This window comes from Pristis pectinata, chromosome 29 (genome assembly GCF_009764475.1).
Source record: "Pristis pectinata isolate sPriPec2 chromosome 29, sPriPec2.1.pri, whole genome shotgun sequence".
Classification (NCBI taxonomy): Eukaryota; Metazoa; Chordata; class Chondrichthyes; order Rhinopristiformes; family Pristidae; genus Pristis; species Pristis pectinata.
In genome coordinates, this window is record NC_067433.1 from 14,613,266 (window position 1) to 14,685,354 (window position 72,089).

General features: G+C 45.8%; 2 protein-coding genes across 2 annotated transcripts in view; one reads left to right on the forward strand and one right to left on the reverse strand.

The window, feature by feature from the left end:
* Window positions 1-7,631: 7,631 nt before the first annotated feature.
* On the forward strand, window positions 7,632-33,873 carry LOC127584415 (mitoferrin-1-like). The gene is made up of 4 exons (XM_052041207.1): window positions 7,632-7,906; window positions 22,222-22,450; window positions 28,682-28,738; window positions 30,054-33,873. The coding sequence occupies exons 1-4, from the start codon at window positions 7,688-7,690 to the stop codon at window positions 30,578-30,580; spliced, it is 1,032 nt and encodes a 343-aa protein (XP_051897167.1). The 5' UTR covers window positions 7,632-7,687; the 3' UTR covers window positions 30,581-33,873.
* A 36,829-nt stretch (window positions 33,874-70,702) lies between these two features.
* LOC127584168 (homeobox protein Nkx-3.1-like) overlaps window positions 70,703-72,089 on the reverse strand; it is a 4,780-nt gene continuing 3,393 nt past the window's right edge. The window contains exon 2 of the mRNA XM_052040749.1: window positions 70,703-71,073. Coding sequence (XP_051896709.1) covers window positions 70,703-71,073 — 371 coding nt within the window. The remainder of the gene's footprint in view (window positions 71,074-72,089) is intronic.

Consider the following 72,089-nt stretch of genomic DNA (forward strand, 5'->3'; position numbering starts at 1 on the left):
TGGTCGTATCTCTCTAGTGCCTGATGTAGGTAATCCATATCTCAGGAGCATGCAGAAGGACAGGGAACACTGCTGCCTGGTGGACTATAAGCTTTGTATATGAAGCCTTCAGCTTCAAATATTCTTCTCCTCAGATGGCCTCTGGTGTACTGAGAGCAATTTCCTTAGATGGTCTGTGGTGTGCTGAATTTCGTCATCCGTTGATCAGAAGTGGCTGCCAAGATACGGGAAGTGATCCATATTATTCAGGAACTCATTGAGGACCTTTACTGACAGAGCGGTGTTGTACAGCTAGGGCAGGCAAATCTCCAAAGTGGCTTTTGGAGAGGGAGTCAGGAATCGGATACAACTGCTCCGCACGGGCCTCTGCACTGCAGTCTGAATTAACGGGTGGGGAAAGGACAGCTGGAGTCAGGCAAGGCTGCCCACTCTCCTCTGCCTTCTTTATGTGTTGCATCAAGTTACGGTAGTGTAGCAGTTAGCATAATGTTATTACAGCGCCAGTGACCCGGGTTCAATTCCAGCCACTATCTGTAAGGAGTCTGTACGTTCTCCCCGCGTCTGCGCGGGTTTCCTCCGGGTGCTCCGGTTTCCTCCCACATTCCAATGACGTACGGGTTAGGAAGTTGTGGGCGTGCTATGTTGGTGTCAGACGCATGGCAACACTTGGGGGCTGCCCCCAGAACACTCTACGCAAAAGATGTATTTCACTGTGTGTTTCAATGTACATGTGACTGATAAACATATCTTATCTTAGTTGTCAAATCCATCAGGAAGGATATAGGCAGAAGGGGAGGTGGGGGGGAGGGGTGACAGTGCCAGGCAATGAAGGCACTCAGGTCAAAGACTCCCTGTAACATGAACGACATTATATTCTTCTGCTTGAAGCCGTAGATTGATCAGCATCTGCAAGCCAGTTTGAAGACAGCAAGAGCCTGATCACTGGTGCAAGGTGTGGCTGTAGGTGCTACTGGTGTGCAGCCATTGTAAGGGAATGTATTGAATTGATCGAAGAAGGAACAAAGAGGAAGACATATCCTAATTGCATTTACTGTTTCTATTATAAATAATGCATATTTTTAGAAAAGTGAAGTAGGGGCTGATGGTTGAGCACTTTAGTTTTGCACATGTCAAGTGTGAAGCTTATGTTCTCACATATATCAGTAAAGAAGTCAACAATGGCTTGGCTGTCAGCCTCCGAACAAGTGCATCACCTGCGCACTGCAGCTGGATGACTGAGGCTGGTGAGAGCTCAGTTCTGGAGTGGAGGCAATGTGGGTCGAAGAACGTCCTGCTTGTGCTGTAGATTAGCTCCATCCCACCAGGGTTTGGTGGGAGGCAACGTGCAGCACAGAGAGTCACGGAGACAGACCGCACGGAAACAGGCCCTTCGGCCCACAAGTCCATGCTGACCATCACCCACCCGTTTACACTAATCCTACATTAATCCCATTTTTATTTTTTACTTGTTCCTACTTCGTAAGTTCCCACATTACTTCTGAAGGGACTGTGGCAGTGGCCGTGCCTGCTGTCTTTTCACTGATGTCCAAGAGATTTTGGAGTCTGGTTTTATGCACAAAAAGTGCTGGAGGAATTCAGGCAGCAGCGTGGAGGGAAATAAACAGCCAACACTTCGGGCCAAGACCCTTCATCAGGACTGGAAGGGAAGAGGGCAGAAGCCAGAATAAGAAGGTGGGGCGAGGGGGAGCACATGCAGGGAGGGACAGGTGAGTTCAGGTGATAGGCGAGTCCAGGTGAGAGGAGGAAGGTAGGTGGGTGGGGGAGGGGGAGGTGAGAGGTAGTAGAGGCAAAGGGCTGAAGAAGAAGGAATCCGGTAGGAGAGGGCAGTGGACCATGGAATAAAGGATGAGGGAGGGGAGGAGAGGAGATGGGTTGGTCATCAAGGGAGCCACAGGAATAAGGGAAGACAAAGGAGTGGGGGGGGGGGGGGGGGGGGGGGGGGGGGTGGGGGGGGGGGGGGGGGGGGGGGGGGAGAAAAGAAGGTTGGGGTTACCAAAGTTGGAGAAATCGATGTTAAGGCTATCAGGTTGGAGACTCCCAAGGCGGAATATGAGGTGCTGTTTCTCCAACCTGCGTCTGGCCTCAACGTGGCAATAGAGGAGGCTGTGGACAGACATGTCAGTATGGGAGTGGGATATGGAATGGATGTGGGTGGTTTTGTGTATTGCTCCAGATTCCGGCATCTGCAGAACTTTTTGTGTCTCTGGAGTCTGGGTCCTGAAGAAGGTTCCTGACCCGAAACGCTGACCGCCTGATTTTTCTCCACAGATGCTGCCTGGCCTGCTGTGTCCCTCCAGCATCATCGTGTTTTTCATCTAGATTCCAGCATCTGCAGTCCTTTGTTTCTCTTTGTCTGCTTTTGCTGCCTGACAGAACAATACATAACAACCTTTTTATTGATTCTGGGAGGCTGTTGCTCATTTTGTATTCGCTGTTGGGATGTGGATGTCACCATCAAGACCTATCCCAAGTTGCCTTTCAGAGGGGTGGTGGTGAGGCTTCCACCAGGGGCCTGAGTGGTGACAGTGCTAATGAGATTGATTGAAGTGGTGTGACAAGGAGGCAGCCTTGTGTGACCCCAGTCTGCACTCAGATTGGGTCTGTCGTGAAGCAGCTGGTTAAGACCGTGGCTTTCCTGCCATTATAGAGCAGATAAAAAATGGCTTTGTCTATCTGCCAGCAGCTACATGAGAAGGATGCTCCACAGTGCCTTTCAAGTGATGTAGTCAAAGGCTTTTGTGACATCAAAAAAAACCTGTTTAGCAGTTGAAGCTGCTCCCTGCATTTCTGGTGGACATGTTGATGATCATGTCCACTCTGACTCCAGATGTACGGAATCCACACTGCAATTCAGGGGACATCTGCAGTCACGGGGAAGGGCTGGTTGAGGAGGACTCTGGTGATGACCAACAGGAAGACCCCTCTGTGGTGACCACTGGTGGGTTTGACTCCTTTCTTGAAGGCAGTGATGTTTGTGATTTGCCTCTGAAGTGCCCAGGCACATCCTCCTCTTCCCACACGAGGGATGTTGTAAACTTGTGACGGACGTTCCTCTGTGCCGGGTTTTAGACTTCAGCAGGATACCATCTGCTCTCATGACTTTGTTGATCTTCAGTTAACAATACGGCCTTTACAACTTGTTCCTTGGGAAGGGGGCAAGACTGGACTGGGCTGTTTGGTGTGGGATAAAGTCGAAGGTGACTGTAGCTTTGGAGTGGAGATACAAGATGCTGGAAGCTGGAGGAACACAGAAGATGTCGGACGGGTCAGGCAGCATTTGCAGAGGGAAATGGACAGTCAACGTTTTGGGTCGAGACCCTTCAGCTGGAGCTTTGGAGTGGTCTGGTGTTATCCTCATCTGCCATTTATTCCTCAACCAAAGCCCACAAAACAGATCATCTGGTCACTACCACAGTACTGTCTGTGGGAATCTCAGCGTGCACGTTAGCGGGCACCTTTTCTTACAAGACAACAGTGACTGGACGTCCAAAGGTCCAACGTTTGATGTGAATGGTGCCATAAAAATTCAAGTCTTTATTATTTGACTTCTCTGAGAACAATGCAGTGATTGTCAGGTATCTATTCAGATCTGAATGTCTAATGCAACACACCCAGCACAGTGTTGGAAAAGGACTTAAAGAGTGATTCCAAGTGCTGGATTTCGAGAAATGTCAATCAGAAAACAGAAAGTGCAAGAAACACTCAGCAGGTCAGAGCAGCTGAGTCTTTACAGGGAGAGAAACAGAGCTGCTTGATACTAGTCACAAGAGATTCTGTAGATGCTGGAATCTGGAGCAACACACACAAATTGCTGGGGGAACTCAGCAGGTCAGGCAGCACCTATGGAGGGAAATAAACAGTCAATGCCCTGAAGGTGTGGGTTCTGGTGGGGGGTCGTGACCCGGGGTGTCAACTGTTTAGTTCCCTCCATAGATGCTGCCTGACCTGCTGAGTTCCTCCAGCATTTTGTGTGTGATACTAACTTGTTTTCTTTTCTTCCTCATTCTAAGAGTCTTGGACCTGAAACGTTGACTGTTTCTTTTTCCACAGATGCTGCTTGACCTGTTGAGTGTTTCCAGCATGTTCTGTTATTTCAGATACATAGCATCTGCAGTTTTTTTTGTAGCAAGGAATTGAGGTGAATTGTGGCATGGCAGATCTGGGGGGTGGATTTTAGGGAAGTGGGGAAGGATTCATTGCCATGAAGGATGGGGCCTGAATGATGAAGAATAATTACTGACTCATCTGGCAGATGTCCCACTTCAGTGCTGCATTGGGAAGGCACCCCACATGACAATGTGGCCCACGAGCTGGGTAAGGGCAGTGCGATGGAGACCAGTGCACAACCAAAACTTGCCCACCTGACGCAGACTGGTGCCAGAGCTGGAGGTGACGGCATGGTTTGGAAAGTGACACCCGGCAGTGGAGGAAGCTGTTTGGTGAGAGCAACTGGTGGGTATTTCTAGTGCAACAGACACGAAGCTGGAGGAACTCAGCGGGTCAGGGAGCATGTGTGGAGGGAAACGGGCAGTCAATGTTTCGGGTCGAGACCTGCCTCTCGTACAACAAGGGAAGAGTAAATGTGGGGAAGAGGGAGTAGGAAGTGTTCAGAGAGGGACAAGTCCCCTCACATAATCTAAACTAGAGTAATTAAGGGCTTTGTCCATGGTAACTTGTACCCTGGAATGCTCCTTGGATCCCAAGTTGGCTTGGTAATAGGAGACAGAGGTTGATGATGAAGGACAGCTTTTATCATTGGAAGTCTGTGACCAGTGGTGTGCCACAGGGATCAGTGCAGGGACCGTTACTGTTTGTCATATATACTTAATGATTTGTCTGTGAGTGTAGGAGGTATGATTAGTAATTTGCAGATGACATGAAAATTGTTGGTGTTGTTGATATTGAGGAGGGTACAGAACGATTTTGATCAGCTGGTGAGCTGGGCAGAGCAATGTCAGGTGGAATTTAATCCTAATAAGTGCAAGGTGATGCATTTTGGGAGATCGAACAAGGGTAGGGTATGCACCATGGTTGGTGGGGTCCTAGGGAGCATTCAGGACCAGAGAGACCTGGGAGTACACGTCCATAGATCTCTAAAGGTTGCAGCGTAGATGGGTTGTCTGGTGACGAAGACATACAGAATGTTAGACAAAGAAGATGGAGGTCACAGTACAACTTTATAAAACATTGGCAGGTCCACAGTTGGAGTATTGTGTGCAGATTTGGCTGCCACTCTACTGAAAGGGCCTGATTGCACTGGAGAGGGTGCAGAGGAGATTCACCAGGATGTTGCCTGGAATGAAATACTTCAGTTATGAGGAGAGACTGGATAGGCTGGGTTTGTTTTCCTTGGAGCAGAAGCTGAGGGGGGGGGGGGGGGGGATCCTGATACAGGTGTACAAAATTACCAGAGGCATAGATAAGGTAGATAGTGAGAAAATTTTCCCCGTGAGAGAGACATCTAAAACCAGAGAGCATAGGTGAGGTGTAAGAGGGTTTGAGGGATCTGAGGACTTTTTTTCCACCTGGAAACTGGTTGGAATTTGCCTGAGAAGGTGGTAGGGGAAGGTCCTCTCACAACAATTATAAGGTATCTGGATGAGCACAGGAATCACCAAGGCATAGAAGGCTGTGGGCCACGTGCCGGTAGATTGGATTGGTACAGATAAGTATTTGATGGTCAGTATGAATGGGCCAACGTCCTGTTTCTGTGCTGTGTGACTCTGTGACATTGTCCTTTGTGATAGTAGACAGCCAAGGTGACATGGCCTAGTGACATTTGTAGGCCTCAAAAAACATTTCAAAGAGACTGGGCATTAACATCTTGAATGACCTTTCTTGGGCCCAACACAGAGATGCAATCATGAAAAAGGCGCAGCAGTGCCTCTAATTTCTTAGAAGCTTAGGCAGATTTGGCATGTCGCCAAGTACTCTAACAAACTTCCACAGATGCACTGTTGAAAGTATCCTGACTGCTCACACCCATGGCCTGGTACAGCAATTTTAACAGGCAGGAACGCAGGAGGCTGTAAAAAGTAGTGAACCCAGCCCTTCCATCACAGGCACAGCCCTCCCCATCATTGAGAGCATCTACTTGAGGTGCTACTTCAAGAAGGCAGTATATGTCATCGAGGACCCCTACCATGCAGGCTATGCCCTCACTGGTACTATTGACCATGAGATACAGAAGCCTGAAGTCCCACACCACCAGGTTCAGGAACAGCTACTTTCCTACAACCATCAGGTTCTTGAACTGACCTGCACAACCCTAACCCTACCCCAGCAACGGAACATTACAGCCCACCTCTTGCACTACCATGGGCATGTCTCTGATTGTGTTCTTTTTTGGCAGGTGTCTTGCTTTGCAGCTTTTTATTCTTTGTTTTGTATAATTTACGTACAACTTATGTTCTATATGTTGTCTGAACCTATATGCCTGTAATGTCGCTGCAAGGAAGATTTTCTCTGTACCTGTACCTCCCCGTACTTGTGTATATGCCAATAAACACTTGACTAAGAGAGAGGGGTTTAGGAAGAAATTCAGAGCTTTAGGAGCTACGTAGTTGATACAGCCACTAATAACGGAGCAGTATAAGATCAGGAGTGTCCGAGGGTAAAGAGGTGGAGGTTCATTCCGTTCTCAGGAGGTTGTAATCCTGGAGAATGTCAGAAGTAGGAAGAGCTTTGGGGAATTTGAATGCAAGGAGTGAGATGATTAAACCGGATGCCGGCGCGATTTGGTGAGCAGAGGGAAGGATTATCCATAGAGCTGGACACGCACATTTTGGCTCCCTTAATTGCCTCATTGAGATGATTTTCGTGCTGCAGTTATCACCGCTCCTAAACTGGTTTACACACTTGCCCATTCCTATCTGGCCCCGCCCCAGTTAGCCACCTGTTCAGTTGCATGAAACCGTCCGTTTATCTCACTGCCCGTTTTGTGCAGAGCCGACTACGCCCGAAGGTTCGACTGACATTTACAGCTGGAAATGTTGCGAACGTTTGGGACGCCTTTCGACTTTAGGCATTACAGACGTTACTGAATCTCACTCGCCTCCAGCGATTAATTCAAATACTTTTTAAAACGCTGGATTGACGAAATGTGACAATTTCCCCCCAGAAAATACAATTCACATTGACGCGGCTGAATCGCACCGCAAACAAATCCCAATCCAGTGAAACTGATGGCTGATGTTTCACTAACAGTGCAAATTCATATTTTGCACAAGGTAATGCTGGATTGCAAAAGTTGTTTGCTATATTTAGTTCAATTTTGGCTCCGAAAGTTTATTTGGCTCAATTCGAAGTCGTCCAGAAAGTCCGGGGCGCTGCGCACACTAGGATGGGCGGGTTCTTACTGTCATTGGCCACCCTGCGGCAAATTGCCGTTGAGTGACAGACAAACGGGCCAATCAATACTGAGCTCATTTCTGAATGCCCCATTGGTGCAAGTGGACGGCAGGCGCGCCACACGTTGAACAACGTCCCGCCTCCTTTTGCCCGCGTGATTGGCAGTCCCTGCGAAGTGATTGGCACTCAGGGCTGTCAGTCATTGTGCTGACGTCGTCATTGTGGATACGTCTGTCACGCCGGGACGCCGGTGTACGTCAGGGGGCGGGGCGTGGTCTATAAGCCGGGCGCCGGGAGCGGGCTGGTGCCCCTGTCCATGGAGGTGGGTTGTGTCGGCTCGGAGTGCGGTCTCGGCCGCCCCCCTCGCCTGCTGATGGAGCCCCGGGCTGAGGTGCAGGCCGCCGCGCCCGACCTCGTGTCCGGCGACGTCTACGAGTCGCTCCCCGAAAGCGCCTCGGTCAAGGCGCACATGCTGGCCGGCTCGGTGGCCGGGATCCTGGAGCACTCGCTCATGTTCCCCATCGACTCGGTGAAGGTGAGTGCGGAGCCGGCCGCTGGCAGCTCGCACCGGGCCCCCGCCATGGGTTCTGAGCGCGGGGCACTGGTGGGGTGGTGAGGGTGGGTGCAGGGGTGGTGAGTGCTGGGTCGGTGGGCAGCGTGGGTGTGTGTAAGGGTGGTGGGTGGTGAGAGTGGGTGCAGGGATGATCGGTGGTGAGGGTGGGTGCAGGGGTGGTCGGTGCTGGGGCGGCGAGGGTGGGTGCGGGGGTGGTGAGGGTGAGTATTGGGGGTGTGGGTGCATGCAAGGATGGTAGGTGCTGGGGCAGTGTGGGTATGTGCAGGTATGGTGGGTGCTGGAGTGGTGATGGTGTGTGCAGGGGTGGTGAGGTTGGGTGCAGAGGTGGTGGGTGCTTTGCTGGTGGGTGCAGGGGTGGTGGGTGATGTGGGTTCTGGGGTCACGAGAGTAGGTGGTGGGGCAGTGGGTGCTGGGGCTACGAGGGTGGGTGCTATTGGCTACTGCACATCTACCATCAGACAAGGTCACTGAGTAGTGACGGCAGGCACTGGGTACTGAGTAGTGTCAATGGTTATGGCCCAGCAGCACTGTGAGACACCAACCTGTAGCTGTGCAGTCAGGACTGGAGGGATAGATGCAACAATTACACATCATGTGTATATGATGTGTAATTGTTGTATCTATACCTGTTGCACTGTAGAATCGGAGAGAGAGTAACCCTGGCAATGCTCAAAAGTAACTCTTTAATCCAGGATCTCTCAGGGGATGACACTATTTGCTCTAATCTATGGCTGTGTACTCCGGGGCATTAGGAATGCTCTAATTAGTGGATTTGCCTGTTATTTCTGTAGCCACTAGCATTATAATGTAGTGTTATAACTGCTCTACCACAGCTTTATTCCGAGAGATGCTAGTACATACTGAATGATAGCATGCAGGCTTTGTAACTGCAGGGTGCACTCGAGGACTCTTCAAGTTATTGAGGAAGATGTGCTTCTGCCTGGTTTTGTGGGTTCTGAAGTGGCTAAAGACGCCAATGTCAGAACTGCAGACTCTTCCACAGATAGGTGGGTATCTGTGGGGTAGTTTGGGACTGGATGCTATGCTGCATACAACACCAGACTAGTACTCTGAGGTACCCTATCCCTGTTATATCCCTCAATAAGAGTGCTATGTTGTGGTCCAGATACTGTTCTCTAGTGATGCCTTCTTGTTTGAGTTGTAAGCCTTGGCAGGGATGCATGCTACATGCTGGGACAGATTGTACATCCTCAGAAGGGTGGCGTTTATTTGCATTGAGAGTTGCCTCGTGAGATGGAGTGCTTCATGTTTCTCGGTGTCTCAATGAACCTTTATTGTTGAAGATTGATATTGTACGGGAGGGGTAGATTGCTGGAAGACCTTAGCATTGTGAATTCTCTTGTGAGCTTCATTGAATGGGTTGACTGTGACTTCAGAGCCCAATCTCTGAGCATATTGGTAAATGCTAGTGACTGAGGTTGGGGCTGATTTTGGTTCTGGATTGAGGATGATGTAAATAGAACTGTTTCCCCTTTGTTCTGTAGATAAGCTCCACTCCAGCAGGAAGCCTGTTGGAGGTATGGTGCACTATTTTGGCGAGAAAGATCGATAGTGTCTCAGTGATGATCTAGCATCGCTTGACGCTGGTCTGCACTGAGGTTCGCTTGTTGTGGACATGTTGATTGAGATCACTGATTTTGTGGCAGGAAGATTCAGATGCAATATATGGATGAATTTCTGCAGGCAGCTAAATTTGTAAAGGATACCACAGTCCATCTCAGCTGGTGGAGTCCAGGGATAATGTAAAGTTGCAAAAACCCTTGGTGGTTGATGCAGTTCCCTGCATTTCTCTGAAGTTTATGATCATTGAAGATCATATCCATTGCACCACTAAATGGATAGAATTCACACTGGGATTTGGGGGCCTCTGGGAGGAAGCAGTTGAGGAGACCTAGAGTCAGTCACAGAGATACTGCATGGAAATGGGCTAGTCTGTGGTGACCATCAATGCCTATTTTTACACCAATCCTACACTAAACCTGTTACTCTCCTGGCATTTCTATCAACTTCCCCTCAGATTCTACCACTCAGCTAGAAGCTAGGGGCAATTTACAGTGACCAATTAACCTACCAACCAGCACACTTTTAGGATTATAGGAGGAAACCCATGCATTAACCGGGAGACCGTGCAAACTCCACACAAATAGCACCCGAGGTTAGGATGAAACCTGGGTCCTGGTGCCGTGACGCAGCACCTCTACAAGCTGTGCCACCCTGCCATCCTGTTTGTAGCTACCACAGTCAAATTATTTCAGATTATATTCTTTCTTGGAGAGGGTCACAATTATAATGTGTCTGAAATTACTTGGCATGCTCTCCTCTTCCAGAAGTGGGAGCTGAAGTTGTCAATTTGTGGCTGAGGTTCTTCTCTGCCAAGTTCGAGACCTTTTAGCAGGCGCAGGCATACAGTCTGCTCTCAAGCTCTGTTTTTTAATTCAGCGTGTGGCCTTTTCCACTTATTGTTGATCAGGGGTGGTTGCAAGACTGAACAGAGTTTGCTGTATGGTGGTATCAAGGACACTTGCCTCAAGGTTAGAGTTGTGGTTGAGGAGTTCTTTGAAGTGTTCCTTCCAGTGGGCACTGTCTGCTTCTCCATCCTTGATGGGTTCACCTATGTTCATGGTTCTTAGCAGAGTGGGCCCTTGTATGTTTGGACCATAGGTGGCATTGAAGAATGTGAGCATGCCATATTAAGGGGATTCTCTATAATTGTGTGATGGGGCATTTGAAACAATATATTAATTGCGCCGTTACATCTTGGCATAGTGTGTGCTACATACAATGCTGGGACTGCTGTTTGAGATAATGTGTAGCTTTATACGGTAGAGTAGGCATTCATGTAAGGTAACAAGCACTTTTATTCTTGGATGGGTGTGCACTTTATGCAAGACAGTAGGATGCCTCTTTCAGGAGGCGCACCTTTATTTTGTAAATTATACTCTCCAAAGCTCATTCTATATTGAGTACTTCTCTATGGGATAAATTGAACCTTTGTACATTAGGAGTGCATTCTATCTAAATTGACTGCTTGCTCTTACCTATGGGCCATAGTAATGAGTACATTCTCTTCAGCAACACACAAAATGTTTGAGCAGGTCAGGAAGCAGCTATGAAGGGTCTTAGCCCGAAACGTTGACTGTCCATTTCCCTCCATAGATGCTGCCTGACCTGAGTTCCTCCAGCATTTTGTGTGTTGCTTCAGATTTCCAGCATCTGCAGTCTCTTCAGCACTGGGACTGGTCCCTGGGGTGAAATGTATCATTAACAGTAGTTTATGCACTTGGGCAGGTATGCATTCTTTATAAAACAATGCAGGGTCAGTTTATGCCCTAGGGTATGAATACATTCCATATAGAAATAACACTGGGATATCTCTCTTTGTGGCACATTTCCCTGTGGTTTATTTGTTGAGGTAAGAGTACATCCAATGTATGTAGTATGTGTATCAGTTTGAGGGCTGCTCTCTTGGGCAACCTATAATTTTGCATTGAGATGACATTTTGCTGCATCAATGGTTTGTTCCATTGTAAGTGGCAGGATTATGGGTGTTCCATGTCAGATTACTCTGGAGCCTTTCTCTGCATGAATAGAATAGAATATGCAAACAATCCTGTCTGTTAAACAGAAGTGTCACCTTAAACTTGATTCGTGCTCCATATATTTTGTTCTTTGAGTTTTCTTCTTCCAGTACTGCTTACAAGCAGATTGAAATTTTTTATCTGCATAGGGGACGGTATATGAATGCAAGTTGGGTTGTATGCAGATAAGGATTGGCTAAACTTCCTGCATTGAAAGTACTCTGATTTCCCTGGAGAAATTCTTATGCAAATCACTTGTCTTTTAGGTAATTACAAGAACCTACCTGTCTGGGGCTGTGACTTAAGTTCTGTTAAGGACGTGCTCCTCGTTTTACAGTTTAGTGTCACCTTGGTCATTGCATTGGTGACTAAGGGGAAAAAAGTTAAGAATTCTTTGCAAAATGACATCAGCAAAGAATAAGCAATCGTTGGCTGCTCTGTGTGCTGAGTTGGCAGGTACGTGGCTTGTCTAGGTCCCAGTCAGGAGCCCACAGCTCTCCTGGACTACAGTGGTTGCTATCTGTCCTGTGTTTTCCCAAACGTTAATCAACCCAGAACTTGGGGTGGGGGGAATCAAAAGACAAGTTGTTCAGGGTAAGCCATCAGGTAGAGGAGACTCCGGTGTCTATAGTCTCATCTCCCTTTTAATCGACCTGGGCTGTTTCTGTCTTGGTTCTGTTCAAGCTCCAGGGAGTAGGGCGTTCCAGCCATTGTGATGTCTTGGGCTCCCATCCAATGCTTAGCTGACTGGTAATGTTGAGTTAAAAACTGGTACTTTTCCTGGGATGACCATATTTTCCAGAGTCCTGGACTCGTACAGCATAGGAACGGGCTCTTTGGCCCACCAAGGCACGGTCGTGCAGCTGGTGGAGCTGTCGCCTCCAGAGACAGGAATTGATCCTGACCTCGGGTGCTGTCCACGTGGAGCTTGTGCGTTTTTCCGGTGACCTCGTGGGTTTCCTCTGGCTTCCTCCCACATCCCGAGGATGTGAGTTGGTAGGTTAATTGGTCACTGTAAATTGCCCCTAGTGTGTAGAATTAGTGTAAACGGGTGTTTGATGTTTGGCTCGGACTCGTTGGGCTGAAGGGCCTGTTTCCACGCTGTATCTCTCTGGTCTGCACTGACCATCAGCCACCCATTTACGTTAATCCTGTGTAAAAATATAAGATTAACTATAAGTGCAATAAGGTGCAAGGTCACAACAAGGTAGACGTGAAGTCCTAGATTGTGAAGTCATAGTCCATCTCATTGTATAAGGGAGATGGACTATGACTTCACGATCTACCTTGTTGTGACCTTGCACCTTATTGCACTGCACTTTCTCTGTAGATGTGACACTTTACTCTGTACTGTTATTGTTTTTACTTATACTACATCAATGCGCTCTGTACTAACCCAATTTAACTGCACTGTGTAATGAATTGACCTGTACAATTGGTATGCAAGACAAGTTTTTCACTGTGCACGTGACAATAATAAACCAATACCAAATAATCCTTATTTTATACTCCCCACATTCTCATCAATTCTCCCTATGTTCTCTCACTCGTCCATACACTATGGGCAATTTACGCTGGCCAATTAATCTACCAGCCCCACTTGGCTTTGGGATGTGGGAGGAAACCAGAGCATCCTGAGGAAAGCCTTGCAGTGATAGTGAGTATGTGCAAACTCCACACACAGCACCCGTGGTCAGGATTGATCCCTGGTCTCTGGTGCTGCAGGACAGTGGCTCCACTGGCTGCACTTCTGTGCTGCTCTTTAATTCATTCATGGATGTGGGCATCGCTGGCAGATCAGAGTTTACCATCCATCTCTAATTGCACTGAATGTCTTTCTGGGTCTTTTTGGAGTGAAGTTACGAATTAACCAGATTGCTGTGTGTTTGTAGCCATATAGGCCAGACTGATAGTGGAGGCATATTTCCTTCCCTGATCCATATTGATAAAGCAAATATTGCAACAATCTAATAGCATCAGTAATGTGACAGGAAGCTAACTTAATTCGAAATGTCTTTAATTGACTGCAATGAAAATGGTGATGAGGAGGCATGCAGGAGTGAGATAACTCAGCTGGTTGAGTGGTGTCGCAACAGCAACCCGGCACTCAGTGTCAGCAAGGCCAAGGAATGGATCATGGACGTCAGGAAGGTGAAGTCAAATTCCTGAGCATCAACATTTCAGAGGATCTATCCTGGGCCCAACACATTGATGCAATCACGAAGAAGGCATGCCAGCGGCTCTACTTTGTTAGGAGTTTGAGGAGATTCAGTATACACCAAAGACTCTTACAAATTTCTATAGACATACGATGGAGAACATCATGACTGGAGCCTCCATACCAGGCTTGATGTAACTAATGCACAGGGTCACGAGGATGCAGAGGGTTGTAGACTGAGCCAGCTCCATCACGGGCACAACCCTCCCTACATCAAGGACATCATTAAGAAGGCTGCATCCATCACTATGCATCCCACTCTCACTATCTGGGACATGCCCTCTTCTTGTTACTGCCTTTGGGGAGGAGGTACAGGAGCCTGAAGACCCACACTCAACAATTCAGGAACCACTTCTTTCCCTCTGCCATCAGATTTCTGAATGGTCCATGAACATTAGCTCGTTATTCCTTTTTTGCAATATTTGTTTTTGTAATTCATAGTAACTTTGTCTTTGCACTGTACAGCTGCCACAAAACACAATTTCATGTCATCTAAGTCAGTGATAATTCTGATTCTGAAAGCACTCATTGGATTTATATTTGTCTCTGAGTCACACATCTGGAATGCTTCCGTATTCCACGTGATAAAATGACTGAAAGATCATTGTCTACGTGGATAACAATGAGAGGGAAAGCTGTAGGGCAGTGTCATACAGTGCCCTGAGCTTGACAAGGACAAACAAAGTAGGGAATACACAATGGAAAGTACAGAGTAACCAGTACCATGAATGTATCTCCACAGGCAGCATCTTCAGAAAGAGGAACAGTTTATTTTTTTCTGGTCTGCGAACCTGACCTGCTGAGTGTTTCTAACATTTTCTGTTTATTTCAGACTCTTTTGAATTCTCTATTTTTAAATACCAGTACTCCACTTTAGGTAACTCTCCTTTCTCTCTCTATCAGATGGGTCAGTTTCTGCTGATATCATTTTGGCTCAGTTTTTTCCTTTTCCCCCTATCTGCAGTTTTGAGTTTCATTGGCAATTAATTTGGGCTTGAAATGGGGACAGTCTCTGACTGTAGCTGGGTACCTGTACAAACCTGTAGTATACAGGTAACTATTATTCATATTCCAACTCCATCAAATCTGGTCCCTTTCAGCAGGTAGCTCATTGAGGGTGTGGGCAGCTGATGTTCAGTCAGGTGCTTTTGGTCAACTAGTTCAGTTGTGCTTTTCATGGCTAAGACTATGAAGGAACTGATTGTTAAATGATTTATTCATAGAAGCAGAGGCGCACAACAGACATAAAACAAGTCAGTGTCTGCTGAGGCTCAGTGGGTTGTACTTTTGCCCCTCAGTCAGCAGGTTGCGAGTTTCTTTCATTCCAGAGACTTGTGTATAACAATCTAGTTTGAGTAAGAAGCTCTGTTGTTGGAGGATGAGATATTATTACTGAAGTCCTGTCTGTTTTCTGGAGGTGTGAAAGGTATCATGATGCAGATATAAGGAAAGACTGCTTGTTGTGCTGGCCAGTATTTATCCCTCATCTGACATCAGTAAAACAGATTTTTTGATTGTCTGTTGTAGGAACTTCCTATGCATAAGTTGGTTGCAACATTTCTTGTGTTATGTGTGATTGCACTTCAAAATTTCATTTGCCTTTGGGGAAAACCCTGAAACAAATGAAAGATACTGTTTAAATGTTCTGTCCCCCACTGTCTGGTCCTTGCTCGTGCTGAGCACATCATAATTAAAAACAGCATGAAAAGTTACCACTTCAGCAATTATGCCTGTGCTGGTTTGTAGAGCTAACCACAAACATTAGAGCATGTTTGCATGCAAATACAACTTCAAAGGTTGTGTGTTTTGTTAAGATTATTTTGACAGATTGATGGTTGGTCACTTTAATATTCTTTGTGGTATTACTCCACACGAGACAAGATAAACAATGAACTAACTAGGGTTTGGAATGAAATTGAAATGAATGGTACAGTACAGCACAGGAACAGGCCCTTCGGCGCACAATGTCTGTGCTGACCATGATGCCAATTTAAACTAATCCCATCTGCCTTCAAATAGTCTGTATCCCTCCATCCCCCGCCTGTTACTGTTTGTAATGTCTCTCAAATGTTGCTAGCATACCTGCTACCAATTCCCCGGCCATGCGTTCCAGGCACCTACCACTCTGTTTCTTTCTGGAAAAAAAACCCTGCCTTTAAACTTCCCCCTCGCACCTTAAAGCTATATCCTCTAGTGTTTAACACTTCCACCCTCTATAGTCGGAGACAAAAACACTGCGGGAGGAGTTCAGCGGGTGGAGCAGCATCTGTGGGGGGAGAGGAATTGTTAACGTTTCGAGTCGAGACCCTGCATCAGCATTTGACATTCTATCAAGTTGCTCCTCAGTTTCTGACTACAGAGGGGAAAAAACTCTCCTTGTAGCTAATGCTCTCTAATCCAGGCAACATCCTGGTGAACTTCTTCTGCATTCCTCTTTTTTTAACCCCCCCCCCCCCACAGGTGCTGCTCCACCCGTTAAGTTCCTCCAGCAGTTTGTTTTTTTGCTCCAGATTTCAGCATTTGCGGTCTATTGTCTCCAAATATGTGGAAGTGGTAGGTTAATTGGCCATTGTAGATTGTCCCTGGTGTAGGTGAGTGGTAGAGTGCAGTAAGAAATGTGGGGAAAGTAGATATGCAGGTAAAAGTAGTGGAGGAATGGGATTGCTCTGAGTTGGGCTGAATGTCCTCCATCATGAAAACATGTCCCTAATTAATGTGATTAGGGAAAAGCCAGTTTGTGTGCACAGTTTAGCTCGGGGCCTTTGTTGTTCACTTGCTGCTTGTTTTGACAGTGCCCTTAGTTAACCAAATTATGGTTGGCACTGTGTCCTTGAGAATGATTGAGCAGAACTCATAGTGTCTGTGTTTGTGTTTGCTTGTGGTATTTCCATCTCCAGACTCTGCACATAGGCTGTTGTGCATTTTCTGACTGAGATGGGAATATCTGGGTTGTAGTTTGACATGTTTGTTTGCATCAGTTAATCACAGAAAACCGACGAAGTTTATAACTCTTAATAGTTCCAGGTTCAGAGTTCATGTTAAAGCCAATTGTATCCTCTACTACTTTCCCATCCAAAACCCAGTGAAGGCAGTTAGCTCAATAGTAAATCAGAAATTTTGAGACATTTTGGCACTTGAAGGAAAGTTTTTTTTTCTCTGAATAGGTGTTCTGTAAACTTGCAGCCTAATGATTTGTTTAAAACTTCCAGTGATTGCTGTATTAACACTTCTGATGGAGACCTGGTCTCATTCACAGATGGTCATTATTAAGTTTGAAAGGTGATTGTTGTGTTTCGTCAACAGCAACATCAGGATCTTCCATGCATATTTCATGTTCTTTTTACACCAGATGCATTTGATAGGAGCATTACCCAGAAGATTTGTCACACTGCCACACGAGTAAACTTTAGGGGCAAACGGCCAAATACCTGGGCAAAAGTCCTGATGAGGAACAAGAGGTGGAGAGATGAAGATGGAATTCTGGAGCTAAGGCAGTTGAAGGCAAGATTGCCAGTGGTAGAATGATCTTAAAATAATAAAATGGGCCTGATATGGAGGAGCCAGGAAATCTTGGACTGAAGAATAGAGCTGGAGCAACAAGTTTAGGGGAGGTGAGAATTTTCATGTGTTGCTCAACCAGGAGCCAGTTCAGGATGGGGGAGGCAGGTGGAGGGGGCTCACTGTGAATTAGGATGCAAGCAGTAGAATTCTGGATATGCAGAGTTTATGGAGTGTGGAAGATGGGAGGCTGGCCAGTGGAACAAAAAGTGTAGAGTGCAGTCACTCAACACTACTGTTGGAATGCTGTTACGATTGATAGGATCTATTAACCCTGGGTGATGAATTGCCCAAGGTGGTTATACTGGATACCCAATGAGACTGCAATGACTAAAATGTACATCAGTGGGATGCCCAAGTAATCAGCCTTAAGGGCAGATGTAAAACAACAGTTCTGGGCCTGCCACCAGTCTCAGTGGCAAGAGGGGGTTGGTGCTATTGCAATCGTCTATGAAAATAGGACTAAAATCCAGAGTGAAGTATTTGGTTTTTAGTTCACTGTCAATTAGATTTACAGGGCTTAAAGAGCATGGAAGTTGCAAGATCACGAAGGGCAAAAAGTCTGACTATCCTGGCAGTCACATGATGTAATGTGCATGAAGTTGCTGAGTCATCAGTCTATCCCTTCCAAATGCTCTGTAACAGATCCAGACGAGTTTAGAGAAACTACCATCTGGCCACCCTACCCACCCCCCCCCCCCCCCCCCCCCCCCCCCCCCCCCCAACAACTCATGCTGGAGAGTTTGTGAGCCTGCAGTTCAGAGTGACTTTCTCTGAGAGTTATCATATGTCTTCTCTCTGATTTGTGGTTTACTATCCCAGAATATCCTTCAAAAAAATTCTTTTTTTAAAATTTAAAACTTTAAATTTTATTTACAGCGTGGTAACAGGCCCTTCCAGCCCAACGAGTCTGCGCTGCCCATTTTAAACCCAAATTAACCTACCTGTACGTCTTTGCAAAGTGGGAGGAAACCGGAGCACCCGGAGAAAACCCACACAGATATGCTACTGTGCTATTTTGAAGAAAAAATACAACAAGACCGTGCTGACCTGAAACGTTGACTGTCTGCTTTTCTCCACAGATGTTGCCTGGCCTGCTGAGTTCCTCCAGCATCTTGTGTTTTCATCTAGATTCCAGCATCTGCAGTCCTTTTGTTTCTCTAGTATTCTGTTCTTATCTATTTTATTGTTGAATGAATCAACCTCATCTGCTTGCCCTGCCCCCTACAGTCTGAATTGCATTCAAGTCATGAATACTGTGAATACATTCTCTTCTCTCTTGATAAGAGAAGGCAGCGAGGTGACTGAATCAAAGTGTTCAAAGTTGTGAAACATTTTGGTAGGGTAGAGACACTGAGGGAAGAGCAAGGTTAGAGGCCTCAACTATCAAATAGTCCCCAGTGTAAGAAACCAGGAATTGAGGCAGAGTTATGGTACCACCTTTACATGGTGGTGTGAAGGTAGAACTTGCCTTGGTGGGGCTGAGGTGGATAGGGGATGTATTTAAGGAGAGACTGGATGACCACTTGAAGGGGTTCAGATTAGAGGGGTATATTGTAGGTGAGTTAAAGATTGGAAGGAGGATTATGTGAATCCTAAATGCCAGTCCCAACTGTTTGGGCTGAATGGCCTGATTCTGTGCTGTAGATTGTGGGGGGTTGACCTGTGTTCTGGGATCACTAGATTAGGCAATATGCATGCAACAAATGCATGAATACACTTGTCAGCAAGTGCATCTCTCTGTGGGTCCATCAGGTCTGAACATGAGAACACTGGCATGTGAAGATGATGTCAGTGAAGATGTTAAGTGTCTTTGCTCAATTCTCCCTTTCTCCTTGTCTAATAGGGGCTGACCATCTGTTGAGGACCTGATAACTATGGATGAGTGAATGCAGGAATTCAGCAGACAATATCACATCAGTGTAGCAAATCAGCTGCTGTGGACAGGGGCATCGTTAAAACTAGTTGACCATTTTTCATAGATGGGTATAGGTAAAGGATTTATAAAAGAGAAACTTGGGTGGCATGTTTTGAAACTTCAGGTTGTCTCAAAGCACTTTGCAGCCAAACAACTGGTTTGTACTCAATTCTGTAGTTAGGAGAGGTGATGGCCAATTTGGCTTCAGCAAGGTCCCATGAACAGCAATGTGATAATGAGCAGCGAGATTGTTTTTGTAATGTTGATTGAGGATTAAATATTAGCCAGAGCAGGGGGGAGAATTTCCTCACACCTTAAAACAGTGGGATGGAATCTTTCACATTCGTTCAAGGGGCTTTGTTTCAGATTGCATTCTGCACGTGCAACCATCCTTCGGTAATGTACAGAATGGTTACAGCAGGTGAGCTCTCCCAATTCTATGCAAGGGCACTTCGAGTCACACTCCTCTCCCCCTTTCCAGTGACTCTGTAAATATCTTCCCCTTGCATACTTGTCCAGCTCTATTTTGAATGCTACAATTAAATCTGCCTCTACTGACAGTGGTTCCAGATCCAGACTACTCGCTGTGTAGAATGATTTTTCCTCCCTTTGCTTTTGGTTCTGTTGATGATCATTGTCATGTTTATTGACCCCTAGTTCTTGACCTTTCCACTGTTAGAAGCAATATCTCTTAGTCTACTGTCTAAATCTTTAATTTTAAATACCCCTCAGTAGATCCTGCAGCCTCCTTTGTTCTATGGAGAAAACACTAGCTTCTTTGGTCTATCCACATAACTACAGAACCTCCATTCTGAAATTGTTTTGGTAAATCTCTTCGCACTCTCTCTCCAAAGCCTTCACAACTTTCCTAAAGTGTACTGTCCAGAACTGAACTCTATACTTGGTAAAGATTCTTAAATGGACTTCTTGAGGAAAGGTGAACTCTTAAACCTCACAATCTACCTTGTCATAGCCCTTGGACCTTATTGTCTATCCGTGCTGCACTTTCTCTGTAACGCTATATTCTGCATCCCTTTGTACTACCTTGATGTACTTGTCGTGAAAGGATATGTATGGATGGCATGCAAACAAAAGCTTTTCACTGTATCTCGGTATATGTGATAATAAATGAGTTACCAATTACCAATCCTTCATGAAAGGATCATCATGATCTGAATGCACTTGTACTCTGTCCTAAATGAAACCCTAGGATCCTGTATATCTTTGGAATAACTTGTATGTACTGCCGCATACAACAAACTATGGGCATTTACCACCAGATCACCCTGACCTTTTGCCCTTTCAACAAAGTGCCTTCTAGTTTGTACTGTCCGTTCTCCTTTTCCTACCAAAATATAACACGTTGCATTCTTCAGCATTGTTTAACCTGCCACCTATCCTCCCATTCCACTAGCCTGGATTTGTCAACCTAAATTAGTTTCAAGTCGCTGGAGTGGGATTTGAACCTGCAACAATCTGGCAGACATGAGGGTATTGCCTACCTAGCTGCAGTTTGTTGTTCTAGGGGATGGAACACTCCAGTTTACTCCACTCCCCCTCAGACAGACTGGAAACAGGTAATAGGAGTTGGAGTAGACCACCTGACCCCTCAAGCCTGCCCTGCTGTTCAGTATGATCATAATGGATCGGCCCTAGGCCTCACCACCTCGTCTGTGCCAGTTCCCGTAGCCCTTAATTCCTCGATCTTTCAAAAGTTTATCGACCTCTAAATATCTCCAATGATCTTGCCTCTACATCCTCTGTGTGTAGCTAATTCCAGAGATTCCCCACCCTCTGCCAGAAGAAATTACCACACACTTTCAGTTTTAACTGATAGCCCCTCATGTAATTGTGTGTCTTTGTGGATACTCAAATAGAGGATCAGCCACCAGCAAAACACGTAGATTGTTGCTCATTTTGGAAGCATCTGAATTTTGTCTGCTCCATGGTAGGTCTTGTCCTACCACAAGAGATCTACTTGGTAAATGTTCTCTACTTACCATCTGCCATGCCATTGTTCCTCTGAGTGTTATCAGAGCACAAGAGTGATGCTGTAAGATAGTTGAGCACAAGATACTGCAGGTGCTAGAATCTGGAGCAATGAAGCGTCTCGACCTGAAACGTCTGCTGTCTATTTCCCTCCATAGATGCTGCCTGACCCATTGAGTTCCTCCAGCATCTTGTGTGTTATTACTGTAGGAATTTGTGCTGGAAATCTTGAGCCTACAAGGATTGGGTTACAATTCCATGTCTCTAGATTCTCTACTGGGTAGCGCTAACTTACTCTACCACCCAAGCAATAATCACCAGTTGCATTTGTGTAACATCTCAATCATTGTTACTGTTGGGGTATCTTACCAAGCTGTAAAACAGCATTGGGACTTTCGGCCTTGAGTGTTTTTAAGAGGAGTTCTCCCCCCAGTATTTCACATCTGTACGAAAAAAATCAGTTGGTCAGTTGATGGAAGCTTGCTTTGCACAAGATTGCTGATGTGCTTCCTGGAGCACAATAAAAAGTGTCCAGTTGGCTGGAAATCACTTTGGGATGTCTTGAGGCAGTTGAAGACGCATGTCTTTTTGAATGTGGATGGCGTTGGCAGTGCTAACAATGATTGTTCATCTGTAATTACCCCTGAGCGTGGCTAGGAATCAGTGTAGTCCGTTCAAGGGACTCCTGTTATGGTGATGGATAGTTCTTGGGTATGGTTTCGGTGATAAAGGAATGGTGGCAAATCAAGGTAGTTTATTCAAGGGACTCCTGTGGTGTTGATGGCTAGTTTTTGGATTCGGTGATAAAGGAATGGTGATGTATTTCCCAGTCAGGATGGTGTGTGGCGTGGAGAGGAAACTGCAGTTGTGCATCCACTGCTGTTACTCTTGTCCTTTGAGCTGGTACAGTTCACAGGTTGGAGAGACTGTCAGCAGAGACGAACTGCCCCAAGACACCTTCTCATCTCACCTTTTTTGTTTTCTCCCTACGCAGACACGCATGCAGAGTTTACAGCCTGATCCCAAGGCACAGTACAGGAATGTATTTGATGGTCTTCTGAGGATAATCCACACGGAAGGCATCTGGAGGCCTTTGCGAGGACTGAATGCGATGGTGGTCGGTGCGGGCCCTGCCCACGCTTTGTACTTTGCCTGCTATGAGAAAATGAAAAGGACTTTAAGTGACGCCATCAATCACGGTGGCAATAGTCACTTAGCAAACGGTATTTGACAATTAAGTCCGGTGAATTCTGTTCTCTAACAATCTGCTGCAATCCTGGCTCAGCTCTTGTACTTAAATCAGCCGGCGACTGTAAGCTTCTCTAAAATAGTTGTCTGTTGCATGCTTGTCTGTTGGGTAGTGATGTCAGCTCTTTTACTGAATTGTTTCTTTGAGTGGGACAAATGACTAAACCTCGTCTCTCTTTTAAAGGCACTGTGTTCCAATTTCTTTATCTGGGCATTAAGTGAAGCCTGGATTTCTTGAACTTGCCACATTCAAAGGGGCTCTGAGGTTTCTGCTCCAGAGCCAAGTGTGTGACCTCTAGGTTGCAGTATCTAATGAGTCTGATCATTCCTGAACTAGTTCCAATTGAATGGGGTGGGGTACAAAACACTGTCCTGTCACCCAACAATAATAACAGACTAATTGGATTGACCATTGACATCCATTAGAAATCTTCCCATTAGACTTCACTTTGAGGGCAGTTTACCGGTCAAGACAGCTGGTAAGTAATCAAGATAACCATCTTTTGAATTGGGTCTGAAAGAGCAGGGGAGCATTATTCATGGCTCTAACAAGGTACTAGTTTAATACAGTAACATGTGCAGGATCTATGTACCATTAGCCAGCTTTACCAATCAATAAGGTAAAGACATCTGACTGTTGACCTCAGTTGAACTTTCCTGCCGTATACTAGCTTCCCCTGTAGTCAAAGTTTACACATGATGGGTTGGGTAGCCTCCTGTGCTGTACGATTATCCTAGGAGGTGGGAGTTGTCTCCTTTGAGGTGTGACTGGGAATTAGACGCCACACCTTCTGAGATGCTGCCTCAGATGGCAATAGGGATCTCCTGCCTGATCAGTAAGCCCTCATTTGTGAGGCTTTGTCAAGCAAAGATTTAACACATAACCAGAAACTCACTGGAGGGAGTCGGGTGGTTTGAAGCTGCTCTGAAGACGTCTTTGTGATCACTGCCAGCAGCCTTGAGTGCAGCCCCACAACTGCCTCAGACAATTCTTGCTTTGTACCTTTTTTATTTCCAATTTATTTTCCAATTTCCTGTTGCATTTTAGGGTGGCTGGAGGGTTTAACAGTGCACAGAAGCACTGGGATATTGTCAGTAGGTCAAAATATTGATTGAATGTTTGGGTTTTCTGTCAACTTTGCTCTTTGTTGTCCTGGTGGTAATTCATTATTTGGATCTTTGTGTTACAATTGTCATATTGGTGTAAGAAAAAAAACAAGCAAATACATTTTATGGTGCCTTTCGCAGTATCAATATCCCAAACTGTATTGTTGCCAGTAAAGTGCAGCAGTGCAGGCATCTATTTTACAATAGAAAGGTCCCATGCACCAGAATGAGGGAGGGTATGCTGGATATCCTACTGAGCAAGTTGTCTGGTGGGCATTCAGGTTCAAGTAACACCTTGGTAGTTTGGGGATTTAATTTTTAAAATTTCTCTCCATGTAATTGACTGTTTTGTTTTCTTGAAACTCTGCTTCACTAATCTCTGAAAGGGTAGTGGATCTTCCTGTGTGTGCTCACTGCAGCCTAAATGTGATTTTTATTCTCAGCCAGTGTGAATCCTAATTTCACTCAAGTGGCCTAAAAGCTGTTCGTTTTACAAAGTGGCAAATGGGTCGGTAATAAATGTCAATGTTCTGGGAATGAATGCTCAGATTGGAGATGTATCTGAAACTGCGGTATTACATAGCCTGTTATTTCAAGGTTGCACTAAGGGGAAAAACTTGACAAAGTCTGGGAGGGCAGCATGTGTATGGGATTAATAAATAGTTTTCTCCTAGAGTTATGGTGTTCTTGTATTCCATAAATTATCAAAGGTTGTGATGCATTACCTGACTCGGTAAGAAAATAATTCCAAATAAGAAGATGCAACTGGTCATTGGGAGGGTGTTTGGGACTCGAGTCCCAGTTTGCATCACGTATTTGCGAAGGGAGGAGGGCCCTATTTCATGAGTCATAGAAGTGACCACAGGTTGGTGGTTGAATAGTCCAGTGTGTTCCATTTGCCTTTGGTTTAATTTTAAGACAAAGTACAAAGGGATTCTTCGAATGCAAAGGACTCAAGGGTTTACTAGATTCTAAAAGGGCAATGAGTGTAAGGGCACTTTATCTGAATGCCTGTAGCATTTGAAACAAGGTCAGTGAACTTAGAACCATAGAACAGTACAGCACAATACAGGACCTTCTGCCCACCATGTTGTGCTGACCTTTAAACCACGCCTAAGACTATCTAACCCCCTCCATGGACCAAATAATAACATTTGTGGCACAAATCAGTACAAAGGGGTATGATTTAGTGGCCATTACAAAAACATGGTTGCAGGGTGGAGATGAGTGGGAATGAAATATCCAAGGGTATCAGGTAATACGGAAGGATAGGCAGGAGGCTAAGTGAGGTGGGGTAGCACTCTTAATTAAGAATGAGATTGGGGTGATAGTGAGAAGCGATATAAGATCTAGGGAGCAGAATGTTGAGTCCATCTGGGTAGAGATTAGGGATAGTAAAGGGAAAAAATCACTGGTGAGAGTTGTCTATAGGCCACCGAATAATAACATTACAGTGGCACAGGCAATTAACCAAGAAATAATTAATGCATGTAAGAATGGAACAGCAGTTGTCAAGGGAGACTTTAACGTCTACATCGGGTGAATCAAGTTGGGTCAAGGCAGTGTTAAGGAGGACTTCATAGAATGTATCCATGACAGCTTTCTTCAACAGCATGTTAGTGAACATACAAGGAAAAATACTATCTTGGATCTTGTCCTGTGCAATGAGACAGGTAAAATTAACGATCTTGTAGTTGGGGATCCTCTTGGAAAGAATGATCATAGTATGATTGAATTTCTATACAAATGGAAGGTGCAGTAGTTCAATCTAAAACCAGTGTATTATGCCTAAACAAGAGAGACCTCAATGGGATGAGGGAGGAGTTGGCTAGCGTTGACTGGAAACACGCTATATGGTGGGACAGTTGAGGATCAGTGGAAGACTTTCAAAGATTTTTCAGTGCTCAACAAAAGTATATTTCAGTTAAAAGCAAGGACAGTAAGGGTGGGGAGACCCAGCCTTGAATAACTAAGGAAATAAAAGAAGGTATCAAACTAAAAGCTCATGCATACAAAGTCGCCAAAAGTAGTGGGAAACTGAAGATCGGGAAAACTTTAAAAAGCAATAAAGAACCACTAAGCAAGCAATAAGGAAAGAGAAGATAGATTATGAAAGTAAACTATCACAAAATGTGAAGACAAAGTTTTTATAATTAAAGTGGAAAAGGGTATCTAAGGAACATAGGTCCCTTGGAAAGTGAGAAGGGGGAATTACTATTGAAATGGCCAAGGCCTTGAACAACTATTTTGTCAGTGGAGGATGCGTCCAAGGTGCCAAAGAGAGATGTTATGGATGCGATTGGGGGGAGGGGGGTGAGGACCTTGACACAATCACTGTCACTGAAGAGGTAGTGATGAGCAAACTAGTGGGTCTAAATGTAGACAAGTCCCCTGGTCCTGATGGGATGATCCCAGGGTACTGAAAGAAATAGCAGAAGTTCCAGTAGAGGTGTTTGTAATGATTTACAGAATTCTCTGGGCAGGTCCTGGTGGTTTGGAAGACATTGAATATCATGCTACTGTTTAAAAAAGGATGTAGGCAAAAGGCAGGTAACTATAGGCCAGTTAGCTTAACGTCTGTAGTTGGGAAAATGCTTGAAGCTGTCATTAAGGAAGAAATAGCAAGACATCTGGATAGAAGTGGTTCCATCAGGCAGACGCAGCATGGATTCAGGAAGGGCAAGTCCTGTTTGACAAACTCTCTGGAGTTCTTTGAGGATATAATGAGCGCAGGGGATAGAGGAACAGGTGGATCTTGTATACTTGGATTTCCAGAAGGTGTTGGATAAGGTGGTGCATAAAAGACTTATCCATAAGATAAGGATACATGGTTTGGGGGTAAGGTAATAGCATGGATAGAGGATTGGTTAACCAATAGAAGGTAGAGAGTTGGGATAAATGGATGCTTTTCTGGTTGGCAATCAGTGGTGAGCAGTGTGCTGCAGAGGTCGGTGCTGGGCCCAAAACTTCAGGATATACGTTTGGAAGTGGGGACCGAGTATAGCGTATTGAAGTTTGCTGATGACACTAAATTGAGAGGAAAAGCAAATGGCGCAGCGGATGCGGAGAGTCTGCAGAGAGATATAGATAGGTTGAGTGGGCAAGGGTCTGGCAGATGGAGTACAGTGTTGGTAAATACGAGGTCATCCACTTTGTAAGGAAAACTAGAAGATAGATTATTAAATGGTGAAAGGTTGCAGCATGCTGTTGTGCAGAGGAACTTGGGAGTACTTGTGCATGAATCTCAAAAGGTTTGTGGGTGCAACAGGTTATCAACAGCCTTTGCTAGAGGGATTGAATTTAAGAGCGGGGAGGTTATGCTGCAACTGTACAGGGGCACCTGGAGTACTGTATGCAGTTCTGGTCTCCTGACTTGAGGAAGGATATACTGGCTTTGGAGGCGGTGCAGAGGAAGTCCACCAGGTTGATTCTGGAGATGAGGGGGTTAGCCTATGAGGAGAGATTGAGTCACCTGGGACTATACTCACTGGAATTCAGAAGAATGAGAGGGGATCTTATAGAAACATAAAACTATGAAAGGGATAGATAAGACAGGCAGGAAGGTTGTTTCCACTGGTAGGTGAGACTAGAACTAGGGGACATAGCCTCAAGATTTGAGGGAATAAATTTAGGACACAGATGAGGAGAAACTGGTTTTCCCAGAGAGTAGTGAATCCGGAATTCTCTGCCCAGGGAAGCTGTTGTGGTGAGCTTGCTGTTCCCCAAATACCTGCCACAAATCCCTCCTATTCCTTTATTGTCCCAAAATGTATCAATCTTGGTATTGAACTAAGCCACCTTAGCTCTGGGGCAGAATTCCAAAGGTTCACGAGCCTCTGGTTGAAGCAACTTCTCGGCTGAGACCTGAATGGCTAATCCCTTATTTTGGGACTGACCCCTCGTTCTAGACACTCCATCCAGGGGAGACATCCCTACATCTCACCTATCGACTCCTATAAAATTTTGGACGCTTCAATGAGATTGTATTTCATTCTTCTAAACTCCGAAGAATATTGCCTAGTCTAACCTCACTGGACAATCCCTTATCCCAGGAATCAACCTGGTGAACCTTTGCATTCTCACCATCGCTCCCCGTGTCCAGCTATAATGTGGAAGCTTTACTTGGGTTCACAAATGATGTTGGGCTTATGAGGACTTCCCAGCCTGGGGTGATGAATATAATGATTTTAACCTGATGAAATTTTATTGAGTGAACTGAGATGCATCTCTGATCGTATGGACAAAGTTGGATGGGTGAGATAATCTCTGCTGTATTCTAGCTTTGTGCTGGGCAGTGGTTTGCTTCTTATTGTTAAATATGTAGTACAGGTAGCAACTGTTCTAACCTGTTGTACATAATCTAACGTATTGCCCAAGTGATTCTATCATATTGAAGTCAAAGGATACCAGTGAACACTCCTGCCTTTTCATGTTTTGCCCCACTACAAGAGAACTGATGTTAAGAGAGATCTTCAGTGTGGCACAGTCAGACCAAAGTCCTTTCACTGGTTCCACACTCTCACCTTGGTCCCATCAGTGCCTCTGTATCGCATTGACTGCACCTCAAGGCACATCATTGACTGTGAAATGTTTGCAATGTCCTGTGGTCACAAAAGGCTTCCCCTCTGTACCCACTGATTATTTGTCTTGCTGTGTCTCTATCTTGATCCCTCCTCTGTCTGTCCCCCTCACCTCCATTGCATGCCCCCCCTCTCTCACCTCCTGAATCAGCAAGTTGATGGGTAATGGAGTCCCAGCTCCAAGCATTTGCTCTGCCATATATTGTTTGGAGCCCTGTGTATGTGGAGCATCTTTCCTCTTGTTTTCCCACTTCCCATTGTGCGTCTCTCCTTGACGCCAGGGCTGGCTGCTTAAGCTCTGAAGAAGTCTTGCCTTGTGGCGCCATGCCTGCAGGCATCTGCTGTTCAGAGCTGCCTGTAAATTGCCTATTTCTCAGTTGATGGGAGTGAGGCATCCGACCTTTTGTTATGGTGTAACTCGCTTGCTGAAGGTGCTCAGTGAGTTGGGTTGTGTTGAAATCCCAAGGGTCTTTGGCGACAGAGGCCCAGACTTGCTGACGTTTCCCTTTTCTTCTGCAGGTATTGCAGGAAGCACAGCGACACTGCTGCACGATGCCGTGATGACGCCTGCAGAAGGTAAAGGCTCCTGAGTGAAGCTGGGATTGGGATCGCTTCACATTCCACTTCCCAATGCATCCCACATTGGCACCAACTCCTGAGGTTTTGCCGACTATAGTGAATTGACTGTTCAGTGTGAGCGCAGTGTCCTGTCTCCCACACCCAGCCCTCAAGTTGGTCGTGCAGCTAAATGCAAGGTCTGCTTGCTACATTGTACTGTGCATCCCAGGAGTTTTACTGTCTGGGTTCCGCAAGCTCATCTCAGCCTGGGAGGTGTTGCCTTCGGGTAATTTGGTTTTGCAGGGTTTGTAAAATCCCTCTCCTGCCATACTACTTGCTCCTGAAGTGATGTCGGCTGGGGAACGTGCACCCATTGACAATAGGCCATCTCTTGGGAGCAACCATGTCCATTTGTGCAGCTCGTATAGTGTAGAAAGAAGTTTCATGGGAACATTATCAAACAAGGAGCAGCCTTCTGGCAGGTCTCCAGAACTTGGTTAGGATCATTCCCACATGCTCTCACACCAGAGACCATGGAGGTCAAGTTGCACCTGAGCACCTCTGGTGTGGGAGGAGGCAGCCAGCACCTATTGGGCAAAGGTGGGAATTGTGCAAAGCAAATAAACCTGCAGATGCTGGAATATGAAATAAAAACAGGAAAGGCTGGAAGAACTCAGCCAGTCAAGCAGCACATGTGACGAGAGAAACCAATTAATGTTTTGGGTCAGGGACCCTTCCTCTGAACTGGGGGAAGAGTGGACGGGTTAGAGTTTGAAAAGCAGAGCTTGGAGGTAGAGTGAAAGAGACTGACAGAGATCCCCTCTCAGGGATGAGGAGAACCACAAAGCAGGCATAAAACAATCTGCTGGAGGGACAGAGGGTCAAGCAGCCGTGGGGCGGGGGGGGGTGGGATGGTGGGGGGGAGGTATTATCGACATTTTGGGTCAAAATCCTGCCTCAGGATTCTGAAATGTTGACGATTCCTTTCCCCACTACAGATGCTGTTGGACCCTTGTGTTTCTCCAGCAGATTGTTGCTCCAGTTACCAGCATCGGCAGTCTCTTTAAGTAGGGCATACTTGGGAGGGAAGTGGCAGTGAATTCAACAGTAGTGGAAAGTGAATAAAACTGCAGATGCTGGAATCTGAATCAAAGGTCCTCTTTCCCACCTCTCCAAACCTGTCAACAGTGACGTGAAGCTTTAACTGATTTCTTTCCACGGATGCTGCTTGACTGGCTGAGTTCTTCCAGTGTTGCATTTCTGTTTGACAGTTGCCGCCATTGAATGGAGGCTGTGTTAACCCCCTGTTCTCCCACTTTCCCTGCTTCCGCAGCCATCAAGCAACGGATGCAGATGTTCAAGTCTCCCTACAAGGGCGTGTGGGACTGCATACGGATCGTCCGCCGGGTGGAAGGGAGCAGTGCCTTTTACCGTAGCTACACCACGCAGCTGACCATGAACGTGCCCTTCCAGGCTATCCACTTCATAACCTATGAGATCATGCAGGAGTGGCTGAACCCCATGAGGCAGTACAACCCCTCGACTCATGTGGTGTCGGGGGCCATGGCGGGAGCAGTGGCTGCCGCCGCCACCACGCCCCTGGACGTGTGCAAGACGCTGTTGAACACACAGGAGAACCTGGCGGTGAGCACTCGGAAGCCCAGCAATGGGCACCTTTCAGGCATGGCCAACGCCTTCCGGACCGTCTACCAGATCGGCGGCCTCCCTGCCTACTTCAAAGGTGTGCAAGCCCGTGTCATTTACCAGATGCCCTCCACTGCGATCTCGTGGTCGGTCTACGAATTCTTCAAGAGCTTCATTTCAAAGAAGCAGCAACAGGCCTTGTCGCCCTCTTTGTGAGGGCACCCCTTTTAGCAGAAATGTGGTACAGCTTTGAAAGAGTGGCTCCTAAAGACTTGGAAGAGGTGAACTAGGATGCTGTAATACTCAGTGTGTGAGTCCACCAATGTTTTAGGTCTTACCCTGGCACCTTTCACAGGACCTCTCATTTCCCCAGCCAACCTCAAAATTTAAGAGGGCAATTTTAAAATGCAAGCTGAGTTATGGATAATATACAGGCATGGAAGAGCACTGATTTCAAATCCCAACAGACCTTTGAACCCAACCAGTGACTGAATTCTGGGGCACTGCAAACTTGTTGGCAACTCCTGAGCACCTAGGCAGTGCATTGCAGTACTCGATGGATCGGGATATCAGTTTTAATAAAACCTGTCTCTAACCAGGGAAGTTAGAATTAGGGCTTTATTTGCAACACCTAAGAAAGTTGATATTTGCAGAGGAGTTGTTGCATGAGGGCAGGGTGTGGGAGGGATTATATGTAACGAGATTGGTAGACTACTTTGTGCTTGACCTGCTATACATACACGCAGGAATGGGCAGTGTGTTCTTGCGTAGGGACTTGTAAGAAAGGCCTTTCAATCTACGGTGACACTTAATTAACACTTGATCTCTGACCCCTGTGAGTTGGTTGTTAGTTTGAGAGCATGACTGAGTCTGGAAGGAGGAGAAGTGAGGGGTTTGAGGATGAAGTGGTGGTAGAAGTGGAGCAGGGGGATGAAAAGTGTGAGAAGTGGTGGAAACATGAAAGAGGAGGGGAGAGTGAAGGAGGAATGGAATAGAGGTGAGTAGGGGAGCATGTGAGGGAGAAGAGAGGTGGAGGAGTGAGGACAAAGTGTTGCATTGGGTAGAGAGGGGTATGATGTGAGGTAATGGGGAGGAGTGGAAGAGGAATTTTTGGAGTGGTGAGAATTAAAAGGCAGAAAATGGTAGAGAAGAGGTACTGGTAGGGGCACGAGTTGAACATTGAGTAGAGGGGGCAGCAAGGACCCTTAATTCACGGTGTGCAGAGGATTTGACCCATCTTCAATAGTGGCCAATGTGGGGTGTGAGTGCCTTGTAGAAAGCATATGGTCTACACCCATATAGGTTGGGTCTACACCTCTGTCTGTTCCATGCTGGGCAGTGGATGGGTGACTGCAATGGGTGCCACTGGGCTTGTTGGAGAGGTTCCCTCACTCCATGTCCACCCAGAGGGAAGACGTTGAAGCAAAATGTATGCTTTAAGTCTTTTGTTTTGTCAGGCCCAGGGTGAGGTATTTGGCAGGTTGGGTTTTTGCTGCCAATTACTGAGGAGAAAGAGTGAATTCTCTGCCTGCTTCACAAATTCTTGCTATTGATGCAAGGTATGGCATAGGAGGGTTGGTGGGAGCTTTGAACGTTTCAAAGTTTTTATTGACTCTGACAATATGAAGATACCAGATAGTGAAATGCACACAATTTGAAAAGGTTTCAGTGTTTTTGCAAGTTCCCCCATTCACAGGCAGAGCAGGTGGAAGCTAAAGGAAAATTTCTGCTATTCTGTATGGTGTTGAATGTCCATTGTGCCTGTGAGTTGCTGCTCCTCACTTTCTTGACCTCTTGTTCTCTTTCTTTCTCTTCAATTTATCTGTTCTTTGGCCACTGAGATTGAGACCCCCTCATCCCAATCTGATCAGACAATAAAAGCCACTGACATTCTTATTTTCAGATATAAAACTCTTCTCTTTCCATTGACTCTCTCAAGTCATTTTTCAAAGGTTCCCAAGGTTTTCCAGTCTATTTTCTATTGACAGCTGAGGCCACAGTTTTATGATCCCATCCATTGTTGCCCTCTTTTATCCATCCCAACCAAGCCTTGGTGGGCTGAGAGTTGGGACTTATGAGAAAATTGGACCCAAGTCCTATTGCAACAGCCTGGATCACCCTCCTCCCCAATTGGCATGGTGGTTGAGGGAGAGCTTCTGGCACAGTGTCCTACAGTGGATGTTGGGGTTGGCAGTTCTGGGTCCTGTTGGAAGCCCAGCTTCCCTTGCAGCGGTGAGCAATTTATTCTGACAATGGTATTGGGATGGTACCTGCTGAACTTTAATTAAATTTTTGGGCTTGGATTGAGGGGGTAAAGATTGGATGCAAAAGCACTGGCTACCTCAAACACTTCCAGCACTGTTGTTCTCCTCCGGGTTTATGCATTGGGTAATCAGACTTCTGCTCACAATAGCTGTAAATTTTGGTGTTTTTAAAATTGTTTCCCAGTATTTGTGAAAAGATAACTTATTGTCTCATTTGGAGAATGACTTTTATTGAAGCATGAGGATTGATATTCATCTGAAATTCCCAAGATTCTTTGAAACCAAATACCATGTATTTTTAAAATGCTAAATTAAAAAAAAAATCTTTAATCTGGGTTTGTTGCAATGTGGGTGAAAAATTGGCATGTAATAGAATTGCTGGTGACATTGAGTTGGTGGGTTTCAAATGTGTTGGGGGTTGAGGAAATTGACAAGAACTGATTTATCTCCTGAAACTCCTGCTACAGATAACCAGAGTAGTTGCTGACTTTGGTACAGAGTGTGTGTCTTGATGAGCTGAACTGAGATAAAAACATGTTCTAATGAAGCCTCTAACACATTAAAAGAACACTAAAAGAACATCCCCTGGGGTTCATTGAGTTTCCAACCAATCAAAAACTAGGTTTTTTATGGTGGTTTGCTGCAGGACTGGAAGTGCAAACGTGAGTGGCAGTGATAAAGCCACAGTGAACGTTACAAGGGACTGCTGCAGTTTGAGGCAGTCTCCAGAAGGTGGTGCTTTAGGATTTGTGATCAGCAGTGTTTCCTGTAGGCAGTCATCTCAAATTTTTGACATGGGCAGATATTTATTCAGTGAGCATACAGCCAATGAAACATTGGAACATTTAACTGGGACTGTCTCCCTTACCTTGGCTGTAAAAGATCCCATGAAAAAACAGCACAGTTCTCCCCAGTGATTTGGCCAAAGCTTTTTCCCCAACCTATATCAGAATAAATTAAATGGCTCTAGGATCTTTTAAACCCCCATATAACCAGTGAAGTTGTAATATAGAGAGGTGGTGATACATGCTAATGCCCTGTGGGGTTCCTGTTCTCCACTTCGCTCACTGCAAGAGTTTGCTGATATCTTGGTCAATATTGATCCCACAGTCATATCACTGAAACTTTATCTGGTCATTGCTGTTTTGGGGAGCCAGCTTCACCCACATTTCCTTCAGCCTTGCCTCAATTACAATTTCAATAAAGCTGTGACTAAAGCATTTTGATATGTGCTGCATTGGTGAAATATGGCGCTCTCTGGGGTGGGGGCGGGGGTGGGGGGAGGTTCAGTGGGGGGCAATTGTAACCTGTGACCACCCTGCCATTGCCCAGGCAGACTCTGCCATACATCTCAGATAAAACATGAGATACCTGTGGAAAAGATAAAACTAACTCAATCTGGTGATGCAATGTAGTCAAGAAAGGTACAGATTGGTGGAATGGTCACCACTTCTTGACAAGTCTGCTCCTGTGAATAATACTGGCCATACTTCAAAAAGCAATCAATATATGTCAACGTAATAAGCTGTTGTATCAATTCATGTTTTAGTACCTGTGCAAAACTTGGTGTGGATCAGCTGATAGATACCATCTGGTGATAGGATCTCAGTAAATGTTTTTGCTAATTGTGCTGAGGGAAAGGTTAGCCTTGCCTTGAACTCTGTGTGAGGTAGTTTGACAGCCATCCCACCCATTGACTGTAAGTTCTGCTCAGAGCTGATGCATTGCATAGTAGCCATTGCATTTAAAAACAAGGGCTTGTAGTTATGCACCACCTGATGAACCTTTTGAAGACTTGCTTCACATCAAGTGAAGTAATTTTGAAGTCTGTGGTAGGAAATCCTACAGCCAATTTGTCCAAGCCAAGCTCCCTCAGTCAGCAACTTGATAATGGCAGATGAACTGTTTAAACTGATAGTTGAGTAAATCAAGAATACCATAATCTTTAACATTTGCAATTGGCTAGAAATTGTTTTACCCAGAACGATACAAGTGGCACTCTTCCAGCTACGGGGGGGGGGTGGGGGGGTTGGTACTGAATGAAAGGATGCTGCAGGGATGGGGATCAGAGGGACAGGGAATGGCTGATGAAGCAGTGTCCAGAGGAAGTATTCTTTGTGCATTGTGATCACAGATTCCCCAGGGCCACAGACGGGTGTTCCTGGCAGAAGGTTTGCAGGGAGGTCTCTGTGGACGTGAGTGCAGTCTATGTATGCTTGTGCTCGGAGGAAGTCTGCAATGCAGGTAACTACCCACATCTGCATACCTACTCTGCCTGCTCCTGTGGGCTGAAGAAAAATTAGATGAAATCTTTTGGGAGTTGACTGACCTCCAAGCAATTTGGCAGAACTCTACACTTGCAGCTTGGGAGCAGAGAATGACCGTGACCCTGACCTCCTTGTCAAGGTCATAGGTCTGTATGAGGAAGACGATGTAGTATGAGTGCTGACCCATTAAATCTCTTTTCAGCTAAAACGGGTTAGTAAACAAGTCAATTTTCAGCCAAGTGAGGTTAAATTTTGCCTGGTGTGCCATCGTTGATGTTCAGAGAATCTGTTTCAGATTGACAGGTGGTGGGTCTCCCAAGGACCAGTATTTGGGGCCCCAACTTTTCCCCATCTATATCAATAATTTGGCTGAGGGGAGCCAAAGGTAACATTTCCAAGGGTGCCAGTGACACAGCTAAGTGGGAATGCGAGCAGTGAAGAAGGCACTAAGAGCCTAGATGTGTGAGTGGGCAGCAATGTAACAGATGTGGAAAATGTGGGGTCATCCACCTGGGTAGTAAAAAAACAAATGTCGAATACTTTAAACAAAGATTGGAAAGTGTTGGTGTTCAAAGGGACCTGGGTGTCCTTGTACATCACAAAATTAACATGCAGGTGTGGAAGACAAATGGTACTTTTTGACTAATTGTCTTTCCGAAACATTAACTGTTTCTCCTCCCACAGATGCAGACTGACCTGGTGAGTGTTTCCAACATTTTCTGTTCTTATTTTAGGCAATTGGTCTGTTGGACTTTAAGAGGATTTAAGTAAGAGTAATTATTACAATTATGTAGGGTCTTGATCACATCAGGAGCATCATGCACTCTGTGAAGAGAAAAGTGTGCAATAAAGATTCACCCATAAGTTCTTGGGATGGGAGGTCTCTCGTATGAGGACAAAATGAGTAAGCTGGGGCTCTGTTCTCAAGAGTGTAGTATAGTTTTTAAGGGCTTGACAGGGTGAATGCAAGCATGATGCAGAACTGAGTTCAGAAATTTGTCTGAGAGTGAGTCATTGGGTTACATTCAAAACAGTGACAGATTTCTAAATATTAAAGAATCGAGTGGAACGGGGGTGGAAAATGGTGCTCGAAGTAGAAAATAATCTAGTAGAACAGATTCAAGGATCTGAACCCTACTCTTCCTAATTTTCTTATGCCAAAAGAAAGGCTTCTAGGTACGTGAACATCTCACTAGAAAATTAGGAACAGGAATTCCCTGATGTGGAAAATTGCTCTTCTCCACTTGAGCCCACTTTCAATTTCATAGCACCATCTTGTGTGGTTGTGTGAGCAAATTTCCAGCCCTCCAACAGTGCTGCGCACTCTGTGCTACTGTTTTTATGCTTGGGTTTTGGGACTTGAACTCAACCATCTGACTCGGAGACCAAGTCTGTTGCCCTGTGAGCCACCTAGCTGGAATGAAGTCTGCTGTTTCCTCTGTCATTCAAGGACAACTCATGATGTCAACTGAGATTGAGGAAGATCTCATTCATTCCTGATCCACTGACTCTCTAAGGCTCTATGCTGCCACTAATTGAATCAAAATGTAATTGATATACAAAAGAGAAAAATAGAAGGAAATGGGTTCAGGTGATGGGGAAGAGGGTCAGATGGAATATAAACATTGATGTTGACCCCTTGTGCTGAAGGGCATGTTTCTGCACTGCAAGCATCTCATTCTCTGCAACCATGCAGTAACTGCTCATTTAGAGACTGCAGGGTTGCCAGAGCGTGGGAGGAAATTGTTGGCATTTTAAGTTTCTCTGCAATTAAAGAAATTGTTAGTACACACTCTGCATTTACTACCATCTTTCTGATTAATTCCCCACATGTTGACTTCCCAGTTGGAATTGTCAGCCTTGCTGCTGCAGCTGATGGCCTGGTGGGAATGCAATGTGGAAGCAGTGTGAAATATCCACTTCCTTGGGCAGTCCCTCTGGATTGAGGATGACTTCCATTCTGGTGTTCTGCTTTCTGAGGCCACGTGGGGACTGCAGACTCTTCCACAGGTGGAGCAGGAGTTACTTAATGGGAAGGGCGAGTGGGTAGTTTGCAAGATGATTCTGCTTTCTCTGGGCTTTGTGTGATCCCAGTGCACAAACGTTTCACAATACCATCCCAGGTGCCACTTTCCACTTTGTGGTTGTTGGCTGGAGATTTTTGAGTATCAGTGGAGATGTTTTATCTCTTTGGATAAATTGTTGAATCTCGTTAGGTGACCCCTTCCTGTGACAGAGTTTGGGAAAGACTGCTTGGAAGTGTGGCCGGCTACTCTGCTTAAAGCACGGATGTAGATAGGAATGCACATGTATCCACACAGGTGCATCCATGTGTATGGCGTACAACTTAGAGCAGAGCTTCAGATCCACTACCTTTGTCTTTCTAGGAGGTGGGGTTTGCGGATTTGGGAGGTGCCGCTGAAGATGTCTTAGTGAGACACGTTGAGTCTTGTGCTGATGTCAGGATTCCCTAGTGGGAAATGTAGCAGGTCCGTGAATTGATTTTAAAAATAGGATGAGGCTATTTGGTCCCTTGGGCCAGACTTGTAATCAGTTAGGTTGTGTCTGATCCAGACTTGCCAACTAGCAACAACAGAGGCCAAACTAGTGCCACAGAGGAGACTTTAGTGATGTCTCCCTGCAAGTGGACATTACCAGTGTTGAGCTGTTCCATGTCACTTGCCTCTAATTCTCTCTAGAAATATTATTCACAGTTAAATGTCTTATAATGCAACTTTCCCTTGTTTGTCGGTTCTGTTCTGGCTGCAGTCCCAGCCTTTGCTCAATCAGCAACCTTCTGAACCTACAAGGTGAACAAGAACAAGCCCCATACTCCATTCAGTTCCCAAATCCTTAATATCCCAGTCCCTGTGTCCTTAATGTCACACCCAGCCTAATCCTATCCCCTCTTCACTCCCCTTATCCTTAATATCCCATCATCTAATAATAATCTCTTTTCACTTTCCTTTTCCTTAATATTGTTCCTTGTTTAATCCCAGTCTGTCCTCAGTCCCCATATCTCTACTGCATGCAATTTAATCCCCCTTTCCTTTTCCTCACTAGTTTGTGGTTTATGACTTGTGCTTTGTGGTCAGTGGCTGAGAATTTCATGTGTTCGAACTTGCTGTCTAAATCAAAACTTTCTTGAACTTGAGCAGGTCCATACAAAAATGGCAGGTGCTCTGCCTGCCTCTGTCTAATGTTGAAGACCTAGCTGTGATCTATCAGTTCTGGTTCCCACGAGGGATCTACCAAAACCAGTCTGGTGCCAAGCATATTGGTGCTATCAATTTTTTTCCTCCTTGTGCTTAATTTTATCTGGAATAAATTAATTTTTAAAACTCAGCTTTGGATAAAGGAAGTTGCAAACTGAGCATTTAATTCCCCTGAGAAGGTGTTGCTAAGTTACCACGTTGAACTGCTGCAGTATATGTGGGGAAAGGGTGGCCACTTGCCACTAGTTCAAAATATCCAGAACGTGGCTACCCTAGCTGTTACTGGAGTTCCAGGATTTTTACCCAGCGACAGTGAAGAATGAGTGACGTTTTTCCAAGCCGCAGTGGTGTACAACATGGAGCTCCAGCTGCCTTCACCCGTCCAGAGGTAGAGGTGGTAGGATTGGAAGGTGCTGTACCCATGCCAGTGGCGGAGGGAGAGGATACTTTGAGCTCATGTCAAATATGAGGAAAGGTTTGTTGTCCAGCATTGACGCAGCTCTCTTTGTGCACCAGAAACTCTTGGTGTTTGACAGTAAGAACTTATTGTGTTTTGGTTTAAACTGGAAGAGGCTGCAGCTTCTTGTGCGTGCAGGCACTGCAGAATTTCACCACAGACATTCTCACTGTGGGGCGAGTGCTTGTATCTCACAGCCAATATCTGCAGATGCAGTGGGTTTCAGTGGATGAGGGAGAGGGATGGATTTGGAGTGTCATACAGCATAGAAACAGTCCTTTTGGCCCACCAGGTTCATAATGGCCATTAAGTACCTATCTATAGGTACTAATGGGGAGAGGTAGTAAGGTCCCAGGTGCTGCTTTAAGAATGAGAGGTAGTAATGGGGAACAAAGAAATGGCAGATGAACTCTTTTTGCGTCAGTTTTCACTGTGGAAGACACCAGCAATGTGCCAGAAATTCAAGAGTCGGAGCAGAAGTAAGTGCAGTCACTATTACTAAGGAGAAGGTGCTTGGGGAGCTGAGGTCTAAAGGTGGATAAGTCACCTGGACTGGATGGACTACACCCCAGGGTTCTGAAAGAGGTAGCTGAAGAGATTATGGAGGCATTAGTAGTGCTCTTTCAAGGAATCACTGAGTTTAGGAATGGTTCTGGAGGACTGGAAAATGTCACTCCACTCTTAAGGGAGCAAGGCAGAAGACAGGAAATTATAGGCCAGTTAGCCTGACTTCAGTGGTTGGTAAGATTTTAGAGTCCATTATGAAAGATGAGGTTTCGGAGTTCTTGGAAGCTCATGATAAAATAGGCCAAAGTCAGCATGCTTTCCTTAAGGGGAAATCTTGTCTGACAAATCTGTTGGAATTCTTTGAGGAAGTAGCAGGCAGGATAGACAAAGGAGAGTCAGTGGATGTTTACTTGGATTTTCAGAAGGCCTTTGACAAGGTGTCACACAAGAGACTGCTAAACAAGATAGGAGCCCATGGTATTACAGGAAAGGTACCAGCATGGATAGAAGATTGGCTGACTGGCAGAAGGCAAAGAATGGGAATAAAGGGGGCCTTTTCTGGTTGGCTGCCTGTGACTAGTGGTGTTCCGCAGGGGTCGGTGTTGGGTCCGCTACTTTTCACGCCAGATGTTAATGATGGAATTGATGGCTTTATGGCCAAGTTTCTGGATGATACAAAGATAGGTGGAGGGGCAGATAGTGTGGAGGAAGCAGGGAGTCTGCAGAAGGACTTGGACAGGTTGGGAGAATGGGAAAAGAAGTGGCAGATGGAATACAGAGTAGAGAAGTGTATGGTCATGCACTTTGTAGAAGGAATAAAGGCAGAGACTGATTTCTGAATTCACTCATTTAGAGAATGGAGGTACAAAGGAACTTGGGAGTCCTAATGCAGGATTCCCTAAAGGTTAATTTGCAGGTTGAGTTGGTAGTAAGGAAGGCAAATGTAATGTTAGCATTCATTTCGAGAGGACTAGAATATAAAAGCAAGGATATAATGCTGAGGCTTTATGAGGTGTTGGTCAGACCACATTTGAAGTATTATGAGCAGTTTTGGGCCCCATATCTAAGGAAGGATGTGCTGGCATTGGAGAGGGTCCAGAGGAGATTTAAAAGGATGATCCTGGGAATGAAGAGGTTAACATATGAGCATTTGACAGCTCTGGGCCTGTACTTACTGGAGTTTAGGAGGATGGGAGGAGGGGGAGAGATCTCATTGAAACCTCCCAAATATTGAAAGGCCTGGATAGAGTGGATGTGAAGAGGATGTTTCCAGTAGTGGGAGAGTCTCGGACCAGAGGGCACAGCCTCAGAGTAAAAGGACGTCCCTTTAGAACAGAGATGAGGAATTCTTTAGCTGGAGGGTGGTGAATCTGTGGAATTCATTGCCACAGACTGTTGTGGAGGCCCAGTCATTGGGTATATTTAAAGCGGAGGTTGATAGGTTCTTGATTAATAAGGGTGTCAAAGGTTACGGGGAGAAGGCAGGGGAATGGATTTGAAAATAAGTTGCCCATGATAGAATGGCGGAGCAGACTCGATGGGCTGAATAGCCTAATTCTACTCCAATGTCCTGTAGTCTGATAACCCCATATTCCTCACTTAAACCTATGCCCTCCAGTTTTAGACACTTCTGCATGTGGAAAAGTTTCTTGCTATGTCATCTATGACTCTAATTTTGTATACCTCTGGTCACCTCACCCCTCAGCCTCCTCTGCTCCAAGGAAAACAAGCCCAGTCTATAAAATTTATCCTCATTACTGAAACACTCCCTTGACTCTACCTTCTCTAATGCAATCACATGCTTTCTATAGTGTGGTGACCAGAACTGCACGCCACACTCTCAACAGTGGCCTAACCAATGTTTTATAAAGTTGTACCATAACCTCCCTGGTCTTGTATTTGATACCCCACCTAATGAAGGCAAGTATCATATGCACCACCTTCACAGTCTTATCCACCTGTGTTGTCCCCTTATGGGATCCTTGGACTGGTACACCAAGATCCCTATGTTTTGGTATCTACTCTTTCCCTGGTTACCCTCTTGCCCTTGATGGACATAAAATACTTAGGACTTCCTTCAATGTTGTCCACCAGTAATATTACATGCCCTCTCTGTGCCCTCCTAATTTTCTTTTTAAGTATTCTCTACATATTCTATATTCCAAAAATGCCTTCCCTGTATTCTCTATCCTTGCTGTCTGTTTTTTTTTACACCTTATCCAGTCCTCTATCCCTTGACATCCATGGTTCCTTGGAATTGCTCTCTCTACCTTTCACACTTATGGGAATGGGTCTGCCCTGAACTCCACTTCCGAATAATTCCTACTTGTCTGATGAAGACGTAGCTGCTCCCAGATCTGTTCTTATGATGTTGAAGTCAGCCTTTCCCGAATTCAGTAATATAATCTCTAGACCACCCCCCCATCGCTTTCCATAACTACCGTGAAACTTGCAAGACTTACAGGCACTACCTTCAAGGTGCCCTCCTGCTAACACTTCAACCACTTGCTTGACTACATTCCCCAAGATTAGTCCTATACTGTCTTTTTTATTTCAAAAATAAACTTTATTTATAATATAAAAAATATATACCAAAGAATAAACTTGGTGCGAAACTTTTTACATTCATGGTCGATAGATTCAGTGGTGTTAACTTTGTAACAACCACAGCACCATTGCCACTCATGGCCCCCTGGGGTGATACACCTTTCAATGTTTGAGGGGCCTCCCCACCTGACTCAGCTCCTCCATGTCCTGTAGCAGAAGGAGTCTAGACTGATCCTTTCTCTTAAAGCTTTTGTGCTGGCTGCACCGAGCTTCAGTGCGTCCCTCAGCACGTACTCCTGCAGCCTGGAATGTGCCAGTCGGCAGCTTTCCCTTACGGACATCTCGCTGTGCTGGGAGACGACAAGTTTTGGGCTGACTAAAGAGTCTTTCACAGAGTTGATGATCTTCCAGCAGCACTTGATGCCTGTCTCTGTGTATGCCCCGGGAAAAGCTTGTAGATCAAAGTCCTCTGTTACACAGCTGCTGGAGATGAACTGAGACAAGGGCCCTTGCATTCTTCTCCACACCCTCTTAGCAGATCCACACTCTGCAAAGAGGTAGGTGACCATCTTCCCCACCACAGCTATTGTGAGGGCAGTGTGTGTTGGGGATAATATTTTGTCTGTACATAAAGGATCTGACAGTGAGGCCCCCTCAAACTGCAAACCAAGCGAGGTCTTGGTACTTGTTGGTGAGTTCTGGCGATGAAACATTCTGCCAGCTGATTTGGACGGTTTGCTCAGGGAACCACCCCACAATATTCATTGAGTCCCTGTCCCACAGTATCTCCAGGACGATACTGCCCCTTCTCGAAGGGTTACATGCCTCTAAAAGTTCTCCAGGACTCACTGTAAAAAAAAATAATTCCAACCCTTCCATGCTTTTCACATTGGTGATCCTAGTTAATACTGGGAAGTTGAAGTCCCTACTACTATAACCTTGTTGCTCTTGCATCCATCTGCAACCTGCTTCTCTATTACTGACTGTAGTAGATCCCCTGCAAAGTGATTGCCCCTTTTTTTTTATTTCTAAGCTTCACCCATATGCCTTTGTTTGAAGGGTCTTCTCAGATATCCTTCCTCATTACTTCAGGAATGGATTCCTTAATCATTATGGCAAAAATCCCCCTATCATGCCTGGTGATTCTGTACCCTGGAATGTTGAGTTGCCAGTCCTGCCCTCCTCTCAACCATTCTGTGATAGCAACAATGTCCTATCCAATGTGCTGATCCAAGCTCCAAGTTCATCTGCATTATTAGACTCATTGCATTAAAAACCGTATAATTTAGCCTTGCATTCTTTCCATGTGCCTTATTACACCCATGTCTGCTGTGCTTACTGGACTGCCTATGTTTTCCTCCAATATTTGACTGCACCTTGCCCCTGTCCTCCCTTCCACTGTGTCCCATTCCCTTGCTGAATTAGTTTAAACCTTTCCCAATAGCAATGGCAAATGTCCTTGAAAGGATATTGGATCTACCTGTTCTGGTTGAGGAGCAACCTGTCCTGCTTCATCACTTGATCTTGCCTTTATTTGAGATGGTCCCAGTAATTCAGAAATCTAAAAGCTTTCTCAGCCCTCCTCCTTCCTCTGCCCTATCCTATGCCCATTCCTGATCCTATGCCCATTAGTGTGGGCTGGCTTGGCCACAGAAGAGACCTGGTGCTTTCCTTGTCCTGTTGACCTGTGTTCACCAGACTGTGTCCCACCTGCAACTCCACAAAAACAAGATCACTATTTTTTTAAAAAAGCAATTCATTCTAAATGAGGCAAGTTCTGGACTTGCCCAGAACAGAAGGGAGTGAACTGATGCCTTCATGTTGCACCTTAATCTGATTCAGTTTGTTCGTCGGGAAAGATTTATCTTTCGTTATTCTTTCTAATTCCCCCTGCAAAAAAAGTACAGTAGCAAGTTGACTGAGATAAGATTTAAGAAAACAAAGGCTTACTGTTTCCTGGAATATCTGTGTCTGTTAAATGTTAAAAGAGATTTAAGATAGTTGATAGCAATGTGTAAACAAGGATCTCTGAGGGTCGCAGAGCTCCAGCAATAAATGTAAGGAAGACTTAAGATTTTTGGCTCTGCCATTTGTTCAGCCTATAGGGAGTGTATCTGCTTTTATTTTGAAGAGGCGTGGGTTTATCAGTAAGCTCTAAGCTTCCCGCATGCAATCAGGCTGAATTGGCCTCTCTCTTAATGCTCTCCTCTGTTTATGCAGCACAGGGATACTAGTAATCTAGTTTGTTTCAGCTTCATCAACTGTGAACTTCTGCTGTTACATGACAAACACTGGGGGAGATGAGTGTACACCTGTCTTGGCTTGAATTGCAATGGGGCTGCAACTTGTCTCATCCACAGGTTATTGTCTCAGAGCCAGTAGATTGAAGGTCACCTTACCGCTCCAGAGACTGGAGTGCAGCATTGCCAGCGTAGCCCTGCACTACTAGAGTCAAGAGTACAGCACGGAAACAGGTCCTTCGCCCCGACGGGTCCACGCCGGCCAATGTGTCATCCAAGCTAGTCACATTTGCCAGCATTTGGCCTATAACATTCTAATCCTTTCCAATTCGTGTACCTGTCCAACTGTCTTTTAAAAGTTGTGATTGGACCTGCCTCAACAACTTCCTCTGGCAGCTCATTCCACATAAATATCAAAAATTTGCCCCTCAAGTTCCTATTTAAATCTTTCTCCTCTCACCTTACACCTACTGTATGCCCTCAAGTTCTTGATTCCCCCAACTTGGGGGAAAAAGACTGAGTACCTTCACCCTATCTATGCCCCTCATGATTTTGTACACCTCTATAAGATCACCTCTGTCTCCTGCACTCCAAGGAATAAAGTCCTAGCCTGTCCAACCTCTCCCTATAATTCAATCCCTCAAGTCCTGGCAACATCCTTGTATATCTTTTCTGCATCCCTTCCAGTTTAATAACCTCTTTCCTATAGTAGGGTAACCAAAACTGAACCCAATACTCTACAAGTGCGGCCTCACCAGCACCCTGTACGACTGCACCATGACCTCCAACTTTTATACTCAATGCCCCGATTTAGGAAGGCCAGTGTGCCAAAAGGAGATGCTACAGACTATTGGAGATGTTGATAAAATGGATCAGTGTAGGGTTAGTGTAAATGGGTGGTTAATGATCGATGCGGACTCAATCAGCCAAATGGCCTGTTTCCATGCTGTATCTCTGACTCTGTGAAACAGAAGTCCTTCCTGCCTTTTACATGTGGAAGATTCTTCGGAAATATTTTGCTGAAAAGAAGTGGGGTTACTTTCCTGCAAAGTTACCTTGGGAAAGATTGACCTCTCCGACACCACTAGATTATTATTACATCACTGCTTATGGGACCTTTCTGTGTGCAAACGTGCTGCCACATTGCACCAGTGATAATATTTCAAAAAAGTAATTCATTCATTATAGAGGGTCAGACTGGGGATGAGGAAAGTGTTTCTGAAAAGCAACTTTGTTCTTCTGTGACGGACATGTTTCTCAAAATATCTTTTCAACCATTGATCCAGTTTGCAGACATCATCCACTGACTGGATTAACTCACAATATTCCTCCCTTTGTCACAGGGTCAGGTTTAGCAAATCAGCAAGTGTTTTTATTCAGTCATAGGGTGTGGTGATTGCTGGAAAGTTTACTGTTGAACTCCTATCAATATGGATTAAGTCCAATTGCCTCCTGGTGCTTGTTAATTACCACTACCCATTGCCAAGTTGTCCTAGGCAATGCTGACACACGCTTTGGCTGGTTTGGCTATTTATGACAGTAGTTAAGAATTTTTGGTGAGGTTTTGGAATCTTTCAGTGGGTGGATCAAGTAAGAACAGCAAATTTCCTTCCCTAAAAGATGTCACAAAACTGGTTCACTGATGGTCCACAGCTGGGGAGAGCTGCTGCTTCACGTCTCCAGAAACCTAGGTTTGATCCTGACCCTGGGTGCTGACTGTGTGGAGTTTGCACATTCTTATTGTGGCTGTGTGGGTTTGCTCTGGGTGCTCCAGTTTCCTCTCACATCTGGTTGGGAGGTTAATAGGTACTGGTAAATTGGTGTATGGTAGAATCTGGGGGAGTTGATGGAAATGTGGGAAGAATTTTGTGTGTATAAAATTTTTTTTAAGAAATGGGATTATTGTAAATGAGTGTTTGACTGGTGTGGGCTGAAGCGTCAGATTCCCCAGCTGTATGCTTCCATTAATCCTAATTGTAGCCACAGTGGAAACAGAGGTAGCATACTGTAGGTTACTAGTTTGAGCTCCTGGCTTATGTCAGCTGTGGTTCAGGTATTCCTGTGTCTGTCCCTGTGAGAAGATCATGAATTCAAGAGCTCAAAACTCTGGTGCAGCACTGGGGAAACATTGCACTGTCAGCAGGAGCTGTGAAACTCTTCCTGTGGCACTGTTTCAAAGTGTGGGAGTTATCTCTGGGCTCTGAGCAATATTTATCCCTCAATCAACTTATCTAAAATGTGTTGTTATCACATCTCTGGGAGTTTGCTGTGTGCACATTGGCTTTTGTGCTTCCTATGTTACAACAGGCACTATTCTGCATAAGTACCTCCTGGCTGTAAATCCCCCTGTCCAGATATTAAAGGTGCTGTAGAAATGCAAGGTTTTCTTCCTGTTCTGGTGACAAGACTAGGACACCACTGGACCCATTTTCAAAATAGTGCCACTGATTTATTTTAAATTGGTGGGGAACAAATAATTTGACTGGAATTTGCCTAGTTGCTGCCTCCTGCTGCTGCGAATGTTTTTGTAGAGAAGTGGGAGACCCCTAGAGAAAATTCCCTTTGTTCCCTGCTTTCTGAGATTTTGAAGAAGTCAGCCCCATTAAAACACTCAACTAACCTTGGGTGAGGAAGATGTGAAAGGCTCAAATTGGAGAATTAGGTTTCCATGATTCTCCAAGACAAAGTGTTGAAATTCTCCACTGCTCTTTTCTCCTGCCCCCCCCCCCACCCCCCAAATTCTCCTCTGCAGTAAACTGTCCTGCCCACATCTCCAGTAGCGTTTGATTAGAGGAGAAACAGACCCACGACACTGGAGACCAGAAACTTGTCTCTAAACACTGGGTTATCATAGAGTATTTACAGTTTGGAACCAAGGTAGAGTTTGTGTATGTGTACCAGGTGACTATTGGCCAAAACTTAGGGTACTGCTCCAGAAAATGCTGATGAGCAGTCCTTCATGTAGGTGACCTCCTGTGTTGTGAGGGAGGTATAGATGCCTTCCTAGAAAACTGTCCATATTACAATTTCCTGTAACGTGAAGCCACATCATCTTTGCATCTCAAGAAATGAGAGTTGAAAATTGTTTGTTTGTTTCTCATAAATTCAGTGAGAACGAGCTGCCAGTGGAAGTATGAGGCAGGTGCAATGACATTCAAAAGACATTTGGATAAGTACACGGATAAGAGGGGTTTGGAGGGATATAGGCCAAATGTGGGCAAATGGGACAACATGAATGAGTTGAGCTGAAGGGCCTGTTTCGATGCTGTATTACTCTATGACTCTATCTTGGACTTTTTGGCAGTGATTTGTCAATTCCATAGGGGTGAATGTCCATTACCCAAACTGCTGGAATGCAGGGGTTCCCTCTACTGGGTTGTCATCTTCTGAGGGTAATTGAATCCAATAGGTCTGGAGTGGGCTCGTTAGCTTCCTTTTCAGGCTACCTGGGAGATACAAACCCTGGTGGAGGTGAAGGGATACTACCTTTTGGCTTCTGTTCCCTAGAAACATGGGTTAAGACTGTGGACCTGATTGCAACTTCAAATTTGACAACAATTGACCTCCGTTCATGTGAGCTCCCCTTTTGTTCACTGATGCTGTGGATGGAATAATTTAATTTGTCTCTGTGGGAACCTCTGACCAGAGTTGCCATTCCCCCACTTAATCAGGGGTGTGGAGGAGCATTACTTTACACAACAGAGTGCATTGTGATCTAAGATAAACAGTTCAGGAGAGCCATCTGTTGATGCAAGCTGTGACTTTATAAGGGTAATCTGCCCAACATTTCACATTTGGAAAAGGAATATCATGAGATAGTGAGCTATCCAAAAGAAAGGAGAGATTGTATCACAGGCAGATACTGAGTTGAGCATGCAAGGAACTGTCCAATCTAACTTCACCTGTAGAGAGTATGATAAACTCCATTTAATTAAAGAAAGGTCTACATACACAAGAGATGCTTAAAGAGCAGATGGTGTTAGAAAACATAAACAAGTTGGTAAGTTTACAGATTCTCCACACGTATGTGTGTTATGAACACTGGGCTCAAGCCAAAGTGACTCGACAACAACAGCAGCTTGCCTTTAATGCAATTGTACATCCCAATGTCCTTCACTGAGTTGTATCAGACAAAGTCTGGCAGCCAGCCTTGTGAAGATTTTGGGATATCTTGGCCAAAGTGACAGGTTTTAAGGAAAGTTTTAAAGGATCGGAGGTGGACAGAGAAGTTGAAATGAAATCAGAGTTCAAGACCTTGGGAATCAAAGGCATAGTCCCTGATTGTGGAGTGATTAAAATCAGCAACGTGCAAGGGGCCAGTAGTGGGGAAGCCCAGAGATGAAGGAGCATTAAAGAGCTGGTGAATGTTAAACAAGTAAGGAGGGATGAGGCCAAGGAGGAATTTTGGCAAAAGAGAATGTTGGCTTTATCTGATGCGTTGAAGACATTCTCCCAATAGCCTGAGCCCACCTTTACAATATTAACCACCTTTCAGAGTGTCAGCCTTATTTATACTCTTTGTTCTGTTGTAAGGGCATCAGGTTGCTAAAAATGATGAAAGTAATCGATTGGGTCCATTTCCTCCAGTAACTTCAGACCCATTTTTAGATGACTCTGCAGTGTCTTTGCAAATATCCATTCATTTGAATAATAACAACTGTGTAAAAACAGAATAAAGATTAAAAACCAGACAGATCAGCATCAGATTTGGACACAATGAAGTGTCTCACAGCCCAATCAACCTTCCAAAGTCATCTTGTGAACAGCTGGAGACTGGATGGGAGAGACATCTCGCAGACTAGTCAAGCAAACAACCTGATGTAGTTGTACCCAAAGAATCATGTGCCAGATGCCTCCAGCACAGTCCTTGGCTACAGTGGTATAGGAGCAGGAGAGAATAGCCCAGGAAGTCCTCAAGGTTGATCCCAGACCCCACGGCATCAGGTTACCATGTGCCGGTCTCCCTCAGCATGTTGAATAACCCTTGGAAGATGCACTGAAGGGAGCAAGAGTGCATAAAGTACCCAGTACAGAGGGTGTGGAGAATTTTATCTCTATTAAGAATGGCCTGTTACCACCATTGCTGACCATGTCTTGAAGGGTGTAGCTGCTGCAATAGGGGAGCAGCAGGAAGTGAGGGAATCCTCATCTCCACCAATGCAGATGTGTCCGTCCATGACAGTATTAGTCGATGGGTGGCACAGCTGGTAGAGCTGCTACCTCACAGCTCCAGCAACTCAGGTTCAATCCTGACCTCTGCTGTCTGTAAGGAGTTTGCACATCCCTCCCTGTGACTGCTTGGGTTTCCTCCCATGTCCCAAAGGCAAGGGAGTTGGTAGGCTAATTGGTCACTGTAAGTTGCCCCTAGTGTGTAGGCAAGTGGTAGAATCTGGACAAGAGAGGAGTGGGGGGGGGGGGGTGGTGAAACCTGGGGAAAATAAAATAGGATTAGTGTAGGTTGGTGTTTGATGGTGAATGTAGACTTGATGGGGGAAGGATCTCCCTATCCTGTCGTGTTGTATCTCCTTATGAATGACAACTGCACAGTCGCCACAGAGAGTCCTGCCTCTGCACTGAGGCTACAATGGTGCTAACTGGAATGAGTCAGGACAAACCTGACAGATCAGAACCAGGCAACCATACGGTGACGTGGACCATAAGCAGCAGCATCACTACCGTCTGTAACTTCATGGCCTGGCATATCTCTCACCCTACTATTATATTCATGCCAGGAAATCAACACTGGTTCAATAAGGAGTGCATTTGGACAGCGGTCTTCAAACTCTTTTCTAGGTGATCCACTTTAACCATATGGTTCAGCCACACAACCCAATGATGATGAAACAAGTCCTGTCTGTGGACCAGTGTTGATTTAAAGGAGTACAGTAGGTGACCCACGTTAGCAACACCTGTGGCTCTCTCTCTCTCTGTGAAATGCTTGAAGGTAAGCCGGAAACAGGTGTAACTATAAATGTAGTCCAAATCTGGGGAACTACAACATAGGACTACGTGCTCACCGAACAGCATAAACATGTAATTAATAGAGCTAAGTGATCGCACAATGATCAAAATTCTGCTGTTTAGTGTACAAAATTAGGAGAGGAATAGATAGAGTAGACAGTGAGAAACTTGTCCCCATGGCAAAGGTGTCTAAGACCAGAGGGCATAGGTTTAGTCGTCGAGTTTATTGTCATATGCACAAGTACATGCGTGCACAGGTGCAATGAAAAACTTACTTGCAGCAGCATCACAGGCACATAGCATCAGATAATTAACATTCACAAGAAAAACATACACAATTTTTACAAGAACAAACACAAGTAAAATAAAAAAACAAGTCCATTTTAGTGCAAAGTGGTCATAACGTTGTTAAACTGTAGTGATTAGGGTTTTGCTGGTTGGTTCAAGAACTGAATGGTTGAAGGGACATAGCTGTTCTTGAACTTGCTGGTGTGGGACTTCAGGCTTCTGTACCTCCAGCCCGGAGGAGTAAGAGGTTTAGAGGGGGTGGGGGTGGGGGGAGACTTTTTTCAGCAGTGGGTGGTTGCAACCTGGAACACACTGCCTGAGAAGGTGGTGGAGGAGGTTACTCTTACTGCACTTAAGAAGTAGCCGGACGAGCCCTTGAATAGCCAAGGTAGAGTAAGCTATGGACTAAGTGCTGGTAAATGGGATTAGTATAGATAGGGTGGTTGCCATAGAAATGATGGGTTGGAGGGCCTGTTTCTGTGCTATAAGACTATGACTCCCGCCACATCCAGTCACAAATGGTGGTGAAGAGCTAATAGAAGGAGCCACAAAGAACATCCCAATCCTCGCCAGTTCTTATGGGCTTGACTGGTGGATACAAAGCTGATGTTTTGGGGTCTTAAGTCTCAGAATGAGGACGCCCCCACAGAATGGTGATGGGTCCAAGGAGTTCTGGACAGTGTATTCTAAATGGAGATGGATTGAATTTTAGATATTAAGACACTCAAGGGGTATGGGGTTAGTACTGAAAAGTGGAGCTGAGGTAAAAGGTAAGCCATGACTAGACTGAATGGTGGAGCAGATGCTAGGAGTCCAATGACCTACTCCTGTTTCTATTTCTCACAATGGAGAGGCCCAGCACGTGCATGCCAAAGACAGGGGAGAACCCCTCCTAACCCCCGCCCCACCCCCATCAATGGAAGTGATCTTCAGCTCAGTTACGTAGAACATCGAACAGTACAGTACAGGAACAGGCCCTTCGGCCCATGATGTTGTGCTGAACTAATTAAACACCAAACTGAACTGATCCCTTCTGTCTACACAATTTCTACTTCCCTCCATTTTCTGCACATTCATGTGCCTGTCTGAGAGCCTCTTAAACGCCCCTATCATATCTGCCTCCACCATCACCCCTGGCAGTGCAATCCAGGTACCCACCACTCTGTGTAAAATAAAAAAACTTGCTCTGCATATCTTTGAACTTGCCTCCTCTCACCTTAAATGCATGCCATCTGGTATTGGACATTTTGCCCCTGGGTAAAAGATACCATCTGTCTATCTATGCCTCTCATAATCCTATGAACCTCTATCAGGTCTTCCCTCAGCCTCCGGTGGTCCAGGTAAAACAACTCAAGTTTGTCCAATCTCTCCTCATAGCACATGCCCTCCAATCCAGGCAGCATCCTGTAAACCTCTTCTGCACCCTCTCCAAAGCCTCCACGTCCTTCCTATAATGGGCCGACCAGATTAATTCACTCCACAGGATGTCAGGAAATGGCTGTGAGCACCGAGTGCAACAAAGGCTGTGGGACCAGTCAACACCCCATTATTGTACTGAAGACACGCTCAACAACTACCCAGATCTCCAGCCAAGTTCTTCCAGTTCGATTACTACACTGGCATTTACCCAACAATGTGAAAGATTGCACAATTGTGTCCCATCCAAGAAAGAGCCTGTCAAATCCAATCCAGCTCATTACCAACCAGTCAGTTTACGCTCCATCAGCATAGTGATGACGATGTCATCGACAGTGCTATCAAGCAGCACTTACTCACTAATAACATGCTCAACAACACCCAGTATGGCTTTCATCAGGGCTATTCAGCTCCAGACCTTATCACAGCCTTGGTCCAAACATGGAACAAAGAGCTCAGTGGAGACACAAGAGACTGCAGATCCATGAATCTGAAGCAACACAAAGAACGCTGGAGGAACTCAACGGGTCAGGCAGCATCTATGGAAGGAAATGGACAGTTGACGTTTCAGATGGAGACCCTTCATCTGGACTGGAAAGAAAGCAGGGAGACAGCCGGTATAAAATGGTGGAGTGAATGGATGGAGCAGGAGCTGGCCGGTGATAGGTGGATCCAGGTGCAGATGGGGGAGGGGGGAGAGCGGGAATGATGTCAAAACCTGGGAGGTGATAGGTGGAAGGGCTGAAGAAGATGGAATCTGATAGGAGAGGATGCTGGAGCACGGCATAAAGGGAGGGAGGTGGGGAGGGGAACTGGTGAGAGGAGTGTGTGGGTGAGCAGATAGAGAGGGTTGGGGAGGGAAAAGACAGGGTGATGGGGGTCAGTTAGATCAGGAGCAGAGAGAAAAAGGAAAAATAGGGGAAAATAAACAGAGGGGGAGCAGTTTCATTCCCACCCTCCCCCCTCCCTCCTGCCCATCACCCCCCTCACGTGGATCCACCTATCACCTGCCAGCTCTTTCTCCACCCCTTCCCCCCCCCCATCTTTTTACACTGGCTATCCCCCCCCTTTCTTTCCAGTCCTGATGAAGGGTCTCGACCCGAAACGTTGACTGTCCATTTCCCTCCATGGATGCTGCCTGACCCGCTGAGTTCCTCCAGCCCTTTGTGTGTGGCTGCAGAAAGAGCTAGGTGAGAGTGTCTGTCCTTGACATATGACAGCATTTGGCCGAGTGTGGTGTCCAGATGCCCAGGCAAACCTAAAAGAAACAGGTTTCAAGGGGAAACCGCTCCAGTGGTTGGAGTCCTGCCTCACACAAAGGGAGATGGCTGTAGTTGTTGCAGGTCAATCATTCCAGCCCTAGGACATCACTGCAGGAGATCCTCAGGCCAGTGTCCTAGGGCCCAACCACCTTCAGCTGTTTCCGTCAGGCATTCAGGTGGGGATGTTCACTGACGATTGCACAACATTCACCTTCATCCACAGCCCTTCAGACAATAAACCATTGTGTGTGCCAGATCAGGGCAACAGTCGTAAACATAAAACAGTACAGCACAGGAACGGGCCCTTCAGCCCACGATGTCTGTGCCGACCATGATACCAATTTAAACTATTCGCATCTGCCTGCACGTGGTTGGAGGCCTTGCCTGTTCATGTCTGTCTAAATGCCTCTTAAACATTACTATCGTAACTGACTCCACCACCTCCCCTGGCAGCGTGTTCCAGGCACCTACCATTCTCTGTGTGAAAAAAAACTTGCCTTCTAAATCTCCTTTAAACTTTCTCCCTCTCACCTTAAAGCTCTGCCTTCTAGTATTTAACATTCAAGACTAACTATCTACCCCATCTATGCTTCTCCTAATTTCATAAACATCTGTCAGGTCTCTCTTCAGCCTCTGAAGCCCCAGCGAAAACAATCCATGTTTGTCCAACCTCCCCTTATAGCTACTACTCTCCAATCCAGGCAACATCCTGGTGAACCTCTTCTGCATCCTCTCCAAAGCTGCCACATCCTTCCTGTAATGTGTACTGCAAAGGTGGCCTCACTGAAGGTGCATTGTGACTTCTTGACCTTTATACTCAATGTCCTAACCGATGAAGGCATGAGCTGACAAATGACAGGTAACACTTATAACCTCTGAGTTCCAAGTAATGACCAATCTCCAACAAGGGAAAGGGATCTAATCTCCTAAACATTCAATGGAATTACTGTCACCAACTCCGGCACCGTCAACCTTTGGTGGAGGGTGGGCTCATGGGGAAGGTTACCATTGACCAGAAGTTCAACTGGACTAGTGACATAATATTGTGGCTTCAAGCAAAAGTCACAAACTGGGTATTCTGTGGTGAGTGACCCGTCCATAAAACTTTTCCATATCTACAAGGCACACGTCAGGAGTGTGATGGAAGAAAAGTGCCGCTCCAACATTACTTAAGAGTTTCAACACCATCCAGGACAAAGCAGTCTACTTATTTGGCACCCCATCCACCAGCCTCCATTATATACCATCTCCAAAATGCATCTACTCCAACAATACCTCCCAAACTCACAGTGTCTACCACCAAGAAGGACAAGGTCTTCAGGTGCATTGGAACACCACCACCACCTGCAGGTTCCCCTCCAAGTCACACACCACTGTGACCTAGAAATATATATACTGCCATTCCTTCTTCATTGCAGGGTCTAAATCCTGGAACTTAATACTAAATAGCACTGGAGGACGAGCTTCATCAGAAGGACTACAGCAGAAATGGCTCTCCACCATATTCCCAAGAAACTTAGGGAAGGGCCTTGTAATCAATACGGTAAATCAATAAGTGAAATCACTTCCCAATGTGATTTGAACTCATGTCATTGGATTGTGATGTAATATAAGCACCACAATACCAAACTCTGACATGAACGTTGATTTACTGAGTTCCTTCACAAGAGTTGGGACTACTCCTGGCTGAGAGAGATACTGTGTTCTGCATGGGCCAGGTGTGCTATCACATAAGGTGCTCATGTGATGTCCTGAACTGATCTTGATTGCCTTTAACACAAGAAAGGCCACCTGTTCCCTAGCCTGTCCTACCATTCAATATGATCAGGCCTCAACTCCTCTGTTGTGCCAGTTCCCCACAGCCTTTTAATCCTCCGACCTGTCATAGATTTATCTACCCGCACTTTAATGATCTAGCCTCCATAAACCTCTGGGGTAGAAAACTCCACCAATTCACAGCCCTCTGTGAGAAGAAGTATCTACACACATCAGTTTTAAATGACCATGTCCTTATCGTGAAACTCTATGCCCTCGTTTGAGACTTCCACTTGTGAAAACATCTCGAATTTGTGGGTGGCATGGTAGCGTAACGCTATTACAGCGCCAGCGACCTGGATTCAATTCTGGCCGCTGTCTGTAAGGATTTTGTACGTTCTCCCCGTGACTGCGTGGGTTTCCTCCGGGTGCTCTGGTTTCCTCCCATATTTCAAGGACATACTGGTTAGTAGGTTAACATGGGTGTAATTGGGTGCCGCGGACTCATTCAGCCAGAAAGGCCTGTTACTGTGCTGTATGAATAAAGTTTTTTTTAATCTATCCGGTCAAGCCCCCTTAGGATCTTACATGTTTCAATAAGATCAACCCCTCGTTCTTCTAAACTCCAAAGAATACAAACCCAAACTGTTTAGCCACTTATGATCGGACACCCTTCTCATCCCAGGAATTAGCCTGGTGAACCTCCTTTGGACAGTCTCCAGTGCTTCTATATCCGTTCTCAGGTACGGGGACCAAAACTGTGTGTAATACTCCAGGTGTGGCTTCACCAACACCCTGTAAAACTGTAACAAAACCTCTCTATTTCTAAATGCCAGCCCCTTTGAAATAAAGGGTGGAGACTGTTGCATTCTCTCTGTGAGAAGCTGCAAAGCACTGGCTTTAGATTTCTGGGATTGTTACCTGCTGCCTTGCTGGAACCTAGATGATCCACATGTCCTGCTTAACTACTTAACTTCCAGGACTGGTTCAACCTGTTGCACATTGTCTATTCAGAGGGATGGCCCAAAATACTCAGTCTTTCAGAATAAATTTGTGAACCACGCACACACAGACTTCACACAGTACGCCAACACTAAAGAGAAGGTTGTCCACTATCTCATTCACACGTAACCTCCTGTGGATGTTCCCTACAAATTACTCCCTCCTTTATTCAGTAAGTAATTAATACTACTTTCATTTGTAAAAGTTTTGAGAGCAAGCATTGGCTTCTGTGCCTTTTGCTTCTGTAGAATGTATAAGATTTGATTATTAAAGAGCTGGAACTTAAATGTGATTCCTTAGTTATCTGGAATAAATAAGGAATCAGCCAGGGTCAGCTTCATTTTGTGTACTTGGATATTTCACCATCTGCTTGGAGCTAAAGGCAGAATATTGTATGAGCTTGAGTGAGATGGTGCAGTGCACCTTGTGGCTGGTGTGTACTGCAGCCATAGTCCACCAATGGTGAAGGGTGATTGCCCAGAGGTTCGCTGTGCTTCTCAGTTCCACCTATGTGATTGTGTTTCTGAGAGCACAAATGTGTTGTTATCCAAGTCAAGTTATATCCCTCTGGAAATTTGAGGCCCTTTCCGATCAGGAGTCACGCATACACGGAGGAGACATTTTCTATTGGATGTACAAGTAGTGGAGTCGCTGCCTCACAGTGCCCAATCCTGACCTCTGGTGCTGTCGGGAGGCTCTCCCTGTGACCACTTAGGTTTCCCACGGGCGCTCCACTTTCCTCCCATGTCACAAAGACGCCCATGTTGGTAGGTTAATTGGCTGCTGTAAGTTGCATCTAGTGTGTAGGTGAGGGGTAAAGGCTGGGGGGGATCGATGGGAATGTCGGAAGAATGAAAGGGGATTAATGTAGGATTAGTGTAAATGAGTGGCTGATGGTCAACAAAGACTTGGTGGGCCAAAGGGCCTCTTTCTGTGCTGTGTCTCTCTATGACTCTGATTCACCGTGTATGCTTACCTTGGGCATCACCAAGAGAAATTGGGTCACTCTGATCCAAAGGTGGCTTGCGATTGAATTTTACTTCTGGTGTCCATCAGCAAGGGCCTGCCCTTGTGTTATTTACTATGCTCTCCTTTGGACTACGACCAACACCAGTCCCTACTTCTCCTCCACCACCTTCCCCACAAGCTGGCAACCCTTGGCCGATTCCCAACACAGCAACCAATGGTCATCTCATGTCCCCTCACACCCACTGATCACCTAATGTAGCTTCTGCACCCAACCCCCACTGAGGACCGCAGCCCCTACCCACTGGTCATTGACAGCCAACCCTTCCCCATACCGCTAACCCCAAGGTTCTTTCTCCCATACTTCCCAGATGTCCCCAGACTGGTCTGAAATCTTTGATCCATTCTGCTCTGCAAGAGAAAAGCTTTCCTAATGGTGAGGCCAATTTAGTTGTACTATGACTTTGATCCACTGAGTTTCCAAGTAGCCAGTCCATTTTCAGGTGTTAGATGACAACCATGTAGTGCATTGAGGAAACTTTAGCAGATGGATTGAGCTGATGTCTGGACTACCAACAGAGCCACGTTATGCCCTGAATAGTGTTTGCAGTGGTTGTGATCCAGGCAAAGGGAGGGTGTTTCATTGCAAACACCCATCAGGCATGTGTTCAGAGACTGAGAGACCGTCAGCATTAACAGTGGGAAGACAATCACATTGTGGTGTTGTGTTCACTCTCATGTCTATAGAGTAAGGGTATCTGTAAGAACTGTGTGACATGTGGTATGAATTTGATAATTTGTTGTTCCAACCACTGCTGTTTATTTGACAGTTGATTACCTTCAATGAAGAGTATTTTATTGGCGGTTTTAATATCCATCATTTACCTTAGAAAGCAACAGCACTATGGTTCCTTGGTCAGTACAAACAGTGAAAGGAAGTGAAGGCATCGAGTTAAGAGCACAGAAACAGGCCCTTCAACCCATCAAGTCCGAATTGACTATCATGCACCTATTTACACAAATCCTCCTCCAACCCATTTTATTCTCCCCACATTCCCATCAAATTCCCCAGACTCCGCCATGTACCTACACTAGGGGTGATTTACAGTGGCCAGTTAACCTAATGACCAATGTCTTTGGGATGTGGGAGAAAACCTACATGGTCAAAGGGAGAACATGCAAACTCCACACAGACAGCTGGATTGAATCTGGGTCTCTGAGGCAGAGGCTCTACTCACTGTGCCACCCTGCCAGCCCAGCCCTGAACTTTCCTGGAGGTTCATTCCTAGTCAAGAGCAGGTGAAGTTCCTACTTTACTGTTTGGATTGTATGTTGGGAGAGTGTTATAGAACCCCACACCCACCTCCCACTGCCAACCCAACCGAACACCCACCCTCCCTCTCTCTGTAATGGTGTCCCTTGTGCCCAAACCCAGCCTGTGCGATGAGAATGCATGGAGGTTACTTGGTGACTTGCCGTGGAAGCAACGCTGATTTTGCTGAGGTTGACAGTGACACAGCCACTGGTTGCAGTCACTTCATTGGTGCAAACCATCCGCTGAGCCGCAACATGTAGAAATACAAAGTAAAATGGCGAGAGTCACATGAGGAAGCCACAAACTTGCGAAGGAATGTTTGACCAAGGCTCTTTGAGCAGTGTAAATAGTCAGTCTTCTGTGTGACAAAGGTGGAAAGTAACAAATAAAGTGAGCCCTGCAGGAACCAAGTCCGAGCCAGGTATAACATCACTCAGGGAGATGGGGTCAATGCCAGTTTATTCACACTCTCATAGAGCTCTAAGCAAAAAGGTAGGGTTGGAATCTTCCAGCCCTTGTTGTTGCATAACATGTGGAGTAATAATAAAGGATATTTACATTGTATATAAAAAATACTGACACACATGCCTGAGAGCAAACAAGACCTTTTCATGAGCTGGTCATTGGCAGTAAATGGACCATGTCAAATACTGGCGTTGGGCTTGACGTTGCTACTCACAGGTTGCCCATCCTCATCCACCCCATTGTTACCTCTACATGGTATTATCATAACATTCATCTGACTGGAACATCACTATCTCTGCTGTTTCTGTTCTGGCAGGCAATGTTGTTCCATTGTGGGAGTCCTGGAGAGCTATTCAATGGCACTCCTAAGTTTTCAATAGATTTACAATACATCCTTCTTGGTATGTGTTTTTTAATCTGTGTCTCTCCTTCCTCATTGTGTATCTTTATTTCAGCAGTCTGCATTACAAATGCTCAACACGTAGTTAAAGCAGAACAGAGTGGTGAAACAGGCTTAAGGGGGTGGATGGTTTGTTCCTCTGCCTAGCATGGATCATGGATACTAGATATCCGAAATGAGACATTTATACAGTGCCTTTCCTGTGGAGAAAGTGACCCAAGATATTTCACAGAAAGGAACCAAACAAAGAATGGTAGGGCCTTAGGGAGCATTGAGAAACAGAGGGATTGCAATATACAAGTCCAAGGATCCCTGAAGATGGCAGCATAGGTCGGTAAGATGGTGAAGAAGGTGTATGGCATACCTGCCCTCATTAATTGGGTTAGAGAATATAAGAGCAGGGAGGTTATGGTACAACTTTATAAGACATTGGTCACAGCTGGATTACTGCGTGCATTTCTGATCACGACGCTTTAGGAATGATGTGATGCATCAGAACAGGTGTCGAGGAGGTTCACCAGGATATTGTCTAGGGTGGAATGTTTCAGTTATGATGGGAGACTGGGTAGAATGTGTTTGGAGTGGAGGGGGCAGAGGGGCTACCTGATAGATGTATATAAAATTATGAGAAGCATAGATAGGGGGAATAGTTAGAAACGTTTTAAGTACTACTGCTGTGGTAAACTGGAGGACAGAGGTTGAGATGAGATGAGATGAGATATCTTTAATAGTCACGTGTACATCAAAACACACAATGAAATGCATCCTTTGCGTAGAGTGTTCTGGGGGTAGCCCGCAAGTGTCGCCACGCTTCCGGCGCCAACATAGCATGCCCACAACTTCCTAACCTGTCCATCTTTGGAATGGGAGGAAACCAGAGCACCCGGAGGAAACCCACGCAGACATGGGGAGAACATACAAACCCCTTACAGACAGCGGCCAGAATTGAGCCTGGGTCGCTGGTGCTGTAAAGCGTTACGCTAACCGCTACACTACCGTGAGTAAGTGGTAAAAGATTCAGAGGGGATCAGGGGAGGAACTTATTCATTCAGAGGGTGGTTGGAATCTGGAACGCATTGCCTCAGGAATTGGAGGCAGTTACTCTCACAACATGGAAGAAATATCTAGACGAGCACTTGAATTGCCAGGACACAGAAAGCCACAGACCAAATGCTGGTAAATGGGATGAGTGTGGATGGGTAGGTGGTGGTCGGCAGAGACCTGCTGGGCCAAGGGACCTGTTTCTGAGCTGTAGGATTCTGACTCTCAAGTTTAATACCAGGGCACTTTATGGCAGCTGACCAAAATATCAGTCAAAGGGAGGGGTCAAGGAGAATCTTACAGCAGGGAGGTTTAGGGAGGGTTGGCTGTTGAAGGTGTGGCCACTATTGGTAGAGCAACCCAATTCTGGGCTGTGCAAGAAAGCAATCAGATTGCTGTACCATTGGTGGGGGAGATCTAAGGTGGTTACAGGGATAGGGAGAGGAAGGCTGGAGAGGGATTTGAAAGTAATGTGAATTTTACATTTGGCACAGCATGATTAGCAGGCAGTGTGGTTCAGCAAGTGCAGGGGTGATAGTGAACAGTTGGTGTTAGTTAGGACACAGGGAGCAGAGTTTTGGATGCTGGTTTCACCGGAAGAAGTGCACAAGGATTGTTCCTGTGAAGTTAAAGTGCCAACCTTTTCTAATCAAAGTTAACAACACGTGAGATAAGCATTTGAGAGAGTGGCTTTCTGCTGAAGTGTTTGGAATGCTGCGATTGTGTCTCACAGGAAGAGGAGATTCCCACCTGAAATTGTAGTGGAAGTGCGGTGGATGGAACACCAGCCATCCTGATCCCAGATATCGGACTGGTGGAAATCCTGGGCTTTTGGCATTGGGTTGTGTTAATTTATTCAGGCTTTTGGCCAGAGTTCTAGAGCTGGGATCAGGAGAATTTTATGGAGCTTCCAACTTTCCCTCCCTCATTATTAATGAACATGCACCCCTTCTGTAGCCTCTTTATCTTGGAATGTTCCAGAATGCTTCACAGTCAAAATAAGTACTTTTAAGGCCAATTAAAGTCAAAAACTGCAGATGTTGGAAATCTGAAACAAAAAGCAGAAAATGGTGGAAACACTCAGCTGATCAGGCAGCATCTGTGGAGAGAAAAACATTAAGAGAGACTTGAAACATTAAACCTGTTTCACTTTTCAACAATGCTGACGTTTATCCTTTGTTCAAGGTCATTAAAGAGGGTTACCTGGTCATTAAGCACATTGCTCCTTTGTTGAGGCATTTTGTATAGAAAGTGCATCTCTGACTTAGCAACAGTGACTGCATTGTGAACAGTGCTGGGACTGTGCAAGTTACCACGGAAATGCACAGTTTCCTTTCCAGAGAACTCCTGATGGGAATAACTCTGCAAGTTCGCCTGAGGGAATTGTTTAGGAGCTGAATGGTGTTAGAGGTCTGAGGGATGGAGGAGGAGCCAGAGGTGGCAGCAGGGAATAGGAAAGACGTAATCCTAGCAGGGGTGGTGAGTGGGGCTGGGGGAGAGTCTGAAGTTGGAACCAGCCTTGGAGTGGTGACTATTAAAGGATCACCTAATGACGGTCTTCAACAATGAGGGGTCTTTAGAGTGAGAAACTGCTTCCTCTGTCATCTTGCCACAGATTAAAGACTTTTATAATGACTGGGAATAATAAATGAGAATTATTTTTGGGGTTTATGCTCTGCACCACCTGAAAGGCAAATGAAAAACAATTTCAGGTGGAAGTGAGCATGTTCAACATGTTTTAGTGGGGGAAGACACTGGGCCGTAGACTAATTGGGATGATTCTCTCTAAGAGTCGGCACAGGTCCTCTTCTGGGCCATGCCCTCTTCTTGATGCTGTCATCAGGCAGGAGGTACAGGATCCTGAAGACCCACACCTCAAGGTTCAACAACAGCTTCTTCCCCACTGCCGTCAGGTTCTTGAACTGACCTGAAAAACCCGAAAACTACCTCAGACTATATTTTTTTCTCTCTCTCAAATCTCACACTTGTGTCAATATGTTTATTTTCTTGCTTATTTTTGCACATGTGTAAATTATGTATATGTTAATTTAAATTTATGTTAACTTATGTTTGCCTTTGTCTTTTACTGTGCTGCTGCTGCAGAAAGCTAATTTTCATGACACTTATACCCTATGTAGGTATGCCTCTAACAACAATAAACTTGAACTTGTACTTGAGGTATGATGTCCTGTAGGGTCCCAGGATTCTATAAAAGTTGCATTAAGTTTGAATCCCACTGCCTTCAGAATTCAGCTCCCAACCACTTCCCTCAGGACAACTTGTAGAGTTATTCCCGTCAGGACTTCTCCAGAAAGGAAAATGTGCGTTCCTGTGGCAACTTGCACAATTAAGTTCCTTGATTAAATCAGGAATTGTGAATCTGGGAGGCTGTGGTCAAAACACACCTGGTTCGCACACGTCCTTCAGGGAAGGAAATCTGCTGTCTTTACCCAGATCTACCAACACAGTTGATTCTTGTCACAGAACTAACCAGGGATGGACAGCAAATGCCAGCATTCTCACTGACAACTACTTCCTGAGCTTTATTTAAATAGAGTTGGATTTATCTGGTGGTTGGGCTGTTGGCTCAGTCTGCAACTTGTTGATGTGCAAACAATTATCTTATCATTTGAAAGTCAGTAGGAGGAACTTTGCAGGTGGTGAACTAATATTTGAAGTGCAATCATATTTAGGAAGGAATGCAATCAACATTTGCTGCCTCATTGTCTAGTGATAGCTTGAGAGGTTCTGCTACGGAACACTTGAAGTGACGAGGTTAAAGTGACAACGGGGAGCTTGTAAACCCTTCCGTTTTGGGATAATCAGTGACATTTGTTTTTATTAAAATCTTTGGCATCTGACCAATTCCACAATTCAAAAACCACTTTGGCCACCTCGGCACGTGGTCTACGCTGGAGACCTCTTGTGCGGTGCTGGTCACCTCTGATACTGAGAGAACTGAATGGTCAGAGGTGCTTCCTTTTGGCAGAAAGGTTAAGACAAATCCTCTGTCTGCTTCCTTGGGTAAATTAAAGCTTTCAAGGTGATATTTTGAAGAGGGAGCAGGGGACTTCCCTCTTGTCTCTTGAGTAAAGTTCACTCTTCAACTAATACCATAGAAACTTTATCTGGTTAATACTTCAATGTTTTCGGATGGGGCTTATGATACGTTATTGACTGCCACGTTGCTGTATTTGTTAATTATTCTTTACATGATATGGACAGCGCATGAAGGAGGGCATTTAATGCTGTTGAGTATTGTGACTTGCTGGGCCGTATTGGAGAGTGGTTGGAAGTCAAACTCATTGTTGTGAGTCTGGATCAGTGATTGACCAGTCTGGGTAGTACTGCGGTTTCCTTCCCTGAAGTATGGTAGTGAACAATATAGATTGTTGCGGACAATCCTGTAATTTCATACTGAGAGCTTTTATTCCAGATTTATTTAGCTGAATTTAAATTGCCTAGTTGGCCTGTGCAGGATTTGAACTCATATCTCTGGTTTGCTGGCCTCTGGACTGCCAGTTCAGTAATTTAACCAATATGCATATTGGTTAATTACCTGACTATAATTCATGTGGGCTGCAAAGTGCTTTGGGGGACATTGAGGTCAAGGACGTAGCAGGCCCTATAGCAGTGCAAGTGTTTTGCTGGGCGGACCAGATTCGACACCATCGGACTGGGAGTGTCTTCACCCCAGTTTCCACCCGAGAGGTGTGGCTCGGGATGCAAGGTGGAGACATGTTGCACCAGCCCCTGACTCGCAGTGCAGATGGAAACTGTTCCCATGGCCCATTACCTTGGTTAACATTTCTTGATGTATTTTCCCAATCGATTCCTGATAAAAGGATAAAGCACTAATGGCCCAGTGTGGCGACTGGCTGTACTTAAATTTGCCACAACCCGTGTTTGCTTTGGGATGCCATTTAACGTAATAGGCCTTTAAAGAGCAGAGTATAATAGTGTTTGTTTGGACAGTCTTGGGAGATAACTTTCCAGCTCATCTAAACAAGATTGAGAGCATGCTCTTAATACGGGAAGGCAAGATGTGTATCCTGCATCAAGGGACAGTCAATCATTGCTGGATGTGCCACCTGACATTTTCTTATCAGCATACCGTGAAGCACTGTGCCCTTGAATTGCTTCCAAAAGTCAATCCCTGCTCTTTCACACAACCGGATGTGTGGCTTCAGCTAACGCTTGCACTCTGAGGTGAAGGAAGGCAGTGACTCCACCTGGCACTGCGCGATTATATAAATTACTCTCTGCAGACCTGACAGTGCTGAATAAACATTGTGTCCAATTTACCTCGTGGTGTAGATTTAACGTACAGATCAAGTGAAAGTGGGCAACAAGCTTTGTGACAGCCACTTGTCTAGAATATTCAAGATAGAAACAGGTCATTCAGCCCAAATGCTTGATGCCATATCTTGCAACTGTGATTACAGAGCAAATACTGGACTGGTTGTAAAGCGCTTTGAAAGAGAGTAAAAGAAAAACTTTCATTTCTGACACATATTTCACATTCCTCTTCAAGACTTGCCAAAGCACTTCTATTACTTTCTAACTGAAATCACTAAGACATACAGGTGCCAATTTGCACATCGCAGGCTCCCACAGCAGAAAGAAAGTAATCTCTTTACTATGGAGACAGAAGAGACTGCAGATGCCGGAATCTGGAACAAGAATAAATCTGATTGAGGAACTCAGTGGGTTGAGCAGCATCAAAGGAATAGTTGATATTTCAAGTCAAAACCCTGCATCTCTTTACGATGATGTTTATTGAGTAGCAAATGCTGGCCAGAACTGGGGATAACACCGTTGTTGCTCTTCAGAGTAGAATGATGGGATGCCTGCTCTCTGGCTGAGAGAACAAGCAGGGCTTAACATCTCAACTGAAAAAGCAGCACAAGTGCATTAGACTCTTGGTGCCAGCATGCAGAGGTTACGTGGGATGGGAGGGCTGGCAGTGTAACAGCACTGCGGGGGCACTCTCCAATGAGCGTTAAGCACTTCAAGGCAGCAAACTTGTCCGTGTACAAAGTATGTACTCAACCTGCCTCCAAAAACCATTGAATTATTACCCTTGCACACGCCCCTGACTGCACTGAAGTGTCAGCCTAGATTTTGTCATGGAGTCATAGAGAGATACAGGCCCTTCGGCCCACTGAGTCATTCCTGACCGTGAAACACCCTTTTACACTAATCCTACATTAATCACATCAAGAAAATTCTCTCCACATTTTACCCCTCATCTAATCACTCGGGATAATTTACGGTAAACAATTAACTTACCAACCCCTACGTCTTTAGAACACAGAACATAGGACAGTACAGCACAATACAGGCCCTTCGGCCCACAATGTTGTACTGACCTTTAAACCTCGCCTAAGACTATCCAACCCCTTCCTCCCACATATCCCTCTATTTTAAATTCCTCCATATGCTTATCTAGCAATCTCTTGAATTTGACCAATGTACCTGCCTCCACCACCACCCCAGGCAGCGCATTCCATGCACCAACCACTGTCTGACAGGTATAACACAGTGCAGGTGAGGTTTACCTGGTCCCTGACTGGATGGTGAATGGCAAAGACAACTCAATGAGGAAAGGAACATTAACAAGTAGAGAAATGAAAGGAATACCGAGGGCTGAGTAGTTAGTCCTTCAGTACTGTACAGAATTGTAGGTTCTTGGATGCATTTGCTGCCATACCTCTTTTAAACAATGTGTTTGTGGCTGTTTGATTCTTTATTCCTCAGACTTGAGGGCAGCACAGTGAGGCAGTGCCTCACAGTGCCAGAGACCCAGGTTCGATCTTTCGGTCTGACAAATTCTCCCTGTGGGTTTTCTCCAGGTATTCCAGTTTCCTCCCACGTCCCAAAAACATAGAGGCTGGTAGGTTAATTGGCCACTGTAAATTCCCTGAGTGTGCAGGTGAGAGGTACAGACTGGTGAGAGTTGATGAGAAAGTATGGAGAATAAAATGTAGGATTGGTGCGGGATTAGTGTAACTGGGTGGTTGATGAGGAGCATGGATTCAGTGTTTCTGGGCTGTATCTTTCTATGATTCTATGACTTTATAACCAGAGCTGATGGCAGTTCAGTAATAAACTGCTGATTGGGTTGCTCTGCACCAAGTTGGCTTGGACTTGGTAAGATTAACAACAGATTTTTGGATATCAAGGGCTATGGGGATCATACAAAAAAGTGAAGCTGAGGTGAAAGATCAGCCAATGATTTCAGTGAACGGTGGAGCAGGCACAAGGAGCTGAATGGCCTCCTCCACTCTTAGTTATCGTTAATGGCTTCCCTTCTGTACTGCACCAATTCGGCTCCCAACCTCTGCACTCTCTCCAGCCCAGCAACTCTCTGACAGTGGTTCGCTCTTCCAGTTCTAGACTCTCAGGCATCCCCCAAGTTGAACGCTCTGCCACATCCCTGCACCTTCATGGTCCTCATCTCTGGACCCCCCCTCCCTTAACCCCTTCACTCACTTTCTGCTCCTTTAAGATGTTCCTTCAAAATATCTTCTCTATCTGTCTGCCTCTCACTCATTAAACTTTTGTTCAAATCTGCTATTTGTTTGTGTAGTTAAGTTATTGTTTGATCATGCTCTTATGAAGTGCCTGAAGATGTTTTCTTGCCATCTTCGGCACTCTATAAGTGCAAATTGTTGGGTTATAACCAGCACCAGACAGTTGTGGACTGTTAGCTATTGGAGGAGATCAGGTTTCCAGTTTGAAACTCTCAGGTGACTTGTTATTTAGTTGCCTGAATATTTCGTGTGTGTAAATGGGAACTGCAATAAAACTCCAATAATCCAGCATCTGGTTGTTGAGAAACCCTGATGGCCTGGCTCACTCATTCAACCAGAACATGAGTAGGATGTCCAGAGTTCAGGAAAGGTGTGTGGTCAGAACCAGGATTGGGATCTAGAGCACAAGGGGTCAGGAATGTGGATAAGTTTGTGGCAGGAACCAGCAACCCTCTGACAGTGGGTTGTATGTTTCCCACTCCCTTTACGCTCACTGAGTTCACTGGAAAACTTATTATACTATTGTGCAACACATAAAAACAAGTGGAATAAAGTGTGTTAATAGGAATAACGTTCAATAGTCGAGAAAATCTGTTGGTCCGACACTAGCAAAGTCCTGACTGTGCTGGATTATCGGAACTTCACGGAATTCTATTGTCCAATTTTATTCATTTTTCAGTTGAAGTCAGATTTGGATGTAGCTACAGAGGTGACCACCTGAACATTTGTGTTACTGCCTGGGTCACAGGAACAGCATTAACGCAGAGGCAAAGGTGAGTGAGCAAAGATGAAATTCTGTACAATACTGAATCCAGTTTTGTTAACTTTGAGACACCTAAAGGCAGGCGAGGGTCTAGGAAGTGCAGAGTGCTCAGTGGGGTTTGCTGGACGTGTACAGGGCTGGGCTTCCAGCAGCCTTGGACGTGATTGCACAGGCTGCAGATTAACATTGGCATGACCTTCACTGAGAGTTTGCCCACCCTCCCCCAGTTTTTTTAGAGATTTCTTTATTAGTCACATGTACATTGAAACACACAATGAAATGCACCTTTTTGTGTGGAGTGTTCCGGGGGCAGCCCACAAGTGTCGCCATGCTTCTGGCGCCAACATACCATGCCCACAACTTCCTAACCCGTACGTCGTTGGAATGTGGGAGGAAACCAGTGCACCCGGAGGAAACCCACGCAGACACGGGGAGAACATACAAACTCCTTACAGACAGTGGCCAGAATTGAACCCGAGTCGCTGGTGTTGTAATAGCATTATGCTAACCGCTACACCATCATGCCTCCCTTCTACGTATGAGGTGAGTTCAGGGAACTGGGATGCATGGGCCCCAGAGCGTTGTGATAGATGGCTGATGGCCAGTGGAGGCAGAGTGGATATCAGGTGGGGAGCAGGGTTGGATGGGCAGTCAGTCCTTGATCTTCCATAAGAGGAGGCAGGGTGTGAGAACAGTGTCGGAGCCCAGGAGATTTGGGGTGGTGGGGTTCTGGGTAGGGGTGGAGTGTGTGCGGTGAAGAATGTACAAGGTCTGATACTCCGATAGGAGACACAAGAAGCTGCAGGTGCTGGAGTCTGGAGCAAAAAATAAACTTCTGGAGGAACTCCAGGTCGAGGCAAAAGGACAGTCGACATTTCAGATCGAGACCCTACATCAGGACTGAGAGTGTGGAGGGAAGATAGACGGGATATAGAAGTGAGATGGAGGGGTGAGACGGGGGCTGGTAGGTGATAGGTGGAACTAGATGAGGGGAGGGATAATGAGCAGATGGAGTTGGGTGGGGGTGGGGGGGGGGGAAGGTGTTAGGTGATAGGTTGGACCAGGAAAGGGAGGGATGATGGGCAGGTGGAACCAGATAGGGGAGGGTAATGAGTTTAGATAATGAGGGGGGCGGAATATAAAGGTGAACAAGGGGAGAGAGACTGTGGGTTAACTGGTGGGAATGGGACATGAACACAAGGGGAGTAAGTTACCTGGAAAATCCAATGTTCATCCCATTGGACTGTAGAATACCCCCAAGTGGAATATGAGGTGTTGTTCTTCTAGTTTGTGTTTGGCCTCACCACGGCAGTGAGGAAGGCGGAGGACAGTCAGGTCGGTATGGGAATGGAGATGGGAGTTGAAATGACATACCACCAGAAGCTCAAGAATGGCACTGAGGACAGAGCACGGGTGCTCTGCTAAATGGCCAGCTCTTCTACACTTGGTCTCACCAATGTAGAGGGAAAACATCACGAGCACTGAATGCAATAGACCAGGTTGGAGGTGGTGCACATGAACCTCTGCCTCACCCGTAAGGGTTCCGCAGGGATCACTCTCTCCATGACTCTTTGGTCTGCTCATCCCTCCCCACCCATCCCTCCTCATCCCCCGGTACTTCCCCCCTGCAACTGTAGGAGGTGCTAAACTTGTCACACCGCTTCCTTCCCCTCCATCCAAGGACCTAAACAGCCCTCCATCCCTGGGACTTGTTATTCTATTTGAAGACAAACTGAGCCTCAATTATATTTCAGCCTGTAACTGTTGTTATACGTTTTGTAGGATGTGGGAGTCACAGGCACAGCCAGCATCTGGTGAAGGTGCTCCCACAGTTGGGCAGGGTGTTCCAGTATTGATGTAGGACCAGCGATATATTTCCCAGTCAGCATCATTTGCAATGTGGACTGGAACCTGATTCTGGGTGGTGTTTTTCATGTACCCGCTCCCTTTGTCGTCCTTGGTACCAGAGGTCACACATTTGGGAGATACTGCTGATTAGCCTAAAGGAGTAACCACAGTGTGATCTGTAGATGGCAGACTGTGGTGCAGGTACATTGAATGTCATCTGCTCCATATGGAAGCAATCTGAGCCCCTTGATTAGATTCTGGGGCTTATCCTGTATCTAAAGATAAATGGTTCCTCGTTTTCCTTCCTAGCAGCAGTTTACACTTGCCACTCACAGAGTTGCAGAGTCACAGAGTCATACAACACGGAATCAGGCCCTTCGGCCCAACTTGTCCGTGCTGACCAAATTGCCTAACTGAGTTAGTCCCATTAACCTGCATTTGGTTCATACCCCTCTCAACGTTTCCTATCCACTTAACTGTCCAAATGTCTTTTAGATGTTGTAACTGTACCCACCTCTACCACTCCCTCTGGCAACTTGTGACATATTCCCATCACCCTCTTGTGTGAAAAACTTGCCCCTCAGGTCCCTTTTAAATCTTTCCCCTCTCACTTTAAACCTGTGCCCTTTAGTTTTGGACTGCCCTACCCTGGGAAAAAGACTTTGGCTATCCAGCTCATCTACACCCCTCGTGACTTTATCAACCTCAATAAGGTCGCCCCCTCTTCAGGAAAAAAGAGTGCCAGCCTATCCAGCCTCTCCTTATAACCCAAGCCCTCCAGTCCAGTAACATCTTGGTAGATCCTTTCTGTATCCCCTCCAGTTTAATGACATACTTCCACTAGCAGGGTGACCAGAACTGCAAGCAGTACACTGAATGTGGCCTTACCAATGTCTTGTACAGCTGTAACATGGCACCCTAACCCTTGTACTCAAATATTCTGACCAATAGCGTGCCAAACACCTTCTTCATCACCCTGTCTACCTGTGTCGCCACTTTCAAGGAACTATCTACCTGCACCCCTTGGTCTTTCTGTTCTATATCACTCCCCAGGGTCCTGCCAGTTACTGTGCAAGTCCTGCCCTGGTTTGCCTTACCAAACTGAAACACCTCGCACTTATCTGAATTAAATCCTTGAGTTGCTAACACTGGTCCCAGTTTGAATCCAGAGTACCTCATCTATTTGGTAGCGTAGAGGTTAGCGTAATGCTGTAACAGCGCCAGAGACCTGGGTTCAATTCCGGCTGCTGTCTGTAAGGAGTTTGTATGTTCTCCCTGTGTCTGCGAGGGTTTCCTCCGGGTGCTCCGGTTTCCTCCCACATTCCAAAGACGTACTGGTTAGGAAGTTGTGGGCATGCTACGTTGGCGCCGGAAGCGTGGTGACACTTGTGGGCTGCCCCCAGAACACTCTATGCAAAAGATGCATTTCACTGTGTGTTTCAATGTACATGTGACTAATAAAGAAATCTAATCTTATTGGAATAGGCAGACTTTCTGCACCCCTCCATGTTGATCGCACCGGGTACAACACCAGCAGCGAAGAGGATCGATCAGTGATAGCATAGCCCGTGTATGCTGTCAGCAATTCCCTCCAAGGATTCAATAAAACACACCGGTGCCACAAATGCTACAAAAAAATAGCTATCGCTTTATTACAAACATCGCGGAGATAATATTGATTTACAGTTTCATGCTGGTCCCAGTACAGAAATGGGCAAAGGGCGGGTTTGGGTCGGTCTGGGTTGGGACGGAGCAAGCCCTTCCCCTCCAGAGACTGAATAAATAAAGTGCGTTTTCGCTGCAGGTGAGGCCAATCTCTGACCTCACCAGATGGTGGGACTGAAAGATCCCAGGCAGTACAGGTAGGGGTAGTGCCGGTAACGTTGGTGGGAAGACATGAACGGTGCGCTCTCCACTGTGCCCAACTGGTCCTTGGGCATCGTGTAGCTGGCCGACAGCATCTTCCTCTTGGTCTTGTACCTGCGGTTCTGGAACCAGATCTTCACCTGTGTCTCAGTGAGCTTCAGAGCCCCGGCCAGATCGGCCCTCTCTGGTGCTGACAGGTATCTCTGTCCATCGAACCTCCGCTCCAGCTCCAGGACCTGGGCATGAGAGAAGGCTGCTCGCGAACGCTTTTTCTTGGGGCTTCTCACCCCTGCGGGGGAGACATCGGGCCTTCTGTGAGTGGCAATGCCTGACGGAGCAGCAAAGAAAATTCGCGTGAGCGTTGTGATCGGGGAAGGCAAGTGGTCGCTGGAGAAATCCAAGACCACCAAATCACCCTTCCACCACTCGATTAGAGATAGCATTCCTGTATCACTTCCGAACACTGATACCCTGTTCCTCTTCCTCACCACCTCCCACATCAGGGAGCCCCTTCTCCAGAGACACAAGAGATGCTGGAACCTGGAGAACCAGCTGGAGTTCCTCCAGCAGACTGTTGCTCCTTCTCTGGACTCTCCCATCTACACATAGCACCTGCCTTCCAACCTCTCCTGACTACGGATCATCGCCCCCTCCCCACATTACTGCAGGTACAGAAACCTTAACATCCAGTCCTGCAGATAGAACCACCCCTCCCATCACTCCTGACTACAGGTAGCCCATTTCCCCCTCCTTCCTCATGCCCAACTACAGATACCCCAACTCTCCCTTCTCCAATTACAGATATCCCCTCTCTCTCTCCATCCTCCAACCCCACCATGACTACAGATACCCCCTCTCCTCCCCAATCCCTCCCAACTGCAGATACACCCTCTATCCCCCCTCCCTTATCCCTCCTGACTACAGATACCCCCTCTCCTCCCCAATCCCTCCCAACTGCAGATACACCCTCTATGTCCCCCGCTCTCATCCCTCCTGACCACCAATACATCCTCTCTCTCCCCTCCCCAATGCCTCCTGACTACAGAGACCCCCCTCTCTCCTCTCCAATCCCTCCCACCTGCAGATACCCCGCTATCCCCACTCATCGCTCCTAACCACCGATACCCCCCCTATTTCCCCCTCCCTCATCCCTCCTGACCACCGATATCTCCTCTCTCTCCCCCATCCCTCTTGACTACAGATACCCCCCCCCTCTCTCTCTCTCACTCCATCAGCCTTCCCAACTACAGTTACCCCCATTTCCCCCATTAATCCCCACCCGAGAGATCTCCAGACCCTCCTGACTCTTGGTAGAGCCTGACCCTCCATTATTCCCTGCTTTAC

Excerpts from the sequence above, each read along its gene's own strand:
- LOC127584415 (XM_052041207.1), top strand. The coding sequence starts at position 7,688 with ATGGAGGTGGGTTGTGTCGGCTCGGAGTGCGGTCTCGGCCGCCCCCCT. Across the intron at positions 7,907-22,221 it reads TCCCCATCGACTCGGTGAAG|ACACGCATGCAGAGTTTACA; the intron begins GTGAGTGCGGAG and ends CTCCCTACGCAG. Across the intron at positions 22,451-28,681 it reads CAATAGTCACTTAGCAAACG|GTATTGCAGGAAGCACAGCG; the intron begins GTATTTGACAAT and ends TTTCTTCTGCAG.